Here is a 72,089-nt window from a genome sequence, read left to right as displayed (position 1 = left end):
GTTGGGTAACAACTTTTCATTAACCTCATGCAGTTTAGAGAAATATTACACATTAATTAGACTGCCAAAGCTGTTGTGCTCCTGGGAAAAAAAAAAAAAAGACAAAACCAAACCCTGAAAAAACAAACCACCAAAGAAATATATATGCTAATATTAACTACTGATGAAATTGCTATATGTGCTAAAGGAAAAATGCTAACGTTTGGAGCACTTCAATGGCTGAATAACACTAGCCAGTATTTTTGCATGATAGCAAAATCACAAAATCAGCTAATGATATTGTGACAGGGAAAGACAGTAGTGGGACAACATGTTCTGAACAGTGCCCAGAGAGCATAAAAGTGAATTGGGTTTTTTTGTTTGGGGTTTTGTATGTGTGTGTTTATTTAAGATTGTAGTCTTCATTTTGACTCTAGTAGGGACCAAAACAAAGTTTCAGAAATTCAGGTAACAGGATTGACCATTTCCTCTATAATACAATTCTTCACATTTGCTAAATTCCTTTTGTGTACTTGCAGTAATTACCTTCTAGATACTTTTACAGCTCAGATACCTTTCAGTTTCCTTTAGATATTGAGCAGCTAATTAGCCCTAACCCTACAGTACAGTAGTTCTGGCATTAGTGCTAAGTTTGATATTTTTTAACCTTGAAACTGTCTCAGTGTATATTTTCTTTCAGACAGATATATTCAGAGTATGAAGCTAGATTAATTTTATTTGTTTATTCAGGATTTTTTTCCCTGGATAAGATTTTTTTTTTACCCTCTTAAAACAGAGGATTAGAAAACCATGGCAAGTAAACTTTCACATTTAAAAAAGTAAAGAAATCAATCTATACTTTTTTTTTTTTTGATGTAGGAAAAAACAGAAACTCTACATCTATGAGAACCATGAAAATATCTTGCCCCTGGAAAAGACAGTTTCTTGGATTTCTTAGCATCTGTTTTTATAGACAAAAATCCATCATTTCTCCTTTTTTTTTAATGCACTTATGATTTCAAGAAGAATAAATGATGAATGGGTTTATGTTGTGGTTCTGGGAAGAAAATAATCTGAAAACTTAAACTAGTCTTATAGGAGAATCGATACACATGTTTTAACTTTTCAAACTGCAAATGCCAGAGTAAATAAAACAATAAAATACTGTATCAGTTTTTGCTGTGATCTTTTGCATTAGATTTCACCAATTTACTGAGAGGCATCACACAACAGCACAAACTGATAGCCAACCAGGGAAAAAGCAGCTTGGTAGTGAAGATTACAGGTTCTTATAGATAACAAGTTGAATGTAAGTCAGAAATGTGTCGTCACAGCAGAGGGACCAGACACATCCTTGTGGTGAAGGCATCATATGCCCAGAATTATGCCCCCAAATACCAGCAAAATTGTCTCAACATATTTTGGTAAGTCCCCTCTTTGCACTCTCCTTCCAGAAGAGGAAGACAAAGGCACCAACCTGTCTCCTAAAGGGTAAACAACTACATGCATCCATTGCATGGCAGGCTCATGCTCTTTCCATCTAAGAGCATAATTCTAGCTTCACCCTTTCTGTAGGCTGAAGCAGGTTGTTGACAAGTGTGCCTGTTGGCCAGATTCAGCCTCTAGAAATCTGTAAGTACTACTCCGCTTGTTTACCAACTTGCTCTCTCTTTTTGCTTTCTCACACTTTGTTCGAGCTGCATAAGCTCACAGCACCCCTAAGTCTTCTGACTCCCACGTGCAAGCATACTAGAAGCCTCAGCAACACGGAAAGAAGCCAGCTTCCCGAGCTGCTAGAGGAACTGCATTGGAGATCCCTTTGCTGAAAGCCAGCATCGTAAGCCCAGTAGCATCTTCGAGAGGACTGGAGGCCCCGAGAGTAAGCTTTGGCCCACACAGGGAGGGACTAGCCCAAGCCTGGCAGTCCAGCACATCTGCTGCAAGCCATAAGCAGCTAACCAAGCAGCTATATATCTTACGTGATCCCCACCATTTGCAGGAGATAAGAGGAGCCACTCATTGTTGCCGCTCCGCAGCCCTGTGTCTTCATGGTAATGTAACCCAGGATTTCCCGAGAGAGAAAGAGAGAGGGAGAGACATCCCCTCCTTTGAGCCAAGCCAAGGACTGCATTGTCACCTTAATGAGAAGCAGTCACCGAGATCGGCATAGTCAGCTCACTCTGAGCTGATGGGGAAGCGCCGCTTCACTGCACCCCTTCCCCGGGATCGGAGACAGCCAACTGCGCCTACCGGGAGCTATCACCTCCATCACGAGAGCCAACCCCGAAGGACCCAGGCCCACCACACAGGACCACTCCCGTGGACTGGCTCTGCGAGGCCGACCCTGTTCAGGGAAGCCACCAATCAGTGAAAGTCTTCCCTCCTGCTGGAGGATAAAGAAAGCCTTGCCCCATCTGTGGAGGAGGGAGGAGAAAGAAAGTTACCACCTGGATGGGCCAGTCCCGGGCTGACAAGCAGCGAGCAACCAGTGTAACTCAGCAACTTGCCTTGCTACAAAGAAAGACAGAATGTATAATTTCATGTGTGCAACATTCAGTAACATTCTATTCAAAGTGCCCGCGCCTAACCATTCTGGATTGACTTGCCTTGTGATAACATTATAAATATCTCTGTGCATAGTTACAGCTGCCAAGCATCTTGTGGAGTCTCCATCTAGTGGACAAGCGGTGGAACTGCACCTTTCGTTCCCTTAATTAGAAATTGATTCTGTAAATATTATAATTGGGTTGAATAGTATATACTAAACCAGTTAAGGAATATACTTTTACAACCGTGCATTAGAATTAATATATAAAGGTGATTATTTGGTCATTAATAATTTTAATAATTAATGAACAATAATTTTCATAATTCATATTTCTTAATTCATAAATTAATAACCATCCTCCTCCATCCCTAATCATCACAATCCTGGGCTACAAGAGCAACAACATACCAGCAGCTCCTGTCAAACATTCATTCTGCACTATCTGATCCACCTGAGACTACATCAAGAGCATTACTATGTCCAGTTTTGAGTTCTCCAGGCAAGAAAAATATTGAGAGACTGGAGTATGTTCAAGGGAGACCACCAGGGTAGGTAGAGGATTGGAACATACCATGGACAATGAAAGGATGAGAGTGCTAGGTTTATTCAGTATTCAGTACAGAATGACTCTGGGAAGACCTAACAGATCAAAGAACAGAGTGAACCTCTTCTAGAAGGTTTGCAATGCAAGGTTAACAAGCAACATATTATAATATAGGAAATTCAAATTAGGGACAAAATTGGGATTTTTTTAAATGAGTTTTTGCCCTCTCACTTGAAAATGGCCAAACACTTGAGCAGGGGGTTTCAGAGAAATTCTGAGAAATCCCTTCTTGAGCAACTTTCACAAGTCATCTGGATCGTGCCTGAGAAAGCTTCTCTGACAGGTTCAGAATTGAGCAGGGTTTTGGACTAGGGGGTCTTCCTTCAAAATTAAATGATTCTGTTTGTTTGTTTTTTTTTTTTTTTAATATGAATGCTTTGCTTTTATTACAAGAAAGTTAACAGAAAGTTCAAGTAGCACAATACTAAGAAGTCCGAAAGACAACTGGAGAGCTTAGAAGATTGCTGGAAAAAGAAAGAATTAATTGAAACAATATCATGGGGAACAAAAACCAAAGGCTTCCTATGAGTGAGAAATAATACTTCAATTCATTAATCTTTATGAGAAGATACTGATGTTCTAGCTCCAGCTATGGACTGGCTATGGTGGAAGACTGAGGAAATTCTTACGTATTAAACGTAAAACTCAGTCACTGGGGGGAAATAAGTATCTTCCTCTTCACCTTTCTTTATTTTACTTTGATTGTGATAATGCCAGGGCAAGATCCTCACAGTGTTTTATTCACAGTGCGAAAAAAAAAAAAAAATACTGGCCTCTAAGTAAGGTTTTTCAAGAGTGTTTAGTTGGCCTTCGTGTCAAATCTCAGGCCATGTATTCCAGGGCAATTCTTTCCTATCACAATTACAATTCACCTATACTACCTCTAGGAACTAAGCCCCTAACTGCCTTCCTAATTCTAAAAAAAAAAAAAAAAAAAAAAGAAATAAGTAAGGGAAGCTTAGAATCTCACATCAGTAAAATTTATTCAAAGAGGTCCCAAATCCTGCAGACTGTGATGATCAAAAGTATGTGAGCACCATGCAGAGAGGCCCCTTTAGTCTTGTCCTGAGGCACTTCAGCACATTATATCCAATTCTCTGACATATTTTATGCTAGGGCCCCACTTATAAATGGTTTACAAAGAACTAAAACATGACTGCTAGAAGCTACAACATAAGAAATCTGTGTTGTAGGTGGCTGGAGACGCATGAGTGAAATGTGTTAGAGATTGTAATAAACCAACTATTGACCTTTTAGCCTCCAAAATCTACTCTAACCATTTATCAAAATGTCTATTAATCATTTATTAGCCATTTGGAAGTTATAAAAGAAACCATAATATAAATTATGGCTTCTGTGTTTTTACATTTCCTACCAGAGGGGACACGGCGGCAGGGGGTGGGGGGGAGGAAGAAAAGAAAAAAGAGAACAAAAAAAAAAGAAAAAGGCAGATTGAATACACAAGGATTCTTGTTTTCTGGAAAAAATAGAGATATTAGCTGGGATTTAGGTGCAAAAATAAATATATTTTCCTTTTGCTGCTCTCTATTAGACATTTCATTATCTTCTCAGTTGCATTGTACATGGAAGAGATTTCTACATCTGAGGATGGAAAAGGGGGACCTAAAATGATATTACATTCAAATTAAAAAGAGAAAAATTTCACACAATCCTCACACAAGCTTTCTATAGAACAGTGACTTTTGCATCCAGCCAGAAACTGAAACCACAACAGTACTGCTACAATACTGCTCTTGCTGCTGGGAAAGGTCCTGTGTTTTCATGCCTGCAATAAGGATGCTATGTGCTAACAATCTGAGAAGGTGTGTAACAGGCAAGTGACAATTTGTTGCGGCTGAGAGTAATTAGATAGGATTTTGCTGAGTTTAAACTCCAAATAAAGTACAGTCTGTGTTCTCACAGTAAGTGTGTATCACAAGTACTGACATATTTAAGATCAGAATATCACCAATAAAGGAAGTGCTTACATCCCTGTATTTTTTATTTTGAAGCTGATATTAAAAATAATAGGATAAAGAAAAAGCCACATGCAAGACACCTATAGTCAATGTAACAACTATGAACCTAACAATTTTCACTACTGTCATACTGTCAATGAGTAAGTGTAGTAAATAAACTAGCCAAAAATGTCTTTTAAAGTTTTATTTGGAATAAAAATCAAGCAAAGAAGCAGCGCACTGAGCTGAGAAAAAGGGACGAAAATACAGCAACAGCTTTTTTTCCTTCTTATATAGCTACCTCATTTACATAAACAGGCTTATGTTAAATAGAAGGCAGGGATATGACAATGAGTCCCCAGAATGTTCTGAGGTACTCGGGAGAAAAACAGGATCAGAGAGTAAAGCAATCTTTCTCACAGAACGCTGAAAAGCCTCCCACATTCTTATCTGAAATCCACACATTCCAAGTCAGAGCCAGGCAAGGCCGCTTTTATCTTTGGTCTGTCTGGTAAGAAGTCAATTAGAGCCTTTTGAAAACAGCTCTTTATGATCTTTTAAAAGAAATTCACTGAACTTAACTCTTCACTTGACACAAATCACATATTCTTTTATGAATATTGTAATAATATTCACAACAGTAGCCATGGCAAAGTCAGATATCTTAGAAAATGTGAGCATATTTGTTTAACTAGATATGGTTAAGTCTAATTTTGCATCACATACCTTTGTTATGAACTCAGACACAACTGATGACCGTAAGCAGTCTGATATAATAGTTATATTAGCCTCCAGATTATTTATCAGATCATCATGCTTTCCTCTAATACATAGAAGTGGCAAACTGTACTATCAAATTTAACTTGGGATATTTTGATCTCTTAGAGACAGTCCCAGCTGTTTACATCTGGAATAAATCTTTTGCAGTCAGTTGAAATATGTGCCACAGTGTGGTTGTTGACTGAGGCCATGATGTAGAAAGTGGTAGAGAAACAACTTAAATCTATTCGGGTTCAAGCACTATGTTAAGAGTATGCCTTAAATACCCCAAGGATGATCTAATTTTTTGTTTGATGAAAGAATATTTCAGACTAACTATACTGCTTTTTAAGGTATTCAGAGCTTGCATATAATAAAAATGTGAGACCTCAGAGATCATCCAGTCCAATCCTCAACCCAGCACTGAAGGATCAACACTAAACCATATCCCTAAGCACGAGGTCCACCTCCAGGGACAGTGACTCCACCGTTGCCCTAGGCAGACCATTCCAATGTTTGATAACCTTCTCTGTGAAGAATTATTTCCTAGCATCCAAACTGAACCGCCCCTGGTGTAGCTTGAAACCATTTCCTCTAGTCCTGTTTCTTGACACCAAGGAGAAAAGGCTGACCCCTATTCATTCCAACTTCTTTCTGGGCAGTTGTAGAGAGCAATGAGGTCTCCTCTCAGACTCCTCTTCTCCAGACTGAACAACCCTGTCTCTCTCGCATCCTTCTTTTAGGTCATGTGCTCCAGGTCTTTCCTGAGCCTCTGAACACACACCAGAACCTCAGTGACCTTCCTGTAGTGAGGGGACCAGAACTGAACAGAATATTCAAGATGTGGCCTCATCAGTGTTGAGTTCAGGGGCATGATCACTTTCCTGTTCCTGTTGGCCACAGTGTTTCTAATACAAGCCAGGATGCCATTGGCTTTATTGACCACCTGGTGTAACAGTGTGAGAGCTGAAATGCCCCCCACCAACAATAACCAGGCTATCTCAGTCTGGAGGCAAAGGAAAGATGTATTTACAAGCAAATCCACAATCTATGATGAAATGCAATGAATATGTACAAATATACACTATTCACAACATTTACAAATATGTACAATCAATAGAAAAAGGACAACAAAGCTCCCTTTGCTTCACTCAAAGGGGTGTCCCCAAGGGGCCTCTCCCCCCAGATCAGAAGGAACCCCCTAGGCGCCCCTGGCAGAAGGCAGAGAGTTAAGAAGCAGACAGGTTCTTAGACTTAGCTCACCAAGGTCAGTGTGTTATCTTCAGCCAGAAAAGAAGCAGCAGCCAGATAGAAGTCCAACAAGCTGCAAACTGCCCAAACTCTGACTGCCCCAACTTTCTTTTGAGTCGTAGTTCTTAAACATTTCTCTCTCTGCAATGGAAGTGTTTAGAATAATCATTATTTTGCTTTCTTACACCCAATAGTGATTTATTTACCTTCTCCAACCTTCTCTGCTTGAACTTTGCAAAGAAAAATTAAAAAGACAGTTTAAAACCGTCACACCTGGGCACACTGATGACTCATATTTAATCAACTGTCAACCAGAACCCCCTGGTCCCTCTCTGAGTCAGTTTCCCAACCACACATCCTCAAGTCTGTAGCTTACCATGGTGATTGAGTGCACCCTCAGTAAATCCGCAGATGACACCAAACTGGGTGGCTGTGTTGATCTACTATAGGGTAGGAAGGCTTTGCAATGTGACCTAGACAAATTAGACCGATGGGCCAAGCCCATACAGTGCAGAATGCACTTATCGAAGCCTTGTGTCCTGAATTTCTGAAGGAGAATGCTGTAGGAGATAGTGTCAAAGGCTCTACTAAAATCCAGGTAGACAATGTCCATGGCCCTTCCCTCATCCACTAGGTGGGTCACTTTATCACAGAAACGCATGCTGACTGGGCCTGATTGCCTGGTTGTCTTTTAAGTAATTGTATTAGTTCGGGATTAAATCAACAGGCAGGAATTATAAAATCTAGTTATTTTTATTTTCCCAAAACCCCACCCCAAAACTATGTACAAAACTGAGAAAAAATTATTTACAGGTTCTATTCAGTTGTGAATTCTTCCAGGATGCCTATGGCAATTTTGACACAATTTAGAGAGTTCAGACACTGGAAAAGGCTAAGCCACAAATAGATTCACCCACTTATAAATCAAAGGCTGACCAATAATATTTAGGGAGATATGAGAAGGCCGGGCTTACTCACTAAAATCGGAGTAGAAATTTGGAGATAGTCCCTAGCTCACTCTCTCTGCTGGCAGGCTCCAGAAACTGTTGATTTGTGATCCAATTTGAGGCTCAGGCTTTACAGGATCGGTCCCAAGGAGAAGCAAAACGGCAGGCAAGTCCCAGGCAGGCAGACTCACGGCTTTGCTGGCAGGGTCCTGAGCAGGATCGGTCCCAGGCTGGTGGTGGCAGGCAGGTTCCACAGCTGGCAGGCCGGTCCAGGGAGAAGTGAGCAAGAGCGGCGAGAGACGAGCATCCAAAATGGCAGAGCCGAAATAAGCAGGCTCCAAAACACACGTTAGCCGTGTGAAACTGAGAGTGGCAGAAAGTGAGAGCCCTGACTCCTCTCTGCTCACCCTTTTATATATTCCTAGACAATCTGTTCAAGCCAAAAACGTGAAATATCCCCCTTATCACGTTTCCAAATCCCAGTGGGCTTTTCCCCACACTGGTAAATACCTGTGGGGCCACAACCTGGCAGGGACAATAGGTTATTACTTTATCAGAGCAGGGGAAGAGCATTTCACACCTTGTCTCCTCTATTCAGACCTCTGCTGATAAATAAGGTGGGAGGGTTTGGAGCACCCTGCAACAGTGATATGTGGTGATACTCAGGCTGGCCTGCTCCATGATCTTTCCTGGCACTGAGGTCAAACTGACAGGCCTGTAGTTCCATGGATCATCCTTGTGGTCCTTGTAGGTGGGTGTCACCTTTGCTAGTCTCCAGTCATCTGGGACCTTCCCAGTTAGCCAGGACTGTTGACAGATAATGGTGAGTGGCTTGGTAAGCACATCTACCAGCTCCTTAATTGCCACAGACTTGTGCACATCTAAGTGGCAAATAGACCACTGATAATTTCTTTCTGGATTGTGGGGACTGCTTTTTGCTCTCCATCCCTGTTTTCCAGTTCCAGGGGTGAACCGTCATGGAGCAAACCTTTTTTAAGTCTTCATAAGAAAAGATGAAGTAACTGAATTTCTTCTGCTTTGTAATTGTAAACTACCTTTGACTCATGCAATTGTTATATCTCTGCTAAAAGGTGTATGGATTGTCTAGCTCACAGCTTGTGAACAAGTTTCAGTATGTCTAGTGCATAAAGTTGACTCACAGGAAGTTGTAAAAGTTACCCAGCCTTGGATTTCCTTGAGGTCCTCTCTATGCAAAGATGACCCTTGGGGAGCTGAGTTAATAGCTCAGCCCTGAGTCCATGAGTCATAGACCAAACAGGACAGTGCTGCATCGTTCAGAACATCAAAACCCAAGATGAGCTTTGAAATCTCTTAACAAATAATGTGTTCTAAGTCTCATTCAAACCATTACTTAGTTTCCTGAGATGGTAAGATTAAGAGACTGTGTGGGGCTCCAATGTCAGTTTCAGTGTATCCAGACAATCACAACATAAGCAAAATGTCACACCCTGGTTATCCTGTAACAGCCCTGGTCAGCAGTGGGTGGGAGAGTCATGCTAAGGTTCAAACAATTTCCTTGGGGTAAACAAAAACAAAATCATGCCAAAAAGCTGATGAGCTGGGTTTATTAGACTGTTTTAGAGCACAAGGAAAACGGGAATGAAAAGCAGTGGGGAAATATATATAATAGAGCTGAGATATCCCTGGCTTGATATCATGGGATTGTCCCAGGAGCAGTTCCAAGTTTCTTGGCAGCAGGTGCAGACATGGCAAAGAGTGGCAGGGGGAGCTGGACAATGCCATGTGGTTTTCTTCACAGGCCACAGACAGTGCAAAGTGAGGACGAATCCTGGGGGGAATGGAGATGCACAGATCATTGAAGAACAGACAGTATGGAATGTGGTGGGAGTAAAGAAGCCCCTTGCTCTCTCATGCTTCTCCATAAACCCCCATTGTCCCCTCACCCCACCACATGGAAGGCACAGGAGAGGGTGGCACCCCCAGAGCTGTACAGAGTGCTGTGGGCACACCTGTCTGTCAGTGGCACTGTTTGAGACAACTTAAGCACTCAGGTCTCACACAAAAGAAACATGAAAATCACACAAGTAAGGCAGGCCCACTGATAAGAAAGGGAAGGGAAAGAGAAGGGAAAACTCCTTTACACTGCCAGAGACAAACATCCCAGATGGTATAATTTCTACAGGCATTGTCTTGCCTACAGTCACAGGATAAAAGCTGTAAGATTTGACAGCGCCACTTCTGCAGCAGGCCTTCCCTTTTGGTCAAGAGACCAGCCAAGGACCCTGTCCTGGAACAGATAATCCTGGGGGTAAATAAATACTTAGCGTGTTGTAAATTTGTAACATTGTGTGAATACCCAACACATCTTTATATCTCTCTTTAGGTTGTAATAGTTGCTTTTGAGTTGTAATAGTGCATTTTTCCGTTGTGTCATGAAAACCTATGACAGTGACACATTAGTTCTCTGAGTGGAGTTCAAATCAATTGTTTGCTTGAGCCATGAAGTTAAACCTGTGAATGAAGCTCTTTTGAATTATTTGCAGGAATCTTGCTGTCTGGTCTGTTTTCATCACAAAGGGTTGTAACATTTTGATAACACTTGATTTCATTACTTCTGTCATATCAGATAATGAGATTTGCATTTACCTACTTCCAAGGGGTATAGCACAAGTTATTTGCAAAATTTACTGTTAAAAGGAGTCTTTATCTAAATATCTCAACATTTGGATGTGAAAAACTCAACTCTCGGATGTGAAATATCACAGAAAACATCCAGTTGGAAGAGATTTCAGAGATCACCCAGTCCAACCTTCAACCCAGCACTGAAGTGTCAACAGTAAACCATATCCCTAAGTGACAGGTCCACACGCTGTTTAAATATCTCCAGGGGTGGTGACCACAGCTTCCCTGGGCAGATCATTTAAATGTTTGATAACCCATTCAGTGAAGAAATATTTCTTAATATACAGCCTAATCTTCCCCTGGTGCAGCTTGTAACCATTTCCTCTAGTTCAGTTGCTTGTAATCAAGGAGAGGAGGCTGGCCCCTCCTCTCTCCAACCCCACTCCTGCTAGCTGTAAAGAGAAAAACTATGCAGCTGGAAAGAAAATCCAAATCCTCCAACTCAAAAGTCAATATCATGCCAACAGGATATATCCTACAAAATTAATTTTTTCCTCTGGGAAAAAAAAAAAAAAAAAGTTATTTCTGAGGCCTAAAATCAGAAATGAAAGGATAGTAGAAACAAAGAAATCATAAAAATTACATTAATATTAAGTTAACTCTATACCTTATTTATCTTTTCTGCAAAAATTTTGAAGACTTGGACTTATCTGATCTAAATTATGTCTCCTGAAGGTCTGATATCCCTGCAAAATTGAACTAAAAATTACTAAAAACAAAACTAAAGAAATAAAAAAAAAAAAACACCAAACTACAAATGAACAAAGCAAACAAACAAAAACCCCACAACCAGACCTTAAAAATCAACCTTAGCATCTGCTAAAATGTGTTGTTCTAAATGCTACACATGTTAGGCTACTCCTGATGAAAGCACAAATTCATGTATCCATGCTAAAAGAAGTTCCTTAAACTGATACATTACTGAAGGTGATTGCAACAACATCTCTAAAAGTGACATTAGAAAATATATATCTCTGTATGTACTGAATATTTGGGATTTCTCCATTTCAGATTTAGCCACTAGTTCTCTTAGACAACTGTAACACTGAAAGGGTATTTCTGGATTATTAAATTCAGGATGTCTATGGTGTATAATCTCATTTATAAGTGTAACAAGCTCCATTTTTAAACTAGTTATGTTGTTTGATCTCACTACTTTCACCAAAGGACTTTTACAGAACTCCACTCCTCTGATGGTAAAAGTCTGTTCTAATTTCAAAGCTAAATTTATGCATGGGCTGTTTATACCAACTTGTTCTTTTGCCAATATTGTGCTTTTCCTGACATATATTGAACTGTTAAAATAGCAGTTAAAATGAGGAATACACTGGGTGAAAATCCAGCCCTTTCAGAGATTAACAAATGTCAGACAAAAGAATTGCAATTCACAGTTGTATCTTTAGCCTGTAAGATCTTTTACTGTGGGGGGTCAATGAACCTTGTTTATTTCACCCTTCTCTTCTGGATCAAGCCAAAGCACTATATAGTGCAATATCCTTGTAAACCCACATAAATAATAAATGCCAATTGTACATCAGTTTTTATCATGAGAATCAAGAGATCCTGATGTCAATTCTTGTCTTTAGCTCCATGAATTGATATTTTAAATTTGGATCTTACAGTTTTGCTTTGATAAAAATATAAACATGAATGCTTCTCTAACATGCAGATACTTATTTTGTTCATTAGAAGGGAGTAGGCTCAGACCCTCATTCAGTTCCATTCATTATGATTTGCTTATCCACACAGACTTTTGGAACTGAAACTCATTAACTGATATGGGAAATAAGTTCCGGTGGTTTTCCTTTTGGCTGGTTGGTTGGTTGGTTTGGGTGTTTTATGGATTTTTGTTTGTTTGTTTGTTGTGTGTGGGTTTTCTGTTTGGCTGGGGTTTTGTTTGGTTGAGTTTTTTTTTTGAAGGGGGTGGGGGGTTTGCTTGGTTTGACTTTTTTGTTTGATCTTTTTGTTTGTTTTTTGGAAATACAAATTATTTCATTGCGTTCCCTTAATTACACCATGTCATGTCACTTTGCAATGTAAAATGACACTGTGTAACACTTTGTGACATGTGATAACTATGATGAATTACATTCAGAACAAAGACTTGATTTGAAAAGAGCATATCTGATCTGGGGGAGAGCATGTATTTCAAGCACTCCATGGATATTGTGGATGAATGGAAAATTCCCCATCATATATCACAAATATTTAATAATAAGATTATGAACATGCTGGCAGAGGATTTTTCCTTTCTTTTATCCTACCATATCATTTTTTTATTTACTATAGCAAATTAATAATAAAGAGAGAAAGATTTTTATTCGATTCCCTGGACTAATCATATTAAGTGATTAAATTAATGTTAGAGAGGAGGGAGGTGTTCACCCTAGCAGCAGTGTTCCCTCCATGTTAAAAAAATAGTAATAAAATTTTACTAATACATCAATAGAAACACCCCAAACCAAAACAACTTATCACTCATAATTTTATCAGACATTATAGAAAGTTTAAGCCTGAATTCCTTTAAAAGTGTAGTTTTAAAGTAAAAAAAAAAAATCCTAGAAGTGTCTAGAAAATGCAATTTTTAGACTCTCATAGTGACTTTTGATCAAATTTGCCTACTTTATATCAAATAATGTTTTCTTTTTTCCCTTGACAGCCAGTAGTACAGTGGCAAGTTAGGGTATGAAAATCAAAACACGTTCTTCTGTTGTGCCTTTGTTAGCAAGGGGGATCTTGCAGTAGGAGCTTGGCTGATGACAGCTTCATTGATGATTCATGAGGCAGAGACAATTCAGAACTCTTGGCCATATTTTTATTGATTTGGAAATGGGATGTTTATTTTTTAAAAAAACTTTTTCTTCTTCTTTTTTTTTTTTCCCCTGAGTAAAGTTCACAGACATAACTGGAAAAATAAATAGGGAGCAGGGATGGAAAATTAATAGCTAAGTTCCACATATGTATTTCTGTAACTCAAGGGGTAGTTCTTGTTTGAAAAATCATCAAATAAAGAGTGGGTTGAAATATATTGCTTTTTTATTGAAATATATGTTATAGATAAGCTATTTTAGTATCTCTCTTGATTTCATGAAATCTACCCTATTCCAGCTCAAGTAAACCTGGCACACTTTCCACTATGCTAGTAGTTTGAGACCAGTGTAAGGCAGGACTATCAAAACTTATTTAATGGAGTTCCAACATGTCTTTATACAAACTGGTGAAAGCTAAATGTGTAACTGAATGCTAAAACTTGAATCAAAAATAGCAGAACTATAAGGAAATTAATCTCTTGTTACCTTGGAGGAAGTACAGATCTCCTGTGTTCATATTTGAGACTCACTTTAATTATTAAATTACAATTTAATAATTATATTAAAATTAAAAAACATCACAATCATGGAGAGCATGTGGCTAAAACAACCCTTCTCCTTCCCAGATCCTTCTTCCCTCTGGCATTTCCACCAGACTTCATATCCATGTAAAATCCATATATTTTGTCAGGCTGAAATTTACTGTGCCTCTAGAGAAACATTTCTCTATCTGATATTTGGTATTTTAACTATGGGACTGCAGTTATAGCATTTAAGATCAGTTCCATCTTAGGAAAGATATTTTTTTGCTTTGTTTGTGTGTTCTTTCCTGACATGGAGTCAGCATGGGTTTACCAAGGGCAAATCCTGCCTGACAAAACTGGTGGCCGTCTATGACAAGGTGACAACATTAACAGATGAGGGGAGAGCAACTGATGTCATTTACCTGGACCTGAGAAAAGCCTTCAACACTGTCCCACACCACATCCTGGTCTCCAAACTGCTGACACATGGGTTTGATGGGTGGACCACGAGATGGATAAAGAACTGGCTTGATGGCCGCACCCAAAGAGTGGCTGTCAATGGGTCCTTGTCCCAGTGAAGGCCAGTGACAAGCGGAGTCACTCAGGGCTCAGTCCTGGGACCAGTCTTGTTCAACATCTTTGTTGGTGACATGGACAGAGGCATTGAGTGCACCCTCAGCAAGTTTGCTCATGACACACTGGAGGGAAGGGATGACATCCAGAGGGACCTTGACAGGCTGGAGAGTTCGGCACAAGCCAACCTCATGAGGTTCAACAAGACAAAGTGCAAGGTCCTGCATCTGGGTCAAGGCAATCCCAAGCACAAATCCAGGCTGGGCAGTGACTGGCTGGAAAGCAACCCTGAGGAGAGGGACTTGGGGGTGCTGGTGGACGAGAAGCTCAAAATGAGCTGTCAATGTGCAATTGCAGCCCAGATCCTGGGCTGCATCAAGAGAAGTGTGGCCAGCAGGTCAAAGGAGGTGATTCTCCCCCTCTACTCCACTCTGGTGAGACCCCACCTGGAGTACTGCGTCCAGTTCTGCAGCCCCTATTACAAGAGGGATCTGGACATGCTGGAATGTGTCCAGAGAAGGGCCACCAGGATGATCAGAGGGCTGGAGCACCTCTCCTATGAGGACAGAGTGAAAGAGTGGGGGCTGTTTGGTCTGGAGAAAAGAAGGCTCCGAGGTGACCTTCTTTTGGCTTTTCAATATCTGAAGGGGCCTTACAAGAAAGCTGTGGAGGGACTTTTTAGGCTATCAGGTAGTGATAGGACTAGGGGGAACTGAATGAAGTTGGAAATGGGGAGTTTCAAACTGGATGTGAGGAAGAAGTTCTTCACCATGACAGTGGTGAGAGCCTGGAATGGGTTGTCCAGGGAGGTGGTTGGGGCCCTATCCCTGGAGGTGTTTAAGGCCAGGCTGGATGAGGCTCTGGCCAGCCTGATCTAGTGTGAGGTGTCCCTGCCCATGGCAGGGGGATTGGAACTAGATGATCCTTGTGGTCCCTTCCAACCCTGACTGATTCTATGATTCTATGATTCTATGTTTGAAACTTGGAGTCATATCTCCATTTCTGATTACTTTCCTATTTATCTCACCTGGAATACAGCTTCTCCTACTCCTAGGGAAAAAGAAAAAAAATTACACATTCTTGAAGCAGATATATGAGAAAAGCTGATGGATATGTTGCTTCTTTTCCACATGGGCATTGTTACAGCAAAGCCCCAACCGTGATTAACTCGAGGGGAAGATCAAAGACAGTGAGAGTAATTTAATAATGTTTGCTAAACAGTGGACCCAAATATGCTTAAGGTCAAGTATTGCTAATATGCAGACCCTTAATAGGAAAAAACACAGAAATTTTTTATTCAATAAAATAATTGTCTTTAGAACAGCTATGGAGAAGAATATATTGGAATAAGCATGGCAGGATAACAAGAGTAGGCAGAAGCACAGCTATTTAACTGGAGGAGAGAGAGAGGCTAGAGAGTATGATAGGAAAAAAGAAACAAAAGAAGAGTTAGACCAAAAGCAGTGAAATACAACTACAGTTTCTGAGTGCCAATAACAGCCCCATGGAATTATCTGTTTTCCATCTGAATTCAGTAAAACTATATTAAGTGGAGAAGAGATTAGCTGGAGAAGCACAGGACATTTGCTTTTATCATCTGTAGGTCTGTGAGTTCCAGACGTTCTTACATCCTGTGATTATGCTAAATCTGTACTTGCTGAGTCATGCCATAGTAAAAAAAATTCAAATTCTTCCTTCCTGCAGGGAAAGTCAGCAGCAAAAGTGGAAACAGGATTTACGCAGAAGATTCATAAGAGCATGCCATGTTGGACACAAACACAAATGTTGTTAAAGTATCCTGGGGAGCTGTGCTGATTTGGGTAGAAAAAGTGGAAAGAATTTTTTCTTAGTTCAAATGTAGAAGTGCTTTCTTTACTTATAAGAAGGTTTCTAACCCATCCTCACCTATGTATACCCTGTTCCCTGAAACTTATGTGTGATCCAAAAAAGAGAATAAGTCTGTGTATTACAAGTGTATTGGGTCATCACTCAGGGAGGGAAGAATTAAGGTCAATTGTCATGTACCTTAACACTTCATTACTTGGTTTTCAGAAGATCAATTTTAGGAACTCTTTGCATTCTAAAAGGCCATTAAGTACCACTGGGCCACCTTAGCCCTATAATAATGAAGTCTGGGTCACACTTTTCCTTCACCCAGAAACAGAATAACAGTTGTAACTACTTCTGTGGTGTTCTTTTGGATTTACAGTGATATAATGTGAAGCAGAATGGGATCCAAGATGAAAATATCACACTACTGAATACCCACAGTTTAAATTAGTTCAGGATTTAATTCAACGAGCTGTATCCTGTGGGCTGCCTAACAACTGATGCCTGATAAAAGACCTTTAAAGAAAAAGGGATATATTTTTTTCTTGTTATTTTTAAAGAGAGCTGGTTGAATGAATGCAGTGTTAAACATATCTACCTGCCACTGATGTTGCAAAAGACTAACCCTACTGAAATTAATTTATTTCTCTCTGAAATTTGTCATTAACATCCTGCAGGCTTAGGACAGATGTTCAACATTTCTCACATCCAGATTTACTTCTAGAAGAAAAAAACCAAACAGGGCTGAAGGCTGCATATGAATTCAATAGATGTAACTCATTCACACAGTAATTCTTTCATTAAGGCATAAATTAATTGCCTCATAGAATGTCCAATAGAAGAATGTCTGATGTCAGTTTCTTTAATGGTATGAGTAGAAGGCATATGTACAGTTCACACTGCACAAAATCATCTACTTCATATCCCTAACATTCATAGAAGGTGTATATATATATATATATATATATATATATATATATATATTCACATGTTACTGCATACACAATTGTAGAAGAAATTGAAATATCTGAAAGATGAGAAGTAGGAGAAATTTGAAAAAGTGCTTCTAAAAGGAGAGAAAAAAAATGCCTGCTATAAAAGTATAAAATGATTGTATTGACATCTGGAATATAACCAAGAACTTGAAAACCTTGAAATGTGGGCAGGATTCTTTTGTTTGTTGGGTCTTTTCCTTGTTTTTTGTCTCTTTTTTGTTTGTTTGTTTGTTTGTTTGTTATAGTTTTGTCTTTTTTTTCTTGAAAAAAAGTCTTCAAAGAAAATGTTCAGCTGTTTCTTTAACATTTCATAATTATAAGACAGGCAGAAAGTGTTGGAACAGGAAGGTATGTGTGAATGGGATTTAGCACGCTGGCACATTGTATTTCAGCTGTGAAAATCAATACATGTTCCAGACACAGAGCACTTGATCAGAAAGGATATTGCAAGATATAAAAGAGCAGATATGAAATGCCACGCCTATGAAATTATTTCTACCTTTTATTTCATCAGTTCATCAGAAAGCATGGTGTGCATATAATTGCAGTAGTACCAGCAATTCATTATTGACCTTCCAAGATTTTTAGAAGATTTGCATGAAAGTTTAACAGAATTGTGTGTTCTGTTCCTTTGTACCAATAATTCAGAATTTGGAGGTCTACATGACGCACTTGTGAAAGGTTCTTGTGCGCTAGCCTGTTTTTCTCCTGTTCATAATTAACACAACTGAATTTCCACTTGACTGTGCTGAAAACAAGATAATTACTATATCAAAAAAAGAAGAAAATGTTGGACTTTAAAAACTTTTATTCTGATTTTGAGAAGAACTTTTTTCCATGAAAAAACAAACAAACAAACAAAAAGGTAGGAGATAGAGAGAAGCAAATTGACACTGGGAATGCATTAGCTTGGAAGACTGTTTTCACATTGTACTATTACAAACAGATGGTTGCCCTTCACCTTTCATGTTTCTATCCAGCAATTATATGATGGGTATGACAAAATTTGGCAAAAGTATCATTCTAAAGAAATCTAAAAACAAAACAAAGCAACAAATGTTATTTGAGATATTGATAGTTTCCAGGAAAGGAGATGCTCGATGTAGAAAAATCATGGTCTGTTCTTCTTGGGAAAAGAAAGAAAATACATTTTTACCAGTACAAAGTATTTCAACTCTGTGACTTCATGTTCTTACACTGATATAAGGACTAATTTTGTGAAGAAGGCTAAATCTGAACTTGGGCAGTCAAACACTGTGCAATCCATGACGACTTTCCCTGTCACTAGCTGTGTAAGCTCAATCGAATTTCTTGTTTTGAGTTAATTAAAAAAAATGTACCAAGCTGTGTGGGATATTTTGAATTGTCTGAGAAAAATGACACTGTACAGGTAAGTTCTAATATTTATTATTAGTCTCCTTTATTAAAGAAAAAGAAAAAAAGAAAATAGTGGTAGATAAGCTTTATTATGATGCTCCTGGGGAAAAAATATCTTAAATGTTGTATTCATAAAAGAGAAACCTTAGGAATTATTTTGGGTTGAGGGTTTGTTGCTCTTGTTGTTTTGTGGGGTTTTTTCTGGTTTTTCTTCTTTTTCTTTGTATTTCGTTGTTTTTGATGTGGGGGGAAATTTAAATTAATTTCACCATAATCTTGTTTAGATACCTGCAGTTCAGCTGAAGATCTTATGAATGTAAATGAACTGGGATTTGGTGAAGCTCCAACACATCTAGGGCCCTACAGACCAACCCAGAGATATCTGTAACATGAAAGTATCAGAGACTTATATAACATAATGGCCTTTCCTAGCAAAGTATTAGTCAGTACCAGCTTCATCACAGGAATGGAGCAAACTTTGAGAGGATTCAAAAGAACATGTTTCGGTTTGTGACTTTCTAACTATGCCTCAGCTGAAGTATTTTCCTTGAATGGCACTTGACAGTTCAAGTTCAGATACAGCCCTGCTTGTAAAAACTTGTCCTTGCTACAGTGTAAGAGGATGAAGTCCAAAGGTGATACTGGTAAAAATGTACTTCTTTCCCAGTTAAAAGGTATCTCTGATATTCCACAGACAGAAATGTTCTGGCAGAAGGCTGTGTCAATAGCTGCCTTCAAATTGCAGCTGATTGCTAGCCCACTCCTGCAGAAGAGCCATGACACTGCTCCTTCCATGTTGCTCATAGCAGAAGATATATTTAAGTTAGACTAATACCCCAGTGAGAAGGTGGAAAAGACAAGTGAAATGGCCTGTTCGGGCAATCATTCCAAAGCTGGTTTTAATGTCTTTGGATTGCAAAGTGGAGAAAAATAAATAGCTGTACTGCTTTCCTGATTAATGCAAAGCAAATAACTCTCAACAACCAGGGTCAATGACTATCACTGTTGCAGCTGCAATCATCACACAATCTGTCCTTACTTCATTCGTGTAATGTACTACACCTGCATGCTGGTTGTAAAGAGTCCCTAAAGTGCCCTCTGAGTCACAACAAATGGTTCTGGAATGGGGAGGAGATGTGTCAATTTAACTGCTCAGATAGCAGTGCTTGTTGGGACACATTTGGTTGTCATCCAGAAGGCAAGGACAGAAGTTTTTTCTCCAGTGCCATCCTCACAGCTTCCCACTTCTCATCCATGTCAGGTTTCTCTAAGGAAAATGAATAACCGACTGAATTCAATCTAACAAATGGACCATTTGCTTTTAAAAAATCCTTGTCAATAACAATATACTTATTTAATATTTCTGTTTGAACATAATCCTAGAAATCAGCAATTAGGAGAAAATAATAGGACCTGATTTTATGTGATAGGGAAAATGCTATTATGCCTATTATGCAGACAGAGAAAAAATAAAAAAGTTCAGAAAAAAGGCTGAAAGGATAAAACATGACTTCTAAACATGGCTTATAGGCAGATCTGTCTACCTAATTTATTAAAGAGAAGGTTAGAGGTAGTTTGTTTGTAGTCAATATATATGGAAAATTTCACATAGAGGCTGCTGTAAGCTAGAATTCATAGCATAACAAGTTTTAGGAGCTGGAAGACCTTCCTTGTAACAGCAAAACTAGAATTACTTCAAGTCAAAATTTAGACATACTTATCTAATATCATGTCATCATGATTTTTTGTTTCCCCTCACACTGTGAAGGACATGATATAATTCATTCAATAGATAAATTAATTTCTTAAACTAGATCATGATAATATTGCTTTCTATTCTTATAAATCTATCTACACCTCATAAAAGGGGTTTTGCTGTACTTTTTGCTTTGTGGCATGGATGAAGAGGTTTCTAAGCTGTTTCGAAATATACTGCTATTTAAGAACTTTAAAATCCTGATTTTTATAGCACCCACCTTAAAATATTTACAAGAGTACCTTGACACTCTATGGGCATGTCCTGGTTTGAGGCCAGACAGATTATCTCTTACCCTGAGAGGGACAAAAGAATGACACTCACACAAACGGATTGAAAAGTGATGGAAAGTTTAAGTGGAAAAACAATTAGTGAAACTACAAAACTACAAGTGTAGTGGCAAAGATATCTCAAAGTGTACTGAGTTCCTTACACAACACCCAAAGGCCTCCCAAATCTTCCCTTCTCCTCACCTGAGGGTATACCCAAAACCCCCAGAGCTCTTTCCCTCCCTCCCCCCACTGCTAGGTTAGTCTCAGGCTGGCCAGGTCTGAGACTGCCCCCCCCCCCACCCCGAGCCTTTCTCCTCCGAGCATTAGGCCTAGACAGGCCTAAGAGGCCTTAAGATACTCCTCCACCGTTACTCAATAGGGAAACATCTCCCACAGGAGTAGAGAAAGAAGAAAGAGAAAGAGAATGACTTTGCAGATGGATGTATAGAGTGCAGGATTTATGGGCAGAAATACGCTGTTTCTTGTGTCCACCCTATTGGGCTGAACACTTAGGACACTGGAAGTGTAACTTACATGGCAGTAACAGGAGGCATCCAGCCTAAACTGCCACATGGGAGAACTGTGGAATCTTTGTAGCTAAGATAAGACTTAACACTGATTTTTCTGAAGTGAGAATTTCTGTATTTTTTCCTGCTATGTAGTCTAATATTATTTTTAGGTGATACACTAGTTAAAATGTTTGTGAAATCAAGATAAAACACAAAGAGAGCTGAGCTTACTTGCATTTAATTTCAGAAGCACCTGCCACCCAGAAGTGTATTACAAGACACAATATAGGGAAGGAAAAAAAAGTTGGTTAGTTGGTTTTGTTAAGATGCAATATATTGTCCTTTTATTGAGAAGCAGAAGTTTCTAGTTCAGACCTCAGTGTCTTGGCAAAGGCATTTAGATACAGAAGCTTAATTCAGTGCATGGTCAGTCAACCATGAAGTTCATATTTTGTTCTGGATATTTAGTTCCCAGGCATTCAAGGAGTCTTGTGTTTATGGAGTTGTTCTGGGTCCAAGTCTAGAGAAACACAAAGGAGAACAAAATGCACTGGTGCATGGTGGGAACCTTCAGTCTGTAAGTCTGGGCCTTGCTATGCACAAATGAGTAGCAAAAGGCACAAAGTCTTCTGAACTGTAAGCAGCAAAACCAATGAAAGCAAGAAATGTGAGTAGCACACAAATATTGTAAACTTTCATGGCAAACCAAAACTGCATTATTTAGTACAGGTTTTCTTTAATTGTAATACAGTGGGAAAAGTAACAATGTTCAATGGCCCTTAAACTCTCCCTTCCATCTTTGATGAGGTCACCTTGCTGTTGATATGTAGGGTGGAGGGGATCATAACACCAAATGTGCAGAAATAATGGATGACTCAATCTGTTAAAGACTGTTTTAGTTTACAACACTGTTAGTGCTTTATGCGCTTGTCTGTGTCTTTACCTCAGTGTTTGTTGAAAGGTTCAGAGTTCCTTTGCCACTCCTGCTGTGTTGCCATCAACCATTAACTTTCCTTTGAAATCTCAGAAACACAGAGATGGACCTTATTCAGTCAGCACTGCAGGTGGTTGCAGTGCACAGAGGCATTTTTCAGGACACTCAGAAGATGATCATCTACTAGTAACCTAGGCAAATCATTAAACTTTTATTAAAAGACTGAAAAGTTTTGCATTAACTTGAACTATATCTGAAGAAATAAGAATACGATTGACAGAAAAAAAATAAAAAGAAAAAAATAGTCTGAGTTTTCTACTACACAATTTGCAGAAATCATGAGGAAAAAGGGGATCCCCCTCCAGCTTGCTGGGAAGATCTTTCTGGACTTGATAGAATCGTAGTATCATAAAATTGTTAGGGTTGGAAGGAACCACAAGGATCATCTAATTCCAAACCCCCTGCCATGGGCAGGGAATCCTCATGTTGCACAGATCCACATCCAGCCTGGCCTTAAAAACCTCCAGGGATGGGGCTTCTACCACCTCCCTGGGCAATCCGTTCCAGCATCTCACCTCTCTTATGATGAAGAACTTCTTCCTAACATCCAATATGAACCTAACCATTTCTTTTTTTGTTCCATTCCCCCTAGTCCTATCAGTACCTGACACCCTAAAAGATCCCTTCCCAGCTTTCTTGTAGGCCCTTAAGATACTGGAAGGCCACAATAAGGTCTCCTCAGAGCCTTCTCTTCTCCAGACTGAACAGTCCCTACTCTTTCAATCTGTCCTCATAGGAGACGTGTTCCAGCCCTCTTATCATCCTCATGGCCCTTCTCTGGACACACTCCAGCATGACCATATCTTTCCTGTCACAGGGGCTCCAGAACTGGATGCAGTACACCAGTTGGGGTCTCACCAGAGTGGAGTAGAGGGGGAGAATCACCTCCCTCAACCTGCCTGCTATGCTTCTCTTGATGCAGCCCAGGATGTGATTGGTATTCTGGGCTGCAAGTGCACACTGGTGACTCATGTTAAGCTTCTCATCTACCATCATCCCCAAGCTCTTTTCTTCAGGGCTGATCTCAAGCCAGTCACTGCTTAGTCTATATGGGTGCTTGGGATTGCCTTGACCCAGACTCAGGACCTTGCATTTGATGTTGTTGAACCTCATGAGGCTGTCATGGGCCCACCTCTCCAGCCTGTCAAGGTACCTATGGACAGCATCCCTTCCCTCCAGCATGTCTGTTGCACCACATAGCTTGATGTCGTCAGCAAACTTGCTGAGGGTGCACTCGATGCCACTGTCCATGTCACCAATAAATATACTGAACAAGACTAGTCCCAGTATTGATCCCTGAGGGACACCACTTGTCATTGGCCTCCACTTGGCAGCCACTCTTTGGGTGTGGCGATCAAGCCAGTTCCTTATCCACTGAATGGTCCATCCATCAAACCCAGACTTTACTGGCTTGGAGACCAGGATGTCGTGTGGGACAGTGTCGAAGGCTTTGCTCAGATCCAGGTAAATGATATCAATTGCTCAGCCTTCATCTATTAGTGTTGTGACCTTGTCATAGAAGGCCACCAGTATTGTCAGGCAGGATTTGCCCTTGGTGAATCCATACTGATTGTACCCAATCACATCTTCATTATTCTTCTGTCTCATCAGCGCCTCCAGGAGGATGTGCTCCACGATCTTACCAGGCACAGAAGGGAAACTGACAGGATTATAGTTCCTGGCATCATCCTTCTTTCCCTTTTTGAAAATGGGAGTAATGTTTCCCCTTTTGCAGTCAGTGGGGACCTCCCCAGACTTCCATGACTTTTGGAATATAATAGAAAGGGGTTTAGCAAACTCATCCGAAAGTTCCCTCAGCACCCATGGATGTATCTCATAAGGTCCCACACTTGCACACTTTCAGGTTCTTCAGATGGTCACGAACATGATCTTCACTCACAATGGGAAGTCCCTTCTTCCAGCCCCTGCCATCATCTTCCATCATTCTGGGGGTGCAGCTGGAGCCCTTGCCAGTGAAGACTGAGGTAAAGAAGTCATTGAGAACCTCAACCTTCTCCATGTCACTTGTCACCAGCTTATCTGTTTCCTTTCTGAGGGGGATGACACCTTCCCTAGTCTTCTTTCTATCATTAATATACCTGTAGAAATATTTACTGTTCCCCTTGATCTCCCTGGCTAGATTTAATTCCAAGTGAGCTTTAGCTTTTCTAACCAGGTCTCTTGCTGCTTGGGCACCTTCCTTATATGCCCCCCATTGTAGCTGTCCTTTTGTAGTGAAGGCACCATATGCCCAGAATTATGCCCCCAAATACCAGCTAACTTGTCCCAACATAGAATCAAGAAGGCTGGAAGAGACCTCAAAGATCATCCAATCCAACCTGTCACCCTAAACCTCATGACTATCTAAACCATGGCACCAAGTGCCATGTCCAGTCCCCTCTTGAACACCTCCAGGGATGGTGACTCCACCACCGCCCTGGGCAGCCCATTCCAATGGCCAACCACTCTCTCTGTGAAGAACTTTCTCCTCACCTCCAGCCTAAACCTCCCCTGGCACAGCTTGACACTGTGTCCTCTTGTTCTGGTGCTGGTTGCCTGGGAGAAGTGACCAACCCCCTCCTGGCTACAACCTCCCTTCAGGTAGTTGTAGACAGCAGTGAGGTCTCCCCTGAGCCTTCTCTTCTCCAGGCTAAACAGTCCCAGCTCCCTCAGCCTCTCCTCATAGGGCTTGTGCTCAAGGCCTCTCACCAGCCTCGTTGCTCTTCTCTGGACATGCTCCAGCAATTCAACATCTTTCCTAAACTGAGGAGCTCAGAACTGGACACAGTACTCAAGGTGTGGCCTAAGCAGTGCTGTGTACAGGGGTACAATGACCTCCCTGCTCCTGCTGGCCACACTATGCCTGATGTAGGCCAGGATGCCATTGGCTCTCTTGGCCACCTGGGCACACTGCTGGCTCATGTTCAGGCGCCTGTCAACCAGTACCTCCAGGTCCCTTTCCACCTGGCTGCTCTCCAGCCACTCTGACCCCAGCCTGTAGCTCTGCATGGGGTTGTTGTGGCCAAAGTGGAGCACCCGGCACTTGGATTTGTTGAATGCCATCGTGTTGGACTCTGCCCATCTGTCCAGCCTGTCAAGGTCCCTCTGCAGAGCCCTTCTACCTTCTAACAGATCAACACCTGCTCCCAGCTTGGTGTCATCTGCAAATTTACTGATGATGGACTCAATCCCCTCATCCAGATCATCAATAAAGATATTGAACAGGATGGGGCCTAGCACTGATCCCTGGGGGACACCACTAGTGACAGGCTGCCAGCTGGATGTGGCACCATTCACCACCACTCTCTGGGCTCTGCCCTCCAGCCAGTTCCTAACCCAGCGCAGAGTGCTGCTGTCCAAGCCACAGGCTGACAGCTTGGCCAGGAGTTTGCTGTGGGGGATGGTGTCAAAGGCCTTGCTGAAGTCCAGGTAGACTACATCCACAGCCTTTCCTACATCCACCAGGCTGGTTACCTGATCTTAGAAGGAGATCAGGTTGGTGAGGCAGGACCTGCCCTTCCTAAATCCATGTTGGCTGGGCCTGATTCCTTGGCCATCCTTCAGGTGCGCAGTGGTTGCCCCCAAGACAATGTGCTCCATGATTTTCCCTGGCACTGAGGTCAGGCTGACAGGCCTGTAGTTCCCAGGTTCTTCTGTCCGTCCCTTCTTGTGGATGGGTGTCACATTGGCCAGTTTCCAGTCTTCTACATGATCTAGCAACATCCTTAAACATATCACTAGTTGCTTCCCCCCCTTTCCAAAGGTGATAAACCCTCTTTTTTTCCCTTAAATCCTTCAGGAGCTCCTTGCTCATCCAGGCCGGTCGTCTTCCCTGCCGGCTCGTCTTACGGCATGTGGGAACTGCCAGTTCCTGTGCCTTTAGGAGCTCCTGTTTGAAGTAGGTCCAACCATCCTGGACCCCTTTCTTCTCAAGGGATGTTACCCAGGGAACTTTCCGAATAAGTTGCCTGAACAACCTGAAGTTTGCCCTCCGAAAGTCCAAAGTGAGGGTTCTGTTACTCCTCCTCCCTATTTCCCTGCATATTGAAAACTCCACTATCTCATGGTCGCTGCACCCTAGACAGCCTCCAACCATCACATCTCCCACCAGCCCTTCTCTATTTGAGAACAGCAGATCAAGCAGAGCCTTGCCCCTGGTAGGTTCACCTAAGAGCTGCATCAGGAAGTTGTCATCTATGCACTCTAGGAACCTTCTGGACTGTCTCCTCTCTGCTGAATTAAGTTCCCAGCAGATGTCTGGTAGGTTAAAGTCCCCCACAAGGGCAAGGTCTGATGATCTTGAGACAGCTTCCATCTGCTTATAGAATATCTCATTGGCCTCCTCGTCCTGGTTGGGTGGTCTATAACAGACTCCAACCAGGATGTCAGTTTTGTGCGGCCTCCCTCTGATTTTAACCCACAAGCATTCAACCCAACATGTTTTAGTAAATTCCCCCTTTCCACTCTCCTTTCAGGAGAGGAGAACAAAGGCCCAGGCATCAACCTATCTCCTAAGGGTAAACAACTGCATGTACCCATTGCATGGCATGCTCATGCTCTTTCCATCTAAGGGCATAATGTTAGCTTCACCCTTTCTATAGGTCGAAGCAGGTTGTTGACAAATGTGCCCATTGGCCAGATCCAGCCTTGAGAAATCTATAAGTATTCTCCATTTGTTTACCACTTTGCTCTCTCCTTTTGCTTTCACTCTCAATGTAAGCTCACGCTGCATAAGCTGTAAGTCTTCTCACATACAAGAATACTAGAAACAACCGATGGGCGGAAAGTCTCACCCCTCTGCAGCCACAAGAGGAGAAAGAAAGCCTTGCTGCCACCCGTGGAGGCGGGAGGAGAAAGAAAGTCACCGCCTGAATGGGACCAGCCCCAGTCAGAAAGCCAGCAGAAGTAGCCAGCGTAATCCAGCAACTTGCCTCGCTACAAAGAAAGGCAGAATGTATCTTTCCATGTGTGCAACATTCAGTAACATTCTGTTTAAAGCGCCTGCAAGTAGCCGCGTGATATTTCTAGCTTAACTTGCCTCGTGATAACATTATAAATATCTCTGTACATAGACGCAGCCACGAAGCATCTTTTTGAGTCTTCATCTAGCGGACAAGCAGCAGAACTGCACCTTTCGTTCCCTTAATTAGAAATCGATTCTGTAAATATTCTAATTGGGTATAATTGTATATACTGAACCAGTTATGGACTATATTTTTACAACCGTGAATTCAAATCAATATATATACAGTGATTGATCATTATCCATAATTATAATAATTAATAAATAATAATTTTCATAGTTCATATTTCATAATTCATAATTAATAACCATCATTCTCCATCCCTAATCACCTCCACCACAACACCTTTCCTCCACTCCTTGTAGAGTTTCTTTTTTTTGGCATCATGTCCAGCATCTCCTTGCTCATCCAGGAAGGTCTCCTGCATTCTTTCCTGCTTTCTTCTTTGTTGGTATACTTTGCTCCTGGGCACGAAGAAGGTGATCCTTGAACACAGACCAGCTCTCCGGGTCCCCTCTTCCCTCTAGGGCTTTTTCCCACAATACTTTGGTGTAACACTGTGAGAGTTGAAATCTCCCCCCACACCAACAATAACCAGGCTAGATCATTCTGGGAGCAAATGAAAGCTGTATTTACAAGCAATTCTACAATCTATGATGAAATGCAATGAATATGCACAAATATACACTATTCACAACATTTACAAATATGAACAATCAACAGAAAAGCACAACCAAGTCCCTTTTGCTTCCCCCAAGGGTCTTTCACCAAGGGACCTCCCCCCCTGAGACCAAAAAGAATCCCCCCTGACTCCCCTGGCAGAAGGCAGAGAGTCAAGGAGCAGAGAAGTTGTTAGACTTAGCTTTTCAAAGTCAGTGTGTTACCTTCAGCCAGAAAAGAGGAAGAAGCAGCCAGACAGCCCAGCAAGCAAGCTGAGAACTCAGACTGCCCCAACTCCCCAACCTTGGTTTCAGTAATAGTTCTTAAACATTTCTATCTCTCAAATGGAAGTGTTTAGAATAATCATTATTTTGCTTTCTTACACCCAATAGTGATTTATTTACATTCCTTCACCTTCTCTGCTTGAACTTTGTGAAGAAAAATTAAAAAGACAGTTTTAAACCACCCCATTTGACCAGCAAATCCCTGAAGCTATCAAATTCTGCATGCCTAAAGTCTAGGGTTGTAAGCTTGGGATAAGTCCTCCTAGTTGCCCTGAGCATCTTAAATTCTATTGCTTCATCGTCAGTGCAGCAAAGATTATCCCTGAGCCTCACATTGGTTACCAGCCCTTCTCTATTGGTGAGAACAAGGTCCAGCATAACACCTTTTCTTGTTGGTTCCTCTACCATTTGGAGGAGGAAGTTGTCATCTATGCATTCCAGGAACATCCTGGATTGCTGGTACCTAGCTGTGCTGTCCCTCCAGCAGGTGTCAGGGTGGTTGAAATCACCCATGAGGACTGGAGCTTGTGCCTGTGAAGCCACTTCTATTTGCCTGTGGAGGGTCTCATCTACTTGGTTCTGCTGGTCAGGTGGCCTGTAGCAGACCCCTACAGTAACATCATCTTCCCCTGTCTTGCCTTTAGTCTTCACTCATATGCTCTGAACCATCACATCATCCTTCCTGAGGTGGAGCTCCAGTGATTCCAGCTGCTCACTCATATATGGAACAACACCTCCTCCCCTCCTTCCCTGCCTGTCCTTCCTAAAGAGCTTGTACCCATCTATCCCTACATTCATGGGAATCATCCTGCCAAGTTTCAGTAATAGCCACTATGTCATAGTATTCCAGCAGCACAGTGGTCCTTAATTCATCCTGTTTGTTGCCCAAGCTGCATGCATTTGTATAGAGGCACTTCAGCTGGGCTGGCTGTGTGACCCTCTTAGGTGAATCCCCCTTGATTCCCTTGGGGTGTCCCAGTGCTCTGTCCTTGGCTTGCCTCAGGGCAACAAGTTGAGAGCACTAACTTTGGCCTTCCCTGTTGCCTTTCTACAATTCCTAGCAACTAATCTATAGGTTTCTCATGTGACAAGTCCCTTCTTCCATGAACTGTGTCTTTCTTCCATGATATTTCCTTCAGAAGCTCCTTGTTCATCCATGCAGGTCTACTGGCACGTCTACCCCATTTTTCACTCAAGGGAACACAGTTATCTTGGGCTTGGAGAAAGCAGCATTTAAAAATTGTCCGACTTTCTTGGGTTCCTTTACCCACCACAGTCTTAGCCCATGGGATTTCTATAAGTAGATCTCTGAGAAGTACAAAGCCCTGCAGAAGTGCAGGTTTGTAATCCTACCTTTTGCCCTGCTTCTTCCCTGTAAAATACTAAACTCCACCATGTCATAATTGCTGTCACCACGGCTGTTCCCAACCTTAATGTCCCCCACCAGTTCTTCTTTATTAATTAATACAAGGTCCAGTGCACCCCCCTTGTTGGTTCCTTCACTACCTGTGTCGAGAAGTTGTTACATATACACTGCAAGAGCCTTTTGGAGTGGCTGTGCCTGGCTATGTGGGCCTTCCATCAAATGTCAGGGTCATTGAAGTCACGTATGAGTACCAAAGAAAGTGTACTAGAGGCTGCCTCCAGTTGACTGTAGAAGGCCTCATCAGCATCTTCTTCTTGGTTTGGTGGTCTGTAGTAGACCCCCACAACAGTTTCACCTCCCTTTCCACATCTCTTAATCCTTACCCATAAGCTTTCAACCTGTTCTAGCTCCCCCTGGGTAGAACTTGACACACTTCAGTTGCTCTCACACATAGAGAGCACCACCACTGCCTTGCCTTGTTGGTCTGTCTTTCCTGAACAGCACATAGCCATCCATGACAACACTACAGTCATGGCAACTGTCCCATCATGTTGCAATGATTCCAATTATATCATATTTATGCAGCCTAACACAGATCTCCAACTCTTTGTGCTCCTTCCCCAAGCTCCGTTCATCAGTATATAAGCATTTCAGAGAGGGAGTTAATCCTTTAATATTCACTCCAGCTGTCCAACCACTCCTGGCCACGTCCATGGCCACCAACCTACCAGTGAGCCCTGCATATGCTGGTGTTTCCTTGTTGGCTCTTGCATCTTCCCCAGCACATGGCTCTTTATCCCCTACCTTCCCTTAAGTAGCAGTGGAGCTGGCACACCACCTCACAAGCATCCCAGGCTTGATTCCAGTGAGCTTAATTTCTCCTCTGCCCCCCTTCAAATCTAGTTTAAAGCTTGATTAATGAGTCTAGCTAACCCCTGTGTTATAAACCTTCTCCCCCTTTGAGAGAGATGCATCCCATCTGCTGCCAGCAGATCTGACATCATGTGAGGTGAGCAATGCTCAGAAAGCCCAAAGTCCTGTTGGAGGCACCAGGCTTGAAGCCAAGAATTGATCTGGTGAGTCCTCCTGTAATGAAGGCACCATATGCCCAGAATTATGCCCCCAAATACCAGCTAATTTGTCCCAACATGTTTTGGTAAGTCCCCCCTTCCACCCTCCTTTCAGGAGAGGAGGAAAAAGGCCCAGGAGCCAACCTGCCTCCTAAGGGGTAAACAACTGCATGCACCCATCTCATGGCATGTTCATGCTCTTTCCATCTAAGGGCATAATTCTAATTTCACCCTTTCTATAGGCTGAAGCAGGTTGTTGACAAGTGTGCCCATTGCCCAGATCCAGTCTTGAGAAATCTGAAAGTACTACTCCATTTGTTTACTACTTTTCTCTCTCCTTTTGCTTTCTCTTGCTTTGGCTGCGCCACAGAAGCTCGTAACCCCTAAGTCTTCTCACTCCCACATGCATGCGTACTAGAGGCCTCTGCATATGGAAAGAAGCCAGCTCACTGAGCTGCTTGAGGAACCAGCAAAGGATGATCCCTTCGCTGAACTGGCGTCCTAAGCCCAGTCAAGAAGACTGAGGAAGACACCCCGAGAGGGCAAGTTCTAGCCCAGAAGGGGAAGGACTAGCCTAAGCCTGGCAGTCCAGATCTGCTGCAAGCTAACTAAGCAGCCATAAGCAGAAACGTGTCTTGTGTAACCCCTGCTGTTTGTGGCAGAGAAAAGGAGCCATAGCCGCTCCACAAACCTGTGTCATCAGGGCAAAGCACCCGGGATTTCCCCGAGAGAAAGAGGGAGAAAAAACATCCCCTCCTTTGAAGTCAAATCCCAAGACTGCATTGTAACCTTAATGGAAAGCATTCACCGAGATCCAGCAGAGTCAGCTCACTTCGAGGTGAGCCGAGGGGGAAGCGTTGCTTCACTGCACCCCACTGCCGAAACCTGCCTATCGGGAACCGTCATCTCAAACACAAGGGCCGACCCCACCTACCAGGAACCGTCACCTGGTCCTGTCCCTTTGCGGAAGATCACTCCTCAGACCAGCCGGACTGATCCTCCAATCAGGGAGCTTCTCCAACCCTGCTAAGGGAGGTCACCTCCCCGCAACTGCAGGAGAAGGAAAGCCTCGCCCCTCCACGGCCATGGGAGGAAAAAGAAAGCCTTGCCCCCACCCGCGGAGGTGGGAGGAGAAAGAAGGACACTACCCGATGGGAGCAGTCCCCAGCAGACAAGCAGCGAGCCAGCATAACCTAGCAATTTGCCTCGCTACAAAGAAAGACAGAAAGTATCTTTCCATGTGTGCAACATTCAGTAATCTTCTATTCAAAGCTCCCACGAGTAGCCGCATGATATTTCTAGCTTGACTTGCTTCATGATAACATTATAAATATCTCTGTACATAGTTGCAAATGCCTTGTCCATCTAGTGCAGAACTGCACTTTTCATTCCCTTAATTAGAAATTGACTGTAAATATTCTAATTGGGTATAACTGTATATAATAAACCAGTTATGTACTATATTTTTACAACTGTGCATTCGAATCAACATATATGCGGTGGTTTGGCTGGTGAGCTGATCGGGATTGACACCGGGTCTGCTGTGCCTGCTTTGGAATCTTTCTCTTTTCGTTTCTTTTCAGGGTTTGTGGGTCAGAAGGACCCCTGGCAGAGAGCGACAACCAGTGGTCATCCTCTCATGTGCCTGCTCGGGATTGTGACGTCAGCCATGGGAATTTTTAAAACCTGGTGGGGCTGAGTGCTCGACGCCATTTTGGCTGGTGAGCTAGGCTTCTTGCCTGGTTGCACATGCCAGGTCAGCTGACAGGGTACAGGAAAAACAAAAAAAAAAAAAAGTCAATAAAATCTCCTAACTTAAGATCTCTTGCCTGAAGGTACCCACCATGGTAACAACTCGGACAAAGGGTGTTAAACAAGCAGTAGATTCCCAGACTGAGTCTCTGTGCAAGCATTCTGGTGTTCAGGCTTCTAGCTGCAGTGAGTGTTTGAGCCTGGCACTTGGTGTGGAGGGTGAAGGAAACACCTGTGTCAGGTGTGACCAGGTGAATTTTCTCTTAAATTTGGTAGCTGAGCTGAAGGATAAAGTGGCTGAGCTGAAAGATGAAGTGGCTGAGCTGAAAGCGGAAGTAGCAAGGCTCAGGACCATATGGGAATGTGAAAGGGAGTTGGATATGTGGGAACAGGCTTTGCAGCCCTCTCCAGTTGAGGGGAGCTGCGAAGGATGGATACAGGTCCCTGTCAGGGGAAGCAAAGGGAATTCACCCCAACCCTCTTCCCCTCCCTTATTGCCCTTGAGCAATAAGTATGAGACTCTGCAGGCTGAGGGCAATGTGGATGAGAGGATTGTAGAGGAACCAATCAAGGAGATGCCAAAGACGAAGAAGCCCCCCGAAACCTTAAGGACCAGTGCCACAAAGAAAAAGAGAAAGGTTGTAATTATTGGAGACTCTCTCTTGAGGGGAACAGAGGGACCTATATGTCATCCTGACCCATTCCATAGGGAAGTGTGCTGCTGTAGTGAAGGCATCACATGCCCAGAAGTATGCCCCCAGATACCAGCTAACTTGTCCCAACATGTTCGGGGAAGTCCCCCCCTTCCACCCTCTTTTCAGGAGAGGAGGAGCAAAAGGTTCAGGTGCCAGTCTGTCTCCTAAGGGAATAAACAACTGTAGGCACCCATTTCAATGGCATGCCTATGCTCTGTCCATCTAAGGGCATAATTCTAGCTTCACCTTTCTATAGGTGGAAGCAGGTTGTTGGCAAGTGTGCCCATTGGCTAGTTCCATCCTCGAGTGTCTGTAAGTATTGCTCCATTTGTTACTACGTTGCTCTTTCCTTTTACTTTCACTCGTTATGCAACTCACGATGCATCCTCTGTGAGTCTTCTCACTCTCAAGCATACTGGAAGCCTCTGCGAATACAGAAGCTCGCCTCGAGGACCCGCAAAGGAGACCCCTTCGCTGATAGGACATCAGCGTTGTATGCCCGAGAGAGGGTGAAATCAGACCTGGTCAAAAGAACTGAGGGAAGCCCTGAGAGAGGGGGTAAGCTAAAACCCATAAGGGAAAGGACCTAGCCCAAACCAGGCAGTCCAAAAATCTGCTGCAGCAATAAGCAGCCAAGTAAGCAGAAATGCATCTTGCGTAGCTCCCGCCATCCGCAGGAGAGAAAGGGAGCTGCCCACTGTAGCCACTCTGCAGCCCGTACCATGGCGAAGCACCCAGGATTTCCCCGAGGGAAAGAGAGAGCAAAAGATTAGCCTCTCCATTGAAGTCAAACGCAATGACTGTACCATTATAATTTAAATGGAAAGCAGTCGCCGAGACAATCAGCAGTCATCTCACCTCGAGCCGAGCTGAGGGGGGGTAGCATCACTTCACCACACCCTCCCACCGAAACCCACCTACAGGAACCACCCTCGATCGCGAAGGCTGACCACCAAAAGGACCTGGCTCTGCTGAGCCGATCCTCCGGTCAGAGAGCCAGCCCCTCCCCGCAGACCACGGGAGGACAAAGAAGCCAAACCGCCCCTTCCTGCAGACCATGGGAGGAGAAAGCAAACCTTGTGTCCCCCCCCCCCAGGTCTGGGAGGGAGAAAGAAAGTCACCACCTGGATATGCGCAGCCCTGGGCAGAAAACAGATGAGCAATAGTGAGCCAGCGTAACCAAGCAACTTGCCTCGCCACTCAGAAAGACAGAATGTATCTTTCATGTGTATAACATTTAGTAACATTCTATTCAAAGCACCTGTGCGTAGCCACGTGATATTTCTAGCTTAATCTGCCTTGTGATAACATCATAAATATCTCTATACATAGCTAGCAGCCGCAAGCGTCTTGTGGAGTCTCCATCTAGTGGACAAGTGGTGGAACTTCACCCTTTTGTTCCCTTAATTAGAAATTGACTGTAAATATCATAATTGGGTATAATTGTAAATACTAAATCAGTTATGGTCTATATTATTACAACCGTGCATCCGAATCAATATATATAAAGTTATTAATCAAATGTTCATAATAATAATAATAAATAATAATTTTCATAATTCTTATTTTCATAATTCATAATTAATAATTACCATTCTCCATCCCTAATACCCCTCTCCACGACAAGCCCATTGAGACACTAGAGGATCCTCAAAGGAGACCCCTTCGCTGATATCAGAACCTCAGCATCGTACATCCGAGAGAGGGTGAGATCAAACCCAGTCGAAAGGACTGAGGAAAGCCCCAAGAAAGGGTAAGCTAAAACCCTAAGGGGGAAGGACCAAGCCCAAGCCTGGTGGTCCAGAATCTGCTGCAGCAATAAGCAGCCAAGTAAGCAGAAACGCATGTTGCATAGCCCCTGTCGTTTGCGGGAGAGAAAGGGAGCCGCTCACTGTAGCCGCTCCGCGGCCCCTTACCAGGGCAAAGCACCTGGGATTTCCCTGAGGGAAAGAGAGAGCAAAAGATAACCTATTCGTTGAAGTCAAAGGGAACGACTGCAGCATTATAATTTAAATGGAAAGCAGTCACTGAGAGAATTGGCAGTCAGGTCACACCTCAAGATGAGCCGAGGGGGAAGAATCACTTCACTGCCCCCCCCCACCAAAACCCGCCTACCAGGAACCGTCAGCTGACCCGGCCCTGCCACCACTCGATCGCAAGGGCCAACTCCTGAGAAACCGGTGCCCCTGTGCGGACAGCCGATCCTTGTTTCTGGGAGCCACTCCACCCCCGCAGACCACGGGAGGACAAAGAAGCCAACCGCCCCTTCCCTCAGACCGCGGGAGGAGAAAGCAAACCTTGCCCCTTCCCACAGAGCAGGGAGGGAGAAAGAAAGTTGCCGCTTGGATACGAGCCCCAGGCAGATAACCAGCGAGCCAGTGTAACCCAGCAACTTGCCTCACTACACAGAGAGACAGAATGTATCTTTCATGTGTACAGCACTCTGTAACATTCTATTCAAAGTGCTCGTGAGTAGCCACGTGATATTTCTAGCTTAACATGCCTCGTGATAACATTATAAATGTCTCTATACATAGCTAGCAGTTGCAAGCGTCTTGTGGAGTCTCCATCTAGTGGACAAGTGGCGGAACTGCACCCTTTTGTTCCCTTAATTAGAAATTGACTGTAAATATTATAATTGGGTATAATTGTAAATACTAAATCAGTTATGGTCTATATTATTACAACCATGCATTCGAATCAATATATATAAAGCTAATAATCGAATGTTCATAATAATAATAAAAATAAATAATTTTCATAATTAACATTTACATAATTCAGAATTAATAATCACCATCCTCCATCCCTAATCCCCCTCTCCACGACAGGGCTGCACTTGTCCCAGAGTGGGAAAAGGACTCATTGATAGGGCTTTAAACTAGATTTAGAGGGGGAAGGGGTTAATAGTCTTCTGCTGGCCAGTGGCAAAAAAAGGGGCTGCTCACCAGAGGCACAGGGATGGAGAGCTAGTGAGGGTGTGGGTTAAAATTAAAGGCAAGAAAAGGGAAGGAAATGTTACTGTAGGGGTCTGCTATAGGCCACCTGACCAGCAGAACCAAGGAGATGAGGCCCTCCACAAGCAAATAGAAATGGCTTCAAGGTCACAAGCCCTGGTCCTCATGGGGGATTTCAACCACCTTGACATCTGCTGGAGGAACAACACATCAAGGCACCAGCAATCCAGGATGTCCTGGATTGCAGAGATGACAACTTCCTCCTCCAAATGGTAGAGGAACCAACAAGAAAAGGTGCTATGCTGGACCTTGTTCTCACCGACAGGGAAGGGCTGGTAACCTATGTGAGGCTCAGAGACAGCCTTGGCTGCAGTGACCATGAAGCAGTTCAATTCAAGATCCTCAGGGCAACCAGGAGGACATACTCTAAGCTTACAACCCTGGATTTTAAGCAGGCAGAATTTGATCACTTCAGGGATCTGCTAGCCAAAGTGTCATGGGACAAAGCCCTAAAGGGAAGAGGGTCCCAGGACAGCTGGTCAGTATTCAAGGACCACCTTCTCTGTGTCCAGGAGCAATGTATAGCAACAAAGAGAAAAGCAGGGAAGAATGCTAGGAGGCCTGCCTGGATGAGCAAGGAGCTGCTGGACATGCTATCACTTGAAAGAAAACACTACAAAGAGTGGAGGAAAGGACAGCTAGAATGGGGAGTATATAAGGAAGCTGACCAAGCAGCAAGAGACCTGGTTAGGAAGGCCAAAGCACAGTTTGAATTGAATCTAGCCAGGGAGGTTAAAGGGAACACTAAGAATTTCTACAGGTGTACTACAGGTTATAAGAAGACTAGGAAGGTGTGGGTCCCCTCAGAAACGAAACAGGTGAAACAGTCAGAAGTGACGTGGTAAAGGCTGAGGTTCTCAATGACTTCTTTACCTCAGTCTTCACTGCAAGGGCCTCCAGCCACACTCCTGGAATAGTCATGGAAGCTAACGGCAAGAACCAGAAGGAAGAACTGCCCATCATAAGTGAAGATCAGGTTCGTGATCACCTGAAGAACCTGAAAGTGTTCAAGTCCATGGGTACTGAGAGAACTGGCAGATGAGGTTGCTAAACCCTTCTCTACTATATTCCAAAAGTCCTGGCAGTCTGGGGAAGTCCCCACTGATTGGAAAAGGGGAAATATTACTCCCCTTTTCAAAAAGGGTAAGAAGGAAAAACCACGGAACTACAGGCCAGTCAGTCTAACCTCTGTGTCTGGTAAGATCATGGAGCAGATTCCCCTGGAGGCACTACTGAGACAGAAGAATTGTGAAGAGGTGATTTGGTACAGTCAGCATGGGTTTACCAAGGGCAAATCCTGCCTGACAAACTTGGTGGCCTTCCATGACAAGGTCACAACATTAATAGACGAGGGCAGAGCAATTGATGTCATTTACCTGGACCGGAGCAAAGCTTTGACACTGTTCCACACCACATCCTGGTCTCCAAACTGGTGACACATGGGTTTGATGGGTGGACCACAAGATGGATACAGAACTGGCTTGATGGCTGCACCGAAAGATTGGCTGTCAATGGCTCCATGTCCCAGTGGAGGCCAGTGTCAAGCGGAGTCACTCAGGGCTCAGTCCTGGAACCAGTCTTGTTCAACATCTTTGTTGGTGACATGGACAGAGGCATTGAGTGCACCCTCGGCAAGTTTGCTGATGACACCAAGCTGTGTGGTGCAGCAGACATGCTGGAGGGAAGGGATGCCATCCAGAGGGACCTTGACAGGCTGGAGAGGTGGGCACAAGCCAACCTCATGAGGTTCAACAAGACAAAGTGCAAGGTCCTGCATCTGGGTCGAGGCAATCTCAAGCACAAATCCAGGCTGGGCAGTGACTGGCTGGAAAGCAGCCCTGAGGAGAGGGACTTGGGGTTGCTGGTGGATGAGAATTTCGACATGAGCTGTCAGTGTGCACTTGCAGCCTAGAAAGCCAACCAGATCCTGGGCTGCATCAAGAGAAGTATGGCCAGCAGGTCAAGGGAGGGGATTCTCCCCCTCTACTCAGCTCTGGTGAGACCCCACCTGGAGTACTGCATCCAGTTCAGGAGCCCCTATTACAAGAGGGATCTGGACATGCTGGAACGTGTCCAGAGAAGAGCCGCCAGGATGATCAGAGGGCTGGAGCACCTCTCCTATGAGGACAGACTGAAAGAGTTGGAGCTGTTCAGTCTGGAGAAGAGAAGGCTCTGAGGTGACCTTATTGTGGCTTTTCAGTATCTGAAGGGGGCCTACAAGAAAGCTGGGGAGGGACTTTTTTTGGATTTCAGATACTAATAGGACTAGGGGGAATGGAATAAAGCTGGAAGTGGGGAGATTCAGGCTGGATGTGAGGAAGAAGTTCTTCCCCATGACAGTGGTGAGAGCCTGGAATGGGTTGTCCAAGGGATGTGGTTGGGGCCCCATCTCTGGAGGTGTTTAAGGCCAGGCTGGATGAGGCTCTGGCCAGCCTGATCTAGTGTGAGATGTCCCTGCCCATGTCAGGGGGCTTGGAACTAGATGATCCTTGTGGTCCCTTCCAACTCTGGCTGATTTTATGATTCTATGATTCTAAGAGTCTTCACTCTTAAGGTCTTTTGTTACTCACTCATGTTGAGATCACTGACTCAGATGTAGAAAACATTTAAAAGTTCTAAACTTGTATCTGTAGCAAGGTATGAAAGAAAGAATTAATCTAATGTTTCCATAGTAGCTAAAGGAACCGGTGCTGTACTAGTGCTGTTGAGTTTTTTTGCTGTTCAGACATCATGGTAAGAAAGAAAGTCCATATTTAGATTACAATCCTACAGATGTGTGATAATATTTGGTGATTCCTTTGTTTCCAGTTTGAGGCTGAAATGTGCAGGATGTGAGATTATTTCTAAATCCCAATGGATGAATGTTCTGTATCTTAATAAATTATTTGTGGGAAATAAAACCTAGTTGTAAATTAAATCATCTGCATCAAAATCAATTTACCTTGGATAATGCTGACACTTAATGAAGGTCTGAGCTAGTTTGTAAGCTGTATTGGATTTGTCCTTCCCCCTGGCTCCAAACAGCACAATCTGAAATTGGAAAGTTTGATTTTGGACAGCCTGAAAGGATAATTTAAACTTTTAATATCAGTCTGAGTGAAAAAAAAGTAATTTCTAATCTAAATTTTTTGTTATTGTTCTATATTTGATCTGAAGTACATCTCACGCAAGCAGAGACCTTTCTTGTTTGTGAAACATGGTAGAAAAGGGAACAGTTCAAATTAATACAACTTCAGTTTGTTATTGTTCAATAGGTATAGGAGCTGAAGCAAGAATCAGCTCAAATCTTGCAGTCTGAATAAGAACATTTTTAAGTCTAAAGATCTTTTACTTGTCATTTCATTATATTCTATGTCAAGCTAGATTTAGATAAAAGGACCAGGCTATCTATGTAAGGGGAAGCAAATCACAGTATATCAGAGGTTGGAAGGGACCTCAAGAGATCATCAGGTCCAAGCCCCCTGCCACAGCCAGGTTAGAATAGTCAGCATAGGAGCACATCCACGTGGGTTTTGAAAGTTGCCAGAGAGGGAGACTCCACAATCCCTCTGGGGAGCCTGTTCCAGTGCTCCGTCACCCTCACTATAAAGAAGTTTCTTCTCATGTTGAGATGGAATCTTCTCTGTTCTAGTTTGAACCCATTGTTCCTTGGCTTATCACTGTGAACCACCCAGAAGAGCCTGGCCCTCTCCACTTGCCACCCACTACTCACATATTTATGAACACTGATCAGATCCCCTCTCAGTCTTCTCTTCTCAAGACTAAACAGCCCCTGGGATCTCAGTCTCTCTTCACAGGGGAAAAGCTCAAGTCCCCTAATCATCCTTGTGGCTCTCTGTTGGATTCTTTCTAGCAGGTTTCTGTGTATCTTGAACTGGGGAGCCCAAAACTGTACACGGTATTCCAGGTGTGGTCTCACCAGGGCAGAGTGGAGAGAGAGAAGAAATTCATGACTTCATAACATAGAACTTCAGAACAGCATAACCCTGTGACTGCACCCAGATATCCAGTTCATCCCATGCTGCTTGCATTGGTATACAGACACTTCAGAGACTTAGCAGACGACCATCTGTTACCATTGTGGGTGTTGCATAATCCACCATCCCCTGGGACAGCAGCAGAGCTGTCACCCTGCCTCACAATTGTCCCAGGAATGTCTTCAGTGAGGCTCATTTTTCCCTCTTCCCTCTTCAAAATTAGTTTAAAGACCTATCAATCAGCTCTGCCAGTTCTTGTCCCAGGATTCTTTTTCCTCTCAACCATAGGATTAATTTCCTAGCTGAGCTAAAATTTTGATCTTGAAAAAAGTGGAATATTTGCGACATTTGTAAAAACAATTTTTCATTTTGTTTTTGAAAACAAACAAAAAGTTTTCCATTCTCTGAAGACAGTTTCCTGTGGGAATGGGAAGAAGAGGGGAAACGCATCAGCTCTTTTTATTACTGGTATTTTTAGTAGCAGTTCTACTGTTCAACTTTTTTTTCCTCATCATGTTCTACTTGAGACCCTCAAGTGTAAATATATTGTATAAAACAGGCAAGAAACAATAAAACACTAATTGCAGCAAGCTTTTTAATGTATTGAAATGACATATTGATATTAGAGTTTATATGCAAATAGCCTTACTGGCATCTGAAATACAACATCTGACCATACTCAGAAACCTGTATTTAGGATTCAAACCTTCCCACCTTCTAGAGATTATAAGTGCAACTGGAAACTTGTCTCTAAATATTGATCAGTGACTAAATGTTAAAAACTGTAAAATACTCAGGGGAGAGGTTTAGCTATTTACATTTCATGGGAAAAATGCTTTTAACAATAGAATTAGAGTTTATTGTTAGATGTAGATGTAGGATATCGTTACTTCAGCATTATTCCAGTAGAGATATCTGGGGATGAATTTTGCAGTGATGAATCTGAAAGGGTCATGAATCATCCCATATAGCATTTGCTGACTGATAAAGAGGCAGTTGACCATGTTGACTCTGCAATAATAAGGAAAATTAGACACTTAATGAAATTAATACATCCCATTCTATTACTAATTTGGAGCATACAGACACATTTCAGGTAGCTTAAGTTAGGGAAAACATATATCACTTCAAAGGGTAAAAAATCTCATAAATAAAGATGTACAAATATTTTACTTCATAAATAAATATTATATGACAGAGGAGTTAAAAAAAAACCCGAACAATCTCTCGATAGGTTACTGTCTTGTTCCATACTTACATTTAGAAGCAATATTTAATAAAGCTCTCTTTGTTGAACTTCTGATTTCTAAATATCTCATCTCCCATCCACACAGAGACATCCACAGCTCAGTGCTTTCAGGGACTCACTTCAGTTTGCACTTAATGCAAGAGCCACTGAGTAATTTTTGATGTTGGTGTGGCTCTTAGGAGAAAAGATGGCTTTATACAGACACTCCAAGACCTCCTTTGACATAGGTAGAGCCTTTCCCACGTATTGCCTGGCAATACTTCAACCACCATCAAGGCAATCCAATTGATGTTTTGAGTTTAGAAATCCAAGATTTCTCCTGTAATAAGCAAAGTTCCTTCCACAGCTCCCTTTCTCAGTCTCAGCCTGATCTGTAAGGAGGGAATGGCCAGGCCCCTGTCCTGTTGCAGCCTTTGTCATAGTTGTGTCAGTGTGAATTCTTCCAAGTGACTTGAGAAGCTTACCAGGTGATGTGGTGCTGTTATTTATGATCAAATTTATAAGCTGGAAATATGATCAAATATGAATATGATTTATTAGATATAAAAAATTATTTTCCATGCTAATTTGATTCAGGTTCGTTTGCCCGGTCGATGATAGGTTGATTACACATGATAGGGCGTTAATGAACAATTAAATAGCAGTCTAGAAAAGTTGCCATGGAAACTGGCCATCCACAAGATCTGCACTCGTAGAAGAGATCGTCTTTGTCTGAGTGATCCCTTTTGATGTGAAGCCACTCAGCCAACCCCTCCCAATCTTTCCCCTCACTGCTCACCACATGGATGCGTGCCAGGTCGTCCACCTGCTGGTTCCACGTTGCAGCAAGGGTGTCTTGCTTGGAGTGTCCTTTGACCCATCCCACCATGATGGGTCTCGACCAGCCTATCTCCAGAAGCCTCTGCCAGACTGAAGCTCATCAAACTTTGGTGCTACCTATTTCCCACTGGTTTGCTTCCCATTGGCAAATCCATTCTGTGGCTCCTTTGAAGGTGGCATACGAGTCAGTGTAGATGGCTTTGGCACCGTTCTCGATGGTTAACATAAGTGCACACAGCTCTCCTACTTGTGCACTACCTTCACCCTCTTCGGTAAGAGTCCTGTCGGTACCAACCTCCATAGCGGTGGCCTTATAGTACCATTGCCATCCTATTTGCATCTGTAAACCACATTCTCTCAAGGTTATAGTCTGTGGTCACTTCAGGTGCTACCTGGATTGAAGAAGGTCTGTAGGGCTGACCTAGCAGAGTTATATCTGGATTCACGGGTTGCTGTAACTTGGACACTTTGGTTGGGCCTTCTCTTAACAGCATGAGCTGTCCAATCCCTGCCAAATAGGCATACCACTTCCTCACAGTGGCCTTTTGGGCTATAACCTTAGGTGGGTGAGTTCCCTTTAGGACTGATTTGAGCAAAAGGAAACAGCCTTGCACTACCACATCTTGTGTAGTGCAAAGCTTTTCTGCCCCTTTGACAGCCCTGGTAAGGGAAAGAAGTCCCTTCTCCCATTCCGAGTATCGTTTCTCAGCTTCCTTGAGTACATAGAGGAGAACACAAGAGGACTGTTTGGGCCTTTGGGTCCCTTCTGGAATATCCCACAAGGAGTTGTGCTCAGAAAAGCCCCATTCATCTCTAAGGGCATCTTGTGAGTGTAGAAGGCCTAGCTTCTGGAACATCTGAAGCTTATCCTTCAGGATGTTTAGACTCTCTGTATGCCTTGGGGTCCAGTCTGAGAATTTGTGCTTTTTCAGCAAGTCATATAAGGGACATGCTGTTATGGTGAAGCCTGGGATATGCTTTCTCCAGTAGCCCAAGGTACCAAATAGCCTCTGTAGTTCTCTTTTGTCACTGGGTATTTGGCCCTTCACAATGGATTCCAGAATATCCTCCGGCACTGCTACTGCACCTGCTACCCACCAGGAGCTGAGAAATTTGATCTACTGGCTTGGGCTTTGACACTTAGCTGGGAATGTGTAGCCCCTCATTGGTTAACAATTCCCATAGGGCTGCAGCTACTTCTTCCACTTAGTTTCTGTCACCTCTACCCACCAAAATGTCATCTACATATTGGTAGATAGTGGTACCCTTTGGGACCATGACAGAGTCAAGCAAATATGCTAGTGCATTTTGTGTGATAGTAACTGAATGTTTGTACCCTTGTGGTAAACAATTGAATGTGTATTGGCTACATTGCAACGTGAAGGCGAACTGGACCTTGTCCTCCTCTCACAGTGGGACCATGAAATACATGTCCTTGATATCCATCATGGTCATGCAGGTGTGGGATGCAGCTGGAATGGCTGTTACCATGGAGGTTAGGGTCAGGACTGCTGCGGTGAGAGGGGCTGCATTGTTATTGAATTGCCGATAGTCAACTGTGAGACGCCACCATCCATCAGGCTTTTGCACTGGCCAAACTGGAGAATTGTAAGGTGAATGCGTTCTGCTGATGATCTGCCTCTGCTCCAGGTCTTCAATCACGTCTGAGATGCCTTGTCTGGCTGCTACTGGTAAAGGATACTGGTTAATGCAGGTGATGCTACACTGAGGTAAAGGAGGAGCAATGTGCAAAGTGTTAATATAAACAAGGTAAAGGAGGAGCAATGTGCAAAATGTTAATATAAACAAGGTAAAGGAGGAGCAATGTGCAAAGTGTTAATATAAACAGTCTTTGCTCCTTTACCCCTGTGCCATAGAAACCAAAAGACCACAGGGAACCATCAGGAAGACACCATCTTTTGCTGGCTGTAATGAAGGCATCATATGTCCAGAATTATGCCCCCAGATACCAGCAAACTTGTCCCAGCATGTTCTGGTAAGTCTCCCCTTCCACCCTCCTTTCAGGAGAAGAGGATAAAGACCCAGGTGCCAACCCGTCTCCTAAGGGGTAAACAACTGCATTCATCCATCGCATGGCATGTTCATGTTCTTTCCATCTAAGGGCATAATTCTAGCTTCACCCTTTTCTATAGGTTGAAGTAGGTTGTTGACAAGTGTGCCCATTGGCCAGCTCCAGCCTCGAGAATCTATAAGTACTACTCCATTTGTTTACCACTTTGCTCTCTCTTTTTGCCTTCACTCACTATGTAAGCTCGCACTGTGTAAGCTGTAAGCCTGTTCACCCGCAAGCATACTGGAAGCTTCTGCGATATGGAAGCCAGCCCACTGAGCTACTCAAGGAACCCGCAAAGGATGATCCCTTCACTGATGCAGATGCCAGCGTCATAAACCCAGTCAAAAGGACTGAGGAAAAGCCCCAAGAGAGGGTAAGCTTTAGCCCAGAAAGGGGAAGGACTAAGCCTGAGCCAGGCAGTCCAGATCTGCTGCAGCAATAAGCAGCCATAAGCAGAAACGCATCTTGTGTACCCCCCGCCATTTGTGGGAGAGAAAAGGAGCTGTAGCCGCTTCACGACCTTAAGTTGTCAGGCTGAAGCACCTGGGATTTCCCCGAGGGAAAGAGAGAGCAAAGGTAGCCTTTCCTTTGAAGTCAAAGTTAAAGAATGCAGCATTGTAACCTTAATGGAAAACAGTCGCCGATATTCATCATAGCCAGCTCACTTCAAGCTGAGCCAAGGGGGAAAGCGTCGCTTCACTGCACTCCCCACTGAAACCCGCCTACTGGGAACCATCACCTGACCCAGCCCCTCCATGCAGAGAACTGCTCCTCCGGACTGGCCCTGCCAGGCCGATCCTTCATTCAGGGAGCCGCCTCAACCCCGGTAAGGGAAACCGCCTATAGGAGGAAAGCAAGCTGCCCTTCCCCGCAACCGTGGGAAGAGAAAGCAAGCCTTGCCCCCACCCACAGAGGTGGGGGGAGAAAGAAAGTCTCCACCCAAATGGGACCAGCCCTGGGCAGAAAGCTGGCAGCAACAAGCAGCCAGCATAACCCAGCAACTTGCCTCGCTACAAAGAAAGACAGAATGTATCTTTCCATGTGTACAACATTCAGTAACCTTCTATTTAAAGCGCCCACACGTATCCGCATGATATTTCTATCTTAACTTACCTTGTGATAACATTATAAATATCTCTGTACATAGTTGCAAGCTGCGTCTTGTCGAGTCTCCATCTAGTGGACAAGCGGCAGAACTGCACCTTTCATTCCCTTAATTAGAAACTAAACTGTAAATATTATAATTGGGTATAATTGTATACACTAAACTAGTTATGGACTATATTTTTACAACCGTAAATTCGAATCAATATATATATATAAGGTGACTAATAGTTGTTCATAATTATAATAATTAATAAATAATAATTTTCATAATTAGTATTTCATAATTCATAATTAATAACCTCCATCCGCCATCCTCCATCCCTAATCACCCCTCTCCACGACACCGGCCAGAACATCAAATCCTAAGATGTTCCTTGGGTGAGGGCTCAAGACAGTCTCTACCAAGGTGCTACACTTGTCACCTGAGGGCCATAACCTTGCCTTGGCCAAATGGCAAAAAGTGGGTGTACCCGTGACACCACTATTTTTAGTTCTTCTGAGTGACGGTTGTATTCCCAGTCTCTTTGCCTGCTGCATATTCAAGACGCTGATTTGTGCACCAGTACCAATGAGAAATTTAGTGGCAGTTCAGGTTGGTCCTGTTGGAATTAAAACAAAAGAATCCAAATTATCAGACCATTGCAAGGCATATATGATGTGATGAGAGAGGCCTGTGGCAATCACCGCAGTGCTTAGGTTTCTGATACCTCCTTGGAACTCTGGTGATAGGGTGTGAATGGGTTATTTACACCAGCAAGGGAGTCTGCATTGGAGGAACTGCTGCTATTTCCCTGGTGCTCACTGATGCCACTACAGCTTTGCTTTCATTTACCACCTCTATTCAGAGTATTAAGCACCATTGACTTAATCTGCCACATGTTCTGGAACTTTAATGCATATTCAGGCACCCCTAAGGAAAGAGCTTCCTGGAACGAGTCTCTAGTTCATGAAGCTTGCTTCTTTCTGGAGTTCCATCCTTTGTTTTTCCCACTGTGCCAGCTGTGATGATTTGAGCTGCTATTTCCACTTTTGTGGGAAAGTGTCTGTGTTTGGCACACTTCTTGTTTTTTGTTATGAAGTGACACTCTGGGGCTGGCTAGCCACTCTGAGATTGGCTAGCACAATATCCATTCCCAGAGGGTACTTTAACTGGATAACCAACAAGATCCCCATAATTTGACAAGTCCTTTAACAGTTCCTTCCATGTGGGGATGTGCTCCCAGGAACTGTCAGATTGCTTATTCCTTTTAACTGCCTGTTTAACTTGCTCCATTCGATTAATCAAACATCCCTTAAAGGCATTGGGAACTCCTCGAATAAGAGGTTTAAGCCTTTTGGGTTTAATGGGTGCATTTAAAGGAGACTCATTGAGCCCTCGTTCGTGCATGGCTCGAACACAAGACATTTTCCGAATTGCTGCAGACAGTTCGGCTGAGGTGTCTACCTGTATGACTGTGGGTTAGTCTCTTTCAGGGGTGTCTATGCCCCCAGCCCAATGAGCGATTCAGGCAGTTAGGGAATAATTCCCATCTGGACCTGGACTCAAAAACATATCCAGCCCCCAGTCTGTGTCAGCTTCTTCAGGACTCAGGAAAACAAGATCACCCCCTGTGGCCGAGACTCTATACAGAAACCCAGTAACCATTTCACCTGGCTCTCGGGAAAAGTTTTCCTGTAATTCGCTCAACTGTTCAGCTGAGTAAGGGCGAATCTTAGTTCTGGTGGTCCCACGGCCGTCATGGGCTGCCATAACTTCCTGCCTAATAATGGGATGAACAAGCCCCAGCGCAACTTCCTCCTCAGAGCTGGAGTCAGCTGTGTCACTAAGCCTAGGGAAAGCCCCGGCTGGCCAAAAGCTTACCACTTGTCCATGGCTGCCGACCTTTCTAGGTCGGGTCGCACTGGGCGGCTCGGGTGCTGCACAGTGTATGCAGTCACTGAAGCTGGGTCTGGACACGCGGCTGGTGGTAGAACATGTGGGGCCATGCTCAGTGGTGCTGAGGCAAACTCCAATTCATAACCCTTCTTCTGAAAGCCTCTATCTCTCGGTGGAGCCATGTATGGACTTATCTTGTGTCCGGTGGCTGGGTTGACTGCATGAGCAGCTGGCACACTGAACTGAACAGCTGAGTTCAAAGGCCTTCTGTGCTGCACATATGGGCTCGGCATGGAATGTGTGACATGAGGAGTGGCTAAATTGTAATCTGCCACTTATGGGATGTATGGGCTTGTCCCAGGATAGGCTATGTATGCACCCAGTGGGGTAGTCAAATTATAATCCACTGTCAGCAGGACATAAGGGTTTGGCACAGGGTATGCTGCAGATGGGACCAGTGGAGCAGCTGGTCACGATGACACAGAACCCAAATGAGCGGCTGGTGGCTGGGTGCTCTGTTTATCTTTAAAGATGCACGCCACAGCAAGATTTGGCAGTGCTGCGCCTTGAACTAAGGGCAAAGCCGATATGCCTTCAGCAATAAGCTTCTCAAAATCTTTTGCCTTCCTGAAAGACGCCATTTTAGGGTCTGTCCCTTCAAAGTCCTGTTCGCAATATTGTGCTTCAGGCAGTCTGTAAAAAGACTGTGCTGGGGACTTTGCTCCAGTGATTCGGACCGTGTTGGGGCTGCGCGGTCTGGAAAAGCTTTCCACTGAACCCTTAGATGAGCTGAGATTAGAAGGACTAGCACTCAATGCTACAATTGTTTAAGGGCTGTGCTAGACTTCTTGATTTGCAGCGCAAATATATCAGCAAGACTCATATGCTTTGCCTCCGAACTTTTTAGCTCTTTCTCCAAATGAAAAATCTTCTCTTCATAAATTTGGATTTTTTCCTCATAAATGCTAAATTCAGCTAGTCCTTGGATAATACAGGCTCCCAAAATCCTGACGGAATTGCTGTCAGTGTCAGCTAATTTACCGGAAATGTTCTCCACATTTGTACAATTTTGTTTCACCCATTCCAAGTGTGAGACTGTTAATTCATAACCTAATCTGTGTAAAACCATCACAATTGAGCACCCATATTTACTCTGCACCATTCTGATGTGATTTATGATCAAATTTATAAGCCAGAAATGTGATAAAATATGAATATGATTTATTACATATCAAAAATTATTTTGATTCAAGTTCGTTTGTCCGGTCGATGATAGGTTGATTACACATGATAGCACATTAATGAACAATAGAATAAGAGTCTAGAAAAGTCAGAAACTTGGAATACAGAGGAAAAAACTGGAAACTTTTATAATGAGAAAATAAACATCTATGCTGCCTTGGGAGGCAGGAGAGACCCTCCCATCCTCGCTGTGGAGTTAAAGCACAGAGAAACAGCCTGTGAACTTTAGAAATAACCAAGTAAATTAGCTTTAGTTATGAACCTCTGAGCTTCGTGCATCTCTTCATTTGGCAAAGTTTGGTGACTAGAATATACCAATGCAAGAAGCATTGGGGAATAAGCAGGATGAACTGGAAATCTGGGTGCAGTCACAGGTTTATGATTTTGTTGCAATTACAGAGACATGGTGGGACAGCTCCCATGACTGGAATGTAGTTATGGACAGCTATGTCCTTTTCAGGAAGGACAGGCTGAAAAAGTGAGGTGGTGAAGTTGCTCTCTATGTGAATAAGCAACTGGAATGTATAGAGCTCAACCCAGGGGGAGATGATAACAGTGTTGAAAGCTTATGGGTATGAGTGAAGGGATGTACAAATATGGATGATACAGTCGTGGGTGTTTACTGCAGACCACTGAACTAGGAAGAAGCTACCGAAGAGGCCTTTTACAGGCAGCTAGAAGTAGCATCAAGATCAAGTGCCCTGGTGCTGGTGGGTGACTTCAACCACTCATTTATTGGTTGGAAAGATCATACAGCCAAGCACAAACAGTCCAAAAGGTTCCTGCAGCGCATTGATGACAACTTTCTCCTGCAAGTAGTTGAAGAACCAACAAGGAGAAGTGCAATGATGGACCTGATATTAACAAACAAAGAAGAACTGGTTGTAGATGTCAGTGTTGGGGGTAATCTTGGTTGCAGTGACCACAACATCTTAGATTTTAATATCAATAAGCAAAGAAGAGGGGTGATAAGTAACCTACATGGATAAGAAAGGGACTCTTAATAAAACTCACAAACAAAAAGGACGTTTACAATATGTGGAAAAAAGGACTAGTTAATTGGGAGGATTACAGAGATATAGCCAGCGAATGTAGAGATGCAACAAGGAAAACCAAGGCCCTCCTGGAACTGAATCTCACCAGAGAAGTGAAAGAGAACAGGAAGAGTTTTTTCCAATATATCAATGATAAAAGGAAGAGCAGGGAAAAAGTGGGCCCACTGCTAAATGAGATGGAAGATATGGTAACTGATGATGAAGAGATGGCAGAGTTGCTGAGTGCCTTCTTTGCCTCAGTCTTCGCTCCTAAGACCAGCCCTCAGGAAGCTCAGGCTCTAGAAGTAAGGCAGCAGAACTGGAGAGATGTGGACATTCCACTTGTCAGTCAGGACATTGTTAGAGATCTCTTATACCATCTGAAGACACATCTGAAGTGCATGTCATATATCTTGGCTTCAGTAAAACTTTTGATACTTTCTCCCATAACATCCTCATAGAAAATCTCAGGAGATGTGGCCTTAGATGTCTGGTCTGTGAGGTGGATAGAAAAATGGCTCCACAACAGAGTCAGAGGGTTGTCACCAGTGGCACAGAGTCAACTTGGAGGTCTGTGGCAAGTGGTGTCCCCCAGGGATTGGTACTAGGTCCAGTTTTGTTCAATATCTTTATCAACCACCTGGATGAGGGCATTGAGAGTACCCTCAGCAAGTTCGCTGATGGTACAAAACTGGGGGGGTTTGGCTGATACCTGACAGACTGTGCAGCCATCCAACATGACCTGGACAGGCTGGAGAGATGGGTGCAGGCAAACCTCATGAAGTTTAACGAGGAGAAGTTCCTCCATCTGGGGAGAAATAACAACAAGCAACAGTACTGGTTAGCAGCTGCCCTGCTGGAAAACAGCTCCACAGAGAAAGACCTTGGAGTGCTGCTGGACAGCAAGTTATCCATGGAACAACAATGTGCTCTTGTGGTCAAGAGAGCCAATGGGATCCTGGGATGTATCAAGAAGGTGTGTCCAGCAGATTGAAGGAAGTTCTTCTACCTCTCTACTCTGCCCTTGTGAGACCACACCTGGAATATTGAGTCCAGTTTTGGGCTCTCCAGTTCAAGAGAGACAGAAAACTCCTGGAGAGAATCCATCAGGGAGCTGCGAGGATGATTAAGGGACTCGAGCATCTCCCCTATGAAGAGAGACCGAGATCCCCGGAGCTATTTAGTCTTGAGAAGAGAAGACTGAGAAGGGATCTGATCAGTGTCTATAAATATCTGAAGGGTGGATGTCAAGTGGAGGGGGCCAATCTCTTTTCAATGGTTCACAGTGACAAGGAACAATGGGTTCAAACTTGAACATAAAAAATTTCATCTCAACATGAGGAGAAACTTCTTTACAGTGAGGGTGACAGAGCCCTGGAACAGGCTGCCCAGAGGGAGGTTGTGGAGTCTCTTTCTCTAGAGACTTTCAAAACCCACCTGGATGCATTCCTCTGCAGACTACCCTAAGTGATCCTGCTCTGGCAGGGGGGTGGGCCCTGATGATCTCTTGAGGTCCTTTCCACCCTCTAATATACTGTGATACTGTGATATTGTGATGTATCTTTTTCTCCCATTCCTAGGTCCTGGTTTATTCAGGCTGAATAAATTCCTCCTTTTACATCTGATAATGTCTGAACATGACATGATGACTCCTGGATTGTTTCATTTAGAGAACAAGGCTAAAAATATATTTCTGGACGAGTATCCTGTTTTATTAATGCCACTTAATTGATCATGGTAGAAAGGCTGTTATAGTCAAGTGGAGAAGGTGTTACCTTCTAAAGAATTTTCCAGAAAATTTATTTAATTGTTCCTGTTTACTTCACACTTATTAGTGCTTTATCACACACTAAAAGCTATGGGCAGGATTAGCAACAGCCTGCTCATCCCCAAAATTTCAGAACCATTTTACATATTGATGGCAAGAGACTCATTAAGTTTAAATGGGTGGAAGCATTAATTTTCATCACATTCCTGTCTTTTTTTATTTTTCTTTCTTTTAAATGTTTACACAAACACACACCCTCCCCCCCTCAAAGTCTATAGAACTCTAATGACTCAATATTTTATTAAATCAGGGAACTTCCCAACTTCCAATCATGAGGAAGGATAAATACTTGGTAATATTAAATCATAACATAACAGTTAATTAACATCCTTATTATGTTTGAGACATTTCTTATTTATGGATCACAGGGTACTTTTTGAATGGAAGGAAGCAATGTATGACAGAGATGCTAGAAGAACAATATACTCTGTGGTATTTCAGAGGTATTGTTGAGCACAGAAAATTGCTTCTGCTCTGGAAATTGTACCTGCTGTTTTACACTGAAACAAATGAGTTCCTACAAATATACGAGCAAAATAAAGGACTCAGGCTCAGAGGGGTCTGTAAAAATCTCTACATTGAATAGTGTACACATACTATGATAAGATAGGAAGTAAATTCCCTTTGTCTGCCCAACTATTCTTTAGAGGAGAAAACGAAGTGTTTCAAAGACAATATATTCCCCCATGTCTCTGGTTCTTCCTGGTAACACAACCAAATCCAACACAGCTACATTATAACAAGCAGTATTTTACCTTTTGCTGTTTTGTTTTGCTTCTGTTTTACACATAAGGATATTAAGATTACTGTGTCTCCCACTAGCTGGAATTGGTCCCAGTTTACATTGCCGGAATCTGCCTTGGAGTATGAAATTCCCAAACATTTTGCAAGATTTGAAACCTTTGATTTACCTTATTAAAAATCTTGGCTTCGGACTCAGGCTAACATTCTGCTGTTTTGAAAGTAATTTTAGGGTTGATGCAAGCTGGTTCTACCATTTCAAGATCCTCTGAAGTCAGTAAGTTGTATTCCCAAATAAGACACTAGAAAATGAGACTCTTTTCACAAACATGACTCTATTGACTACTTCAGTACTGTTTTTCTAAGAATCCCCAATTGTGTTTATTTTAAAATGCTGGAGTGGCATGTATAAAAAAATTAAGAAACCTCATAAGAATTACTTGTACCTGTGATCTGTGCAGTGATCATATAAGCTCTGTTCTCTTCCTGTATGTTAATAATATGTGTTAAAGTATATGTTAACATAGCAATGCCCAGGGATATGTTCAGCAACATTTTTCAGCATTTCAGTGTAAGGACATGACTGAAAATTCTGCTTCATTCCTCATTCTTCTTGCTTACCTTCCTGCCTCTCATTCACACAATGCATTTGTCCTTATTGTAAAATGTATTTGCACGCAGTGAAGCAGCTTATTTCTATTTATCAACTGTTTAAGTCAAATAAAATCCTCATTTTCAAATTTTTCGTTACCTGAAGACATCTTGTGCCTCTCATTTTGTCTTTCATTTTAATTACTTGCTTTGATTTCATTGTCAGTATCTTTCTTAGTTACTGGATTGTCATGACTCTTTGCTCCTTGGAAAGCCAGTCGATTAATTTTTGGATTCAAAGAGAGAGATTTTCAAATTATTTTTGTTATGATCACCATTCTTCAAGTTTTATGTTTTCAACAATACTGATAACAGAGTAAGTAGCAAGAGTACTAAAAAAGAAGTCTATATCTATATCTATATCTATATCTATATCTATATCTATATCTATATCTATATCTATATCTATATCTATATCTATATCTATATCTATATCTTTATTTATCTTTCAGAGTTTCATGCAAGTTCTATTGAAAGTCCTGAAAAGTATACCAGTACTTTGAAGAAAATGTTTGTTTGTTTTTTTTTAATTTGTTTTGTCTTGGTTTGGTTTGTTATTTTTGCCACTGGCTGCATGCTAAAGCTCTAGCTACAGGGCCTCGTCTTGAAAATATTTAATCCAAATTCTTTGTTAAATAAATTAAACCAGGTGGAGTGTTAAACTTTATGGTCAGAAGCAAACATCTGTACAATGGAAATATATCCCGTGAATTATTTGTTCCAAGTTAATGACAATTCAAAAGGAAGGCTGCCTTTTTAAGCCTGTGTCCTTCACTCATCTCTCTGGGTTTGTGACTATGTGTTCATACTTGCAGACTGAGTAGTTATGTTACCTGATATTGTAAAAAATGTCCTTTGTGTTAAACAGGTGCACAATGTGAATACAGCTGATTAAGTAATTAATCTAGAATAATGCTCAACTTCAGATCATGCTTTTGATTGTAGGAGTTTCTGATTAAAAGTGCATACATCCCTCAATGTGGTTACAATTTTCACAAAAATTCAGAGGTTATATTCAAAGTCATTTTTCTAACATGACAAACAGCATACCAATATGTTGTTGTATTTAGTGTAGTTTTGAGGGGTGTGAGTGTGTTAGATAAAAAACAAAACCCGAAGCAACAACCACAAAACAAACAAACAAAAAAAAAAGAACCAACCAACCAAAGAAACAAACACACACAAACATAAAAACTGCAAACCAACAACAAAGAAAAGAAGCCAGGTTCTGGAATGATTACATGACAGCAGATCCTTCTGGATAATAATCCTTTTTTCATGTACATACTGGGTTCTTTGTGGAGTTTGTCTTGGGAGGGCCATAACATGGCCCAGTACAAACCCAGACAGGCCATAAGATGTCTAGACAGGTCCCTTTCTCTCTCCTCCTTCCTGCAGAAGAACAGGACAACACGGGAAAAAGAACAAGGGGGACAGGATCCTGCCTGTCTGATAAGCAAGATGTTTATCTGGGTAGGAGCATATAAGCTGACCACCGTTCCCCCAGAAATGAGGTCTTTGCTTCTGCCTTTTATGGTTATAGCCTGGCAGAACACCTTTCCATTGGGCAGCTACGCGTTAGCTTCAGTGCCCCATTGGACCAACTGATCTTCTGGCAAGATGTATATATACAACTGACTTGGTAGTAACCCTTGCCTTGCCTTGGTCAAACCTTGCTTCAAGCCTACTTGAACCCATCTCATAGAAGCTGCCTCGAGTTGCCCTACACTGCCTCGAGTGCCTGGTCCATAGCCTGGGATATAGTCACAAGCCATACACATGCAAGCAGGAGAAGCCACAAGCCTAGAAGCTGAATCCACCTAGCCTGCTTCCCCTTGCCACTAGAATTGTGCTGTGCCTCAGTTTACCCAGAATGCAAGAAAGCGCCCATCGTGAAGAGCATCACTAACTGCCCGCCATCTGCTGACGCCAGGTCAGCCTGAGACCATGCAGTAAACTCTCACACTGCAGCAGCAGCAGCCCCGTGTGGGTAAAACTAGCTGTGAGTAATTAATTCACTGCCCTTTGGGTTTAAAGGTTCTTATTGAGCCTCCCCCTGTGTGCTGGTTTGAGGCCAGACAGAAGTTCTCTTGCCCCAAAAGGGACAAAAGAATGACACACACAAACGGATTGGAAAGTGATGGAGAGTTTAAATGGACAAGCAATTGGTGAAGCTACAAAAACACTACAAAGCATAGTGGCAAAGAACATCCTAAAGCATACAGAGTCCCTTACGCAATTCCCAGAAGCTTCCAATCCTTCCCTCCTCCCACCTGAGGGTCTACCCAAACCCTCAGGGCTCTTTCTTCCCCCCTTCCACTGCTAGGCAAGTCTCAGGCTGGCCAGGTCTGAGACTGCCCCCCCCTCCATTCTCCTCCTGGCATTAGGCCTAATCAGGCCTAAGGGGCCTGAGATACTCCCCCACCGTTACCCGATAAGAGAGAGCATCTCTCACGGGGGCAGAGAGGGAAGAAAGAGAAAGATTATGACTCTGCAGATGGATTTATACAGCGCAGGATTTATGGGTAGAAATACGTCGTTTCCTGTGTCCACCCCTATTGGGTGGGCACCTGGGACACCAGAGGTGTATCTCATGTAGCAGTGGCAGGGGGCACCCAGCCTAAACTGCCACACCCTGCTGTAATCGAGTGCTATCTGCTCTCTGGGACTTTCTCTTTTCAAGTTGTTGACTCCTAATTTGCATAGAATAGTTTGTATTTTTCCCTAAGATTGCATATTCCCATTGTAAACATATATTCCAACCATACAATGATCCTATTCAACGAGTTTTGGCATACTTTTATTAATAAAGGGTTACTATTTTTATTAATACCCATTTGCCATATCGTTTGTTATTGTTGTGAGAGTAATTAATAAATAATATTCCCCCCTCAACCACAACAGAGCTATGATGACTAGCTGAATAATTGTTTCAGAGTTTTGCAGCTAATGACTTACTGCAGCTTTTCTTACAGAAGTGTTGTATAGGCAAGAGTGTTATATAGGCAAGCAACAGCTAGTAGCTTTGAGAATGCCATGCAACACCCATTCAGCATAGCATGAGCTCTAATTTACATCTCTTATCTATTCATGTATATCTACCCTTCTGATGCAGTAATTTACACTCAAATACCATGTGCCTGAAATACATGGCTAGTGTCACCTAATTTGGAGTTAGTTTGCCTAGTCAGTGGACACTATCAGTTGCCCATGCTTGTATACTGAAGTTGGCATAATGTGAGCTCATTGGGATGCATTGGGGTCAGGGATTTTAATACTCCAATTTCCTATTTCATGAAGTCCTTAAAAAAAGCTATAATCAATTGAACACAGAGAATTATAGTGTAAACTTATTTACCAACCAAACTGAAATTTGCTTTTAATGTAATTGAAAAACTATCCTTTAATCAATTAAACAATGTGAAATGAGAGATTTATGGAGCTACTCTCTCCATAAAAGGTTCTCTAGCTATGTCATATTAAGTACTTGTGAATGGTTTCTTCTTATAAATCGACTAGCCTAGATTTTCAGAAACAAGTTGGGGGTTGTTTTGTTTTGTTTTGTTTTGTTTTGTTTTTTTCCTATAGAATTGTTAACCTCATACTCCTAAAAACAGTTAGTTAATATTTTTCAAAACTGTGATTATTTTCAGTATGAATCTGCCCATACACTAAGTGGATATATTAGAATATATATTTTCTTATGATTTCATTGTATACTAAGGTCTTCTATACTGTTCTTCAGAAATATGGGCTAAAAACAACTTTATAAAAATGAAAATGATTTTTTAATTCATAATACCTCAGAGTTGAGGCTTTTATAAAAAACACAGTAAGACAGAAGGAAATGAAGAATAGAAATGAAAGAAAATAGAAAGACTTTTTTTCAGGTGTCATCCTAAAACACGATAGTATGACCTGGCTTCAATCATATCATTGCTCACTACTTCCCATTTCTTCTTTTCCCCATTATATTGTGAATTTAGCAGTCCAAATATTGTTATAGATAATAGTAAAATTCACTACTGAACATGAAAAAGAAATACTATAATATCTTCTTAGAATGAAAAAAGTTATTTTGATTCATATAAATTAATATTCATTGGTATAGTATATTATGAGTCATGGAATTACATTTATCTCACTAATGTTAATGGTTCTCTAGATAATTTTGAAGGTTTTCTTCTGATCCAATGTAAAATTAAAACCAAAACAATAAGATTTATATTCATTTGTATATTCATTTTGTAAATCTATAGGCTCTTTTGCTGGCAAAGTTGGGAGTACAATGATCCAAGAAGTAATGATTTTTTCATTCTTTATGACTATTTAATTTGTTAAAGTCTGCACCATTCACATGAGCCAGCAAGTTGACACTGGTTACTGACCTTGACTGCATTGCTTTTGTTTAGCCTAAGTCTAATATCCCTGCTTCTGCCTCTTGTATGGAAGGGTAAGGGGGAGGCAGGGAGGAAGAAGCTGTTGCAGCTCCCCTAAGACCAGGGGTGTCCTTATGCTGTTTGTTAATTGTAAATACTTGTAAATATTGTAAATATTGTATATTTTGTACATATTCACTGCATTTCATTGTAAATTGTACTTTTGCCTACTATAGTAGGCAAATTGTAGTTGTAGTTTTGCCTACAGCTTTCATTTACTTCCAACTGGGCTAGTCTGGCAAAGTTAATGTTGGGGGGGGGGGTGGGTGGCGGGGGGGAGGAGGAATTTTCAACCTACCACATTACAAAATTCATTAGTGCCCAGTGTAGGGCAGTTGCTTGATTAATTAGTTCCTACTCTGATTAAGGAAGTCAAAATGAAGCTGTTTTGGGCATTTGGTATACTCTGTCTTAACTGTGATATTTTATAAATGGTTTGTTTCTGCACTGATTGATCAAGTTGGCAGGTACACAGTGTATATGCTGTTTGGTTTAAATACAAGTTAAAGACATTTGGTGATTACTGCCTTGGATTTGTTGGTTTGGGAAGATAAAACAATTTGGATTTAGTGTTCCTTTAACTGAGAGTTATCTTGGTGGTTTGAATCTTAAGATGGCCTTTTCATGATGCCTAAATTTGCTATTTGTGGTGATAAGTCTGTTAATAGCATTGTACCAAGAGAGACATACAACTGATTGCTCTGTGTCTAAGCAGAGAAGGAGAGGTAAGAGATCTGACTCTAATGCAGTGATTCTAGTAGTGAGGAAGCTACAGAGACAGGAGAAGCTGCAGCAACAAGCAGTAGAATGCAGGCAGGGGTTAATGGGAAAGCTGTTTTGAATCACACCTAATGCCACAGGCAGAGCTGGCACGGTGCCACTGGGGGGTTGCAGTTAGCCCCTGTGCAAGCGGCAGTGGTGGCAATCCCAGTGCCAGTGGCAGCTAGCCCTGCTCAAGCAGCAGTGGCTGTGCCAGTAAAGCCAGCAGCAGTTTTGCCTCTAGTCCCTGCACAAGCAGCTGCGGTGGTGATGGCATCAGCAGACCTCGTGCCACTGCAAGAAGTGGTGATGACTTCACAGGTGGTGGCCATTAACAAGGCAGAGAGACTTCTGCCTACTGCAGCTGGAATGGAAGTGAGTCCATTGTTGCGGGTGCATTCAAATTCGTCACGACATTCGGAGGGTCGCTTGCTTCCAGGAGGCTGTCAGTCTGAGGTCTCGAGCTGCGTTAGAGTTCGCTATTTTAAAGTCCTATTCACATGGCGGCAGTGGGGGTAGCTCGTAAAAAGACGGCAGAGGTGATATGGCTCCGGGTGCTGTGTTGTCTCTGCAGACTTCGTCGGTGCTATGCGGTCAGAAAGTCCCAGGAAGGTTTGAAACAGAGTCCGTGTCTGATTCTGCTAATGCTCTGATAGCAGCGCTGCTTTCTTTAATTTGCAGCTTTAATAAATTATGGAGTTTCTGGTTTTGTGCCTCCGACTTCTCTAACTCTCTTTCTAGCAACTTGGGTTTTTTGTCAAGTTTTTTAATCCTTTCCTCTAATGTAATAAATTCTTCCTGTGCTCGTGGTATGCAGGATCTGATCGCAATCACCCTGTCCTCGGCCGTTGCTCCCGGCTCAATGCATAGCTCAATTACATACTCGGTCAGGTTTTCAATGATTTGGTCTGAATTTGTTAAATTTTGTCTGGCCCATTCTATGTCTGATCTTTTCAGTATATATCCCATTCTGCAGAAATGTTCACCTATCAAATACCCCTTTTGCTGCACCATAACTGTTGAGAAATGTAAATTCTCGCTGAAAATAAGTGGCAGAGATATTTATAAAGGTTTAATAAATATTTATTAACACTGTATTACAAGTGATATACAATTGGTATTTACAGGTTCTAGTATTCAGTCAGAAAGAATCAATTCTGCAGAATGTATATATATAGGCATTTTGAATAGTTTCAGGAAATCTATATGTTTAGAAATTGAAACTAAATTGGAGTGAGGTGGGGGGGTGAATGCTTGTCAGGAATCGGCAAGCCCACAAACAGGCAGTTTGCACAAACTGCCACAGAAACTCTATGAAGAAATGTTTGGTTTACTCACTAACTGAAGAAATTTCTCAAGGTTCTTTTCTTGATACTGTTTATATTCCTGGAAATCATAGCACAGATGTATCGTAATAACGTGATACAAATGGCGCCGACTGCGTGGTGCCGTGCCGTGTGGTCGTGGCTCCTCTCGGAACAAAGGGTCCTGGAAGATTACTGGTGATTCCTGGAGGCTTTGGAAGTCAGTTCGCTGAGTCAGACCGCTCGAGGGGAAAACCTTTGACACTGCGGTCGCCAGGATATGGCCAAAAGTGGCTCCTCTGTGAAGCTGGAGTGACCCTTTCTGCAATCTTATGGAGATCGGCTGGGGAGGGTGCCGGTCCTTTGGGCAGAAACGGTGATTTGCGACAATGCACTCAAACGCTGCTGGTTCGAGTCCCAGGCAAGGCGGATCTCTCGGCGGCAGAAGGCATGAGGCAAACATGGGCACTCACACGGGAACAGGCGCGGGTATTAACATGGAGCACCGAACACGGATACCGGGCCCAGAGCATGGAACAGAAGTTTTACCAAAACAACCCCTATTTAATGTTTGCTGCACGGACACTGGTCCAGCGAGCATCCTTGTTAAACAGAGCAATCGACCAATGAACTGATGTTTCACCAAATATAATGTGAACATAACTTGCGAACAAAGCCAAGCATGGGCATGTCGCCTGAGTGCCATTGTCCCAAATGACCCAGGAGATTTTCTACTCAGACAAAGTGGCTCCCAGCCTTCCCCCCCACTCCATAGGGGAGAGGGGGTTCCAGCTGAACATGTAGGCCATGTCCCACCATTTTAAGGATATAGCCTTGGGCACAGGCATCATTCACCACATCCATGAATGATGACAGCAGGGTGCCAAAGAGTGCCTGGTGATGCTGTTTCTGTGCAAGCCCCTTCTGCTTCTGCCAGTCCTGTTATGAACTTACAAGCAGCATTAGTAAAATTGGCTGCTGTTCTGGGCAAGAAGGATCCTTCTGATGAGGAAGAGAAAATCTGTCTCCATCATGGAGATGCATCATGGAGATAGATGATGGAGATGTAGGAGAGGATATGATTCCTAGTAGATCAGGAAAGCAGAGAGATGCTCCTGAACTTAAGGATATCCTACAAAGGCTCTCAACAGGGTGACAGCAGGGTGAGGAAGATGGGGATGATGATGGTGTAACAGTGTGAGAGCTGAAATTCCCACCACACCGACAATAACCAGGCTAGATCATTCTGGGAGCAAATGAAAGCTGTATTTACAAGCAAAACTACAATCTATGACGAAATGCAATAGATATGTACAAATATACACTAGTTATAACATTTACAAATATGTACAATCAACAGAAAAGCACAACCAAGCCCCCTTTGCTTCCCCCAAGGGGCCTCCCCCCCAAACAGAAGGAATCCTCCCAGGCCCCCCTGGCAGAAGGCAGAGTCAAGAAGCAGAGAGGCTGTTAGACTTAGCTTGTCAAGGTCAGTGTGTTATCTTCAGACAGAAAAGAAGAAGACTCCAGACAGACAGAAGTCCAGCAAACCAGCCGAGGCAGACTGCCCAACCTCAACAACCTTGTTTTGAGTAGTAGTTCTTAAACATTTCTATCTCTCCAATGGAAGTGTTTAGACTAATCATTATTTTGCTTTCTTACACCCAGTAGTGATTTGTTTACATTCCTTCACCTTCTCTGCTCAAGCTTTGTGAAGAAAAATCAAGAATACAGTCTTAAAACCATCACAGATGGTGATGATGATAGGGATGAGATACAGTCAGCAAATGCACCCAGACAGGAAATTAGGCATGTAAGAAAAGGTTACAATAGAGGAGATATTGAGCCAATAATGAGCTGGTTAGGAAGATGCTATGACACAGGAGCGCCTGCTTTAATGGTAGGTGACAAGTCAGCAGTTCAGCTCAGAACCCTCTCAAAAGATTGCGAATTGATAATCATTTTGGCAGTTGCCTCCTGTTGGATGTCTCAAAGAGATGCCCATACAGGGATGATCTCCCTTGGAACCCTCAAAGATGGAACATGATAGATGAGGAAATGAAGAATTTGAGAGTTTGTTGTGAGAGAAGTAATTTATGGAAATCATGATACTCTGAATCGTGATGAAATTCCTGTGGGAACAGGTCTTGCCAAAAAGCTCATAAGCTTGCTCCTTATAATTATGCTACTATTCTGGCTAGCAGAATTGTAGAGCGCCTCCTACTGTTGGCCATTTCACTAACCAAATAAGGCAATTGGAGGATAGTCTCACACATGTTTCTTTGGTCTCAGCCATTGAAACTCTGATCAGAAATTTTGAGAATTGCATGAAAGAGCTGAGGGAGGAAGTAGTATTTGCTTCTGTCCCCCCACTAGCTATGCGTAATGATGGACTAACCATGAATATCCAGCAGATTAATGCCTGGCTGTGGGACTGCTGTCAACGGCAGGTTTTCGGGTTGTTTAATCACAGGCTACTCTATGAGACTACAGGCCTGCTGACTATAGAAAAAAACTGCTTATCTCTGAGAGGAAAAACAATCCTGGGACAAGAACTGGCAGGGCTGATTGATAGGTCTTTAAACTAATTTTGAAGGGGGAAGAAGGAAAAAAAGAGCCTCATTGAGGACAATCCTGGGACAATTGCGAGGCATGGTACCAGCTCCACTGCTATCCCAGGGGATGATGGATTATGCAACACCCACAATGGTAACAGATGCTCGTCTGCTAAGTCTCTGAGGTGTCTCTATACCAATGCAAGCAGCATGGGGAATAAGCAGGATGAACTGGAAATCTGGGTACAGTCGCAGGGTTATGATCTTGTTGCAATTACAGGGACATGGTGGGACAGCTGTCATGACTGGAATGTGGTTATGGACGACTACGTTCTTTTCAGGAAGGACAGGCTGACAAGGTGAGGTTGTGGAGTTGCTCTCTATGTGAATAAGCACCTGGAATATGTTGAGCTCAACCCAGAGGTAGATGGTAAAAGTGTTGAAAGCTTACGGGTAAGAGGGAAGGGACATGCAAATATGCATGATATGGTTGTAGGTGTTTATTCCAGACCACCGAACTAGGAAGAAACTACTGGTGAGGCCTTCTACAGCCAGTAGAAGGTTGTATGTCTCTCTGGAAACAGCATCAAGATCCAGTGCCCTGGTGCTGGTGGGTGACTTCAACCATTCATTTATTGGTTGGAAAGATCACACAGCCAAGCACAAACAGTCCAAAAGATTCCTGCAGTGCATTGATGACAACTTTCTCCTGCAAGTAGTTGAAGAACCAACAAGGAGAAGTGAAATGCTGGACCCGATATTAACAAACAAAGAAGGACTGGTTGTAGATGTCAAGGTTAGGGTAATCTTGGTTGCAGTGACCACAACTTCTTAGAGTTTAATATCAAGAAGCAAAGAAGCGGGGTGATAAGTAAAATTTCATCTCTGGACTTTAAAAGGGCCAACTTTCCCCTCTTCAAGGCTTTACTTGGAAATATCCCATGGACTAGGGCTCTGGAAGGAAGGGGGGCCCAAGAGAGCTGGTTAATATTCAAACATTACCTCCTCCAAGCTCAAAAGAAATGTATTCCCTTGAAAAAAAATCAAGTAGGGCAAGCAGAAGACCTGCATGGATAAGCAAGGGACTCTTAGTAAAACTCACAAACAAAAAGGACGTTTACAATACGTGGAAAAAAGGACTAGTTAATTGGGAGGATTACAGAGATATAGCCAGCGAATGTAGAGATGCAACAAGGAAAACCAAGGCCCTCCTGGAACTGAATCTCACCAGAGAAGTGAAAGAGAACAGGAAGAGTTTTTCCCAATATATCAATGATAAAAGGAAGAGCAGGGAAAAAGTGGGCCCACTGCTAAATGAGATGGAAGATACAGTAACTGATGATGCAGAGATAGCAGAGTTGCTGAACGCCGCCTTTGCCTCAGTCTTCACTCCTAAGACCAGCCTTCAGGAAACTCAGTCTCTAGAAGTAAGGCAGCAGAACTGGAGAGATGTGGACATTCCACTGGTCAGTTCAGGACATTGTTAGAGATCTCATATACCTTCTGAAGACACACAAATTCATGGGCCCTTGTGGGGTGCATCCATAAGTGCTGAGAGACTTGTCTGATACTGTTGCTGAACCTCTCTCCACCATCTATGAAAAGTCCTTCAGACCAGGAGAGGTGCCTGAAGTCTGGAAGAAAGCAAATGTCATTCCAGTCTTCAAAAAAAGGCAAGAAGGAGGACTCTGGCAACTACAGAGCTGTCAGCTTCACCTCCATCCCTGGAAAGATGATGGAGCAGCTCATCCTGGAGATCATCTATAACCACATGGAAGACAAGAAAGTTATGAGCAGTAGCCAATGTGGATTTATCAAGGGGAGATCCTGCCTGACTAATTTGATTGCCTTCTATGAAATTATGATCATCTGGGTAGATGAGGGAAGAATAGTGGATGTCATATATCTTGACTTCAGTAAAGCTTTTGATACTGTCTCCCATGACATCCTGTTAGAAAAGTTCAGGAGATGTGACATAGATGGCTGGTCTACGGGGTGGATTGGAAACTGGCTTGACCACAGAGTTCAGAGGGTTGTCATCAGTGGCACAGAGTCATCTTGGAGGCCTGTGGCAAGTGGTGTCCCCCAAGGATCAGTCTTGTGTCCAATTTTGTTCCATATCTTTATCAACAACCTGGATGAAGGCATTGAGTGTACCCTCAGCAAGTTCGACAATGATACAAAAATGGGGGGAGTTGGCTGACACCCGTCAGGCTGTGCAGCCATCCAGCATGACCTGGACAGGCTGAAGAGCTGGATGCAGGCAAACTTCATGAAGTGTAATAAGGACAAGTGCAAGGTCCTACATCTGGAAAGAAATAACAACAGGCACCAGTACAGGTTAGGGGATGCCCTGATGGAAAGCAGCTCCACAGAGAAAGACCTTGGAGTGCTGCTGGACAGCAAGTTATCCATGGAACAACAATGTGCTCTTGTGGTCAAGAGAGCCAATGGGATCCTGGGATGTATCAAGAAAAGTGTGTCCAGCAGATTGAGGGAAGTTCTTCTACCTCTCTATTCTGCCCTCGTGAGACCATACCTGGAATACCTGGAGCCACGAGAATGATGAGGGGACTTGAGCATCTCCCCTATGAAGAGAGACTAAGATCCCGGGAGCTGTTTAGTCTTGAGAAGAGAAGACTGAGAAGGGATCTGATCAATGTCTATAAATATCTGAGGGGTATGTGTCAAGTGGAGGGGGCCAGGCTCTTTTTGGTGGTACACAGTGATAAGACAAGAAACAATGGGTTTAAACTTTAACATAGAAGATTTCACCTCAACATGAAGAGAAACTTCTTTGCAGTGAGTGTGACATAGCACTAAAACTGGCTCCCCAGGGAGGTTGTGGAGTCTTCTCTGGACACTTTCAAAACCCACCTGGAGGCATAAGGTAATGCAGACTACCTTAATTGATCCTGCTTTGGCAGGGGGGTTGGACCTGATGATCTCTTGAGATCCCTTCCAAGCTTTGATATACTGTGATACTGTGATATTGGGATGTATACATCCAGCGGCCTGGCACTTCAAAATTTCAGAAGTACAGGGCCTTTTTTGACACAGGAGCTCAGTGCACCATAATACCATCAAATTATCAAGGAACAGGACCTGTAACTATTCTGGGAGTCACTGGTGGATCTCAAGAGTTGTTTAAAATAGAGGTTGATATAAGCTTAACTGGGAAACAGTGGAAGAAGCATACTGTTGTAACAGGACCTAATGCACCTTGTATTTTGGAAATTGATTTTCTGCAAGAAGGGTGTTCCGAAGACTCTAAGGGTTACAAATGGGCTTTTGGAGTAACAACTGTAGAAACTGAGGGGGAAAATTGTAGTTGTCTATTAGACCTTAAATTTCAGATGAATCTGATGTTGTGGGACAACATGAGACAGGGGATGTGAAGTTGCAAATTCCTTCTCAAACTGTGCATCACAGACAATACAGAACCAATTGTGACTCTGTGGTGCCCACTCAAAACTTGATTCATCAGATGGAAAGTTGAAAAGTCAGAAATTCATCAGCAAAACTCATTCACCTTTCAACAGTCCAATCTGGCCTGTGCGAAAACAGAACGGAGAATGGCATCTGACAGTTGCTTTCCGTGCCTTCAATGAAGTAACTCCACCCATGAGTGCAGCTGTACCAGACATGATAGAACTCCAATATGAGCTGGAATCCAAGGAAGCCAAACGGTATGCTACCATAGACATTGCTAATGCTTTCTTCTCTATTCCTACAGCAGAGGAATGCAGGCCTCAGTTTGCTTTCACCTGGAGAGGCATACAATATATTTTTAATCGCTTGCCCCAGGGTTGGGTTCACAGTTCAACCGTCTGTCATGCAGTGATCCATGATGCTTTGGAAAAAAGTGGAGCTCCAGAACACATTCAGTTCATTGATGATAACATAATCTGTGGTAAAACTGATGAAGAAAACTTCGAGAAAGGTAACAAAATCATTGATATTCTCTTGCAAGCTGGTTTCGCTATCAAGCGAGACAAGGTAAAAGGACCTGCCAGAGAAATCCAGTTTCTGGGAGTGCGGTGGCAGCATGCTTGCCATCACATTCCAATTGAAGTGATAAACAGAGTCTCCACCATGGCAAATCCCATCAATAACAAAGAAATTCTTCATTTCTTAGGCACAGTGGGATTTTGGAGTCTGCACATTCCTGGATACAGTCAGATTGTGAAACCTCTGTATGATGTGACTCAAAAGAAACAGTTTCCAATGGGGTCCTGAGCAACAAGCAGCCTTTGAACAGACAAATCTACAAGTAGTCCATGCAATGGGTTTGGGACCTGTTCAAAGAGGTCCAGACATTAAGAACGTTCAATACACAGCTGCAAGTGCCAATGGTCCAACCTGATGTTTATGGTAAGGACCTCCAGGTTAGACACAAGGACGTCCACTTGGTTTCTGGAGTCATGGCTACAATGGCTCAGAGGCAAATTATACTACAACAGAGAAAGAGATTTTTGCTGCTTATGAAGAAGTAAAAGCTGCTTCTGAAGTGTTTGGAACTGAGTCACAATTTCTTTTAGCTCCTAGATTTCCAGTTCTGAACTGGATGTTCAAAGCTAAAGGTTCCTCACCACATCATGCAACAGATGCTACATGGTCTAAGTGGATGGCTCTGATAACACAGAGAGCTCGAATTGGAAATCCTGAATAACCTGGTCTGGTGGAGGTGATCACAAACTGGCCAGAAGGCACAGGCTGTGCTAAACCTCCAGAGGAGAGAGTAACTCGCGCTGAGGAAGCTCCTCCTTACAGTGATCCTTCTGATGATTGTTATAGATCAGCTCACAAGAAAATCTCTTTTAAAATTTTATTAGGAATAAATGTCTGCTGGGCTGGGGGAGCAAATAAAAATGCTCGCCCTCACAGCAGCAGCTACAATAGCTTCTTCAATCTTATGTAGCTACCTTATCTACATAAACAGGCTTATGCTAAATAGAAAGCGGGGATGTGATAATGAGTTTTGGAATGGGTGGGATTTCCTTGCCCATGTGCATTCTGCTTGGTAGGGGTCTGGTCAGGGGTCTATAGATGAAGTAAGAAGGCTCTTCCTCACAGTGTCCGCTGAATAACCCCCACTCTTGAGCAAACGCCATTCCTCAGGTTTCTTGTTTGAAGTGAACACATTCCACGCATTTCTGGATAGAATTGGTACAGCACTTTATCTCTAGTCTGGCTCCTTCTGGGCTTTTGATTTGTCTGGTTTAAAAGTACACAGCTCTTTGTTCAAATTTTTCAAAAACGCAGTCTCTTGCAGTTTTCCAAAACAAGCTCCTTGAACTTTACTCCTAGTTCACCCTTTAACACAAATCATTATTATATCCATCACAATGATGAAAAGAAATATGATTTGTTCACAGGTGTTTCCTGTCATCTTGTTGGAAATAAGCAGTGTGGAGCCCAATACACATAGTTGCAGAGGCAAAAGATGGAGAAGGTAAATCCAGCCAGTTTGCAGAGGTAAAAGCTGTCCAGCTAGCTCTCCACGTAGCTGAATGTGAGAGATGGTCAATGCTTAATATCTACACTGATTCATGGATGGCCAATGCTCTGTGTGGTTTGCTACAGGACTGGAAAAAGAATGTCTGACAGAGGAAAGAAAAGCCTGTTTGGGCTGCCAATCTGTGGCAAGACATTGCTGCTTGCATTGAGAGAATCCCAGTGAAAGTGAGCCACATTGATGCTCACATTCCTAAGAGCAAAGCTATAGAGGAAAAACACAACTGTCAGGCAGATTTAGCTGCAAAAGTTTCTCAAGTAGATATGAACTCTGATCTTGATCTTGACTGGAAACACTGAGGTGAACTCTTCTTAGCTCAGTAGGCTCATGATTTGTCAGCATATTGTATTAATTTGGGGTTAAATTAATGACGTGGGAATTAAAAAAAAAAGTTATTTTTATTTTCCCAAAACCCTGTCTCAAAACTATGTACAAAACTGATAAAAAATTATTTACACGTTCTATTCGGTCACAAATTTTTCCAGGATGTTTATAGCAATTTTAGTACAATTTGGAAAATTCAGAGAATGGAAGAGGATAAACCACAAATAGCTTCACCCCACTTATAAACCAAAGGCCAACCAGGAAACTGCTAGGGAAGTATGGGATGCTGACTTTTACTCATGAGATCAGAGTAGGTATTTGAAGATGTTACTTAGCTCTCTCTCTTGCTGACAGGCTCCAGAAATTGCTGGTTTTGTAATCCAATTTGGTTGGTGACATGGCTCAAATCCAAGGGAGGGGCAGGATCCACCAGAAATCAAAAGTGTCCGTAGACACGGCTACCACAAGGGAAACTCGTGCAGTGTGAGGAAAAGCTGCCGGATTGGTCCCAAGCAGGCAGGATTTCAGCAGGATCGCTCCCATGAAGGATCGGTCCCAGGCAGGCAGGCAGGTCCGGGGAGAAGCCAGTTGAGTGCCAGTTCCTCCAAGGTAGCCACAAATCCAGGGCAAGGTGAGTAGAGTCCAAAATGAGAGCCCAAAATAGCAGAGCCAAAAATATGTGGGCTTCCAGAAAACGAGCGAGAGTGGCAGAAAATGAGCAACCTGACTGCTCCCTACTTACCCTATTTAAGATATTCCTAGATAATTGTGCAGGCCAAAATGTGAAGTACCCCCCTTATCACATTTCCAAATCCCAGCAGATTCTCCCCCCATTGGTAAATACCTGTGGGGGCCTTTGCCCAGAAGAGACAATAATTGAAATTCCCTCTCCCCAGGAGGAGGGGAAGGCCATTTAGCACCTTTGTGTTCCTCATTCAAACCATTGCTGGTAATGAGGGAAGGGGGGGGAACACCCTGCAACAGACAGAGATGCAACCTACCGATGGGCTCCTGACATATCCATTGATATTTCCATGGATGCTATCATGGAAGTCATCCATGACTGTGACTTTTGCGCTGCTATTAAGCAGCAAAGGAAATCAAGCCCTTATGGTACAGTGACCGATGGTCCAAGTACAAGTATGGTGAAGCCTGGCAGATTAACTATATCACTCACCTCATTCTCGATTTGGCAAGCAACATGTGCTGACTATGGTAGAGGCAAGCATTGGATGGTTGGAAACTTATCCAGTTCCTCATGCAACCGCATGTAACATCATTCTTGGTTTGGAAAGACAAATCCTGTGGAGACACGGAACTCCAGAGAGGATTGAGTCAGATAACGGAACTCATTTCAAAAACAATCTTGTAAAGAACTGGGCCAAAGAACATGTCATTGAGTGGATATTCCACATTCGCTCCTATGCTCCAGCTGCAGGGACGATTGAACATTACAACGGTTTGCTGAAAAACATTCTCAAAGCCATGGGGGGTGGATCTTTGAAAAACTGGGAGAAGTATTTAGCAGAAGCAACCTGGTTGGTGAATAGTAGAGATTCAGTAAACTGAGCTGGACCTGCTCAATCAAATTTGTTGCAAAAGGAAGAAGGTGATAGACTTCCTGTTATCAAAGAAAAGAATCTGTTAGGTAAAACTGTTTGGGTATTTTCTCCTTCTGGAGAAGCCAAGCCTGTCTGAGGGGTGGTTTCTTGGTCCTGGTCACACCTATTGGGTGATGCAAGAGAATGGTGAAATTCAGTGCATTCCACAAAGAAATCTAATTTTGGCTGAGAGAGTTTAAATTCAGAGTCTATAGTACAGATACAACACAGTGCCAAAAAGAAGAACCCATGAGGATTCTATGGTGCACAAACCCTTAGAATCCTGAGAATCCTGAGTCACCTGAAGGTCCCTATTCCTTTTCTTTGTCTCATCTATGAAGAGACAAACTGTTTTCTTATTTCCTGTTCTTTGAAATTTTAAATCATCTATGTCTGAGACATCTGGAATGGACTATGAACTTTATTTTTTTTGTTATTGTAGATAATGTTTTATATTAAACGGATAGTATTAGCAGGCAATGGAATTGTTTAGAAGGGATGGATTGTGGTAATTTTAGACTATGCCTTTAAAATTTTTCACAGATCTTGAGCAGAAAGTAGTAAAATGTAAATAAATTACTATTGGGTGTGAAAAGGAAAATGAGATACTCCTAAACAATCCAAATGGATAAATATCTACCATAGATTTTGGTTCTCAAAACAATTTCTCTCTTCTCACTTCTTCACTCTTGGAGAGACCTACTGGCTTTACTGACCTTGGCTGCATTGCTTTTGTTTTGGCTAAGTCTAATATCCCTGCTTCTGTCTTTTTGCCCTTGTGTACAGAGGGGTAAGGGGCAGACAGAGATGGAGAAGCTGTTGCAGATGCTCTGGTCTTTGACTGGAGTGTCCTAGTGCTGTTTGTTAATTGTAAATAACTGTAAGTATTGTAAATATTATATATTTTGTACATATTCATCGTATTTCATTATAGAATGTAGTTTTGCCAGTAAATACAGCTTTCATTTTCTTCCAGCTGGGCTGGTCTAGCTAAGTCAATGTTGGGGAGGGAATTTTCAAACCACCACATTACATTTTAATAAATGTACTCCTTCCTCCATCCATACATTCTTGGGAATAAAGTGCTGCTCTATTGTATGTTAATGGGAATAAAATCTTTTAAATGAAGTCAGTCATCATGATAAACAAGAATATAAAAAGTGTTAATGAAATTACAAGATGTCTATAAAATTAGATACTAACAAGACAGCTTATTTTCTTCCTTTAATTCAATGAAACAAAACAGAAAATTACATTGTGGTTTGTTGGACAGGAGGTAACGTTCACAGTCAGAAATCAAATGCCATGAAGAAAATCAGAATTGGATTTAAAATGCTTATGAACCAGAGACTGAAATTCACTGTAAATATGTTGACATAGAATATATTCAAATGTACATAATGGAGCAGTTTAGGACCAATCCCAAAGATGAGTTTAGTGTTCAGATTCCTATTTGGGTCACTGAATCCTGTTTCAAGCTACCCATTGATTTAGTTGATTTCAGGAAATAAATCTGAGTTTAGGAGAGTTCCAAGTTGAATCTGAGAGCCTAAATTTGTTGATAGATCTTATACTTAAAACTCTGGTTTTGTATTGCTTTTTTCTCCTTTATCACTCTTATTTCATTAATATTTCCAATGCAGGTAATAGAACTGACTGAACCATGATATTTCTCACCTATATGAGTCATTATGAGTCTAAACAATATAGATCAGATGTCATCTCCCGGATTTCATAGATGTGAAGAGTTTGACACAAGCAGAATCCTTAGATTACCTGTTCTGATATCATAGGTTCCTGATATTTATCACTTGATTCCGTTGAGTTACATTTGTCTAATCAAATCTTCAGTAACTACATGAGAGGTTTTAGTTAAGTGTTTACAGTGTAAGTTTTATAATCTTGTTTTGATCTCCAAATCAAGTGTGCTTGTAAAGCACCAAAACATTGCAATTTGTTATCTGATTTGATGTTCAGTATTGCATCCAAAAAAGATATGTCAGTATAAACATATATAACTTAGAGTGAGCTGATCTAAGCAGGAAGATACTTTAACTGCTAAGTGAATGAATTGGGGCCTATGCTACCTACATATCAACCAAAAGTATGAGCAGCTGAAGTAAAGAGGCCTTAACAGCTGAGATACTGAACATGGAAACATCTCAGTTGAACAGTGAGAATTACTGTAGACAGAGAGAGTCATGCTTGAAGATTTCTTTCTTTTTGAGATTTGGGGATTTCTATTAAAGAGATAGTTAGACCACCATGTTAATATGAAGTTTAAAATATAAATGAACCCTTAGGCATCAGAGACTTCAGTGAATCATTAAAGAGCAAAGAAAAGAGTTGTTAGTTTATTTGTTATGAATTTTTCTTCAGGAACTGGAAAATCTGTGTTTTATATCCTTTATAACTTGATTTCTGAAATGGATGCTTCCTAAACTGAAAATTTATTTAATCTTAGGGAACTCAGGTAAGAGTGAGAAGAAATCAATAACGGAGATTGTTAAGCTGAAAATAAAATTTATGGGATTTTCTTTTCTTTTTGTAAAATATTTATTGTCTATATTTTTGATCCAGTGTTCTGTTCCTTACAGTGCAGTTCCCAAAAGCTAGCTTTGTTCCTTTCTTTGTCTTTTCTTCTGCTCATGCAATTTTTCCATGACTCATTAAACAGCAGCTGATAAAGTGTAGCTCTGTGAAATTCTGACTCCATGCTAAACTACATCATATAAGCAATTTGTACCCCTGTCCCAAATCACCAATATTTATG

This window comes from Indicator indicator, chromosome Z (genome assembly GCF_027791375.1).
Source record: "Indicator indicator isolate 239-I01 chromosome Z, UM_Iind_1.1, whole genome shotgun sequence".
Taxonomy (NCBI): Eukaryota; Metazoa; Chordata; class Aves; order Piciformes; family Indicatoridae; genus Indicator; species Indicator indicator.
This window is presented reverse-complemented; position numbering follows the sequence as displayed.